Source organism: Pinus tabuliformis, chromosome 2_2, assembly GCF_031772625.1.
Source record: "Pinus tabuliformis cultivar Carrire ecotype Pingquan chromosome 2_2, CPIR1, whole genome shotgun sequence".
In the NCBI taxonomy this organism is placed as follows: Eukaryota; Viridiplantae; Streptophyta; class Pinopsida; order Pinales; family Pinaceae; genus Pinus; species Pinus tabuliformis.
This window is the reverse complement of record NC_142300.1, coordinates 398,340,172-398,412,260: the sequence shown is the minus strand read 5'-3', so window position 1 is coordinate 398,412,260 and position 72,089 is coordinate 398,340,172. Positions and strand designations below refer to the sequence as shown.

Genomic DNA, 72,089 nt, shown 5'->3' with positions numbered 1-72,089 from the left:
TCTCTCTCGAGTCCTCTCTCTCTTCCTTCTTCTGCCTCCCTTTCTCCCCCACCTCTCTCTATCTCCCACCTCCCCTCCTTCTCTCTAACTTCCAACTTTGTCACTATCTCCCTCCCTCTCTCCTCTCTCTCTCCCTCCATCTCTCTCTCTACCTCTATCTCTTTATGTCTTGATTCTTCTCTCTCTTTCTCTCCCCCTCCAACTCTATCTCTCTCCCCTCTTCCTCCCCTCCTCTCTCTCCCTCTCTCCCCTTTCCCATCACTCCATCTCTCTCTCCTCCCTCCCCTCCATTCCTCTCTCTTACACCTCTCTCTCCTCCCCATCTATCTCTCTCTCTCTCTCTCTCGCTTATTTTCCCTCTCTTTCCCCCTCCATCCATATCATGGAGAATGTTCACTCTATGTAATCAATGCTATATGTAATGTCTAAAATATTTTACAATTTTTTTTTTGATGCTTGGATTGATGTGTGCTAGTTATATAATAAATATTTGTTTTATAAGCTTGACATGACTACATCTTCATCATATCTAATATATCACCCACAAGAATTGAACCAGTGACTTCACATTAAGGAGCGTTGTTCTTAATTTTTTTTTCCCCTATTCTTAATTTATTTTTTATTGTGAAATGAGTTATGGTTTTTAGGCATGTGGTATTAATAAGCCATGGTATTGTAACAAAATCACTTTACAAGTTAATAATATCCATGGTAAAGTGGGGTGGTTACTAATTTTTTATGTGCTTATTAATTAAATTTAAATATGGTTATAGAATCATTATTAGTCCGTACCAATGAGGACTTTAACAATCTAGTTGTCTCTTGATCACGATTAGTTTAGCATTGACCAATGCAAATTATAAAGTTTAACTTTGAAAAATAAATATCTATTTTTCAATATTATTAAAAAAAATGTAAACATTTTATTGGACCAAGACACTAACAATATATTTGTGTGTTGATCATTATTACTTTGGCATTAACCAATGCAGATTTGTTCAACTTTGAAAAATAAATACCTATTTTTCAATATTATTAAGAAAAATCATTTTCAAACATTTTATTGGACCATAATTGAAAGTTTTATTGCATCCTTTGCACAATATAATGTCATGTGGATAACTACGTTACATATTTTATGCCATAATTTATTGATATGTTTACAATATTCATGCATGATTTTTAAATATTTGTGTAGTGATTTTTTATTCTTTAAGCCTTGTAGGAAACTCATTCAATAATAAAATACTTAAAATAACTTGAGTAAATAACATATCTACCATCAATTACTTCCCATCATAATTTAACCAAATCTTTGCATAAAAAATGGATAGGAATAAGATGTAAAAAAATATACTTACATGAGTCACATTCCACCTTTATGTATGTTTTCTTCAGCACTTATGTAGGAGTAAAATTGTAAACAATAGACTTAATAGTGGTTACTACCTACCACAGATTTATGCAAGTTCTTCTACTTTAGCCAATGATTTACTTCCACTTCACATTTCAATTTATTAGTCAGTGGCAAAGGGAGACTATATGATGATTTGTCTATCGACCATTATTAATTTAGCATTAACCTTTCTAACTTGAGTTGGAAGGGCTAAGTTGTACTGCAAAACAAAATTACAATATAATAAATTGAATTTTATTACTTTTAACTTTTTATTATTAATTGAGCCAAGATTTAAATATTTACACTACATCTCCACTTGGCTAAACCAATGTTGAATTTATATTGCGTTTATACATAATAATTGGATCGATTTCTAATTAGGGCAGAGATTAGGTTAAATTCGTTAAATGATAAATTTGTTAAATGTTAAACATTTACCTTTACATCCACCCCATACTGGATTGTAGAGAGAGGTTTACAACTTGATATATTTGATTCCCCTTGGAGCTTGGTAGTTGTGCAGTTAAGATAGATATAGGGTGGTTTAATTATTAATAATTAATAAAAACAAAATTTTAATTTAATTTCCATTTTTTTTGTAATTTGATAGTCAAAATCTTTTAATTAATATTTTTTTAATTTTGTTTTTAATGTAATTTTACCAACTCAAAATGTTTATATAACACAACATTACATTACAACATCTCTTCCATCTTGGCCTTGAGAGTGTTCAATGAAATTTATAAAATATTTTGAATATCAAATGAGAGATGATTTTTGGGCATCTGGTATTGATAAGTCATGGTATTGTAACAAAGCCCTTTCACATCTTAATAATATATATGGTAAAATGGCGATGAATATCCATAGTTAAAATCTAAATATGGTTATGGGGTAGATCTCAAGTGTAAAAAAATTTAACATTTTTAATCTAATTTTGACCTTATTTAAAAATCAATCTAATTATTATTATGCATAAACACAATATACATTTAAAATATAAAGAGGTTGACAAACACTCAAAAAAGAGGTATGGTAAATAAATATAAATATAAACAAACTAGAGATATCATATAAAATAAAACCTCTTTTTATATTTACTCCATAAACCTCTTTATGTTTACTAAAACTAAAAAAAATGTTTTATTTAAGTGAAGCTTATGGGCCAAATCATTATTAATACCATCTTTAACATATTTATAAAAGAGGCATGGTAAATAAATAAATATAAAAGAGGTATAAAGAGATATTTTAAGTAAATAAAAATATATCAAATATGATTAGAAATCAACATTTAATAAATAAAAGAAAAATCATTATTAATACCATCTTTAACATATTTATAAAAGAGGCATGGTAAATAAATAAATATAAAAGAGGTATAAAGAGATATTTTAAATAAATAAAAATATATCAAATATGATTAGAAATCAACATTTAATAAATAAAAGAAATGATGAATGAATAAAAATATAAATAAACTAGAGGTATGGTAAATAAATAAAATCTCTTTTTATATTTACTCCATAAGCCTTTTTATACTTACAAGCATTCAAAAAAGGGGTTTTATTTAGGTGAAGCCTATAAGCCAAATACCATGGCCCAAATTATTATTCATACCATGCAAAAAAAATATTATTAACCCTAATATTAATATTAAATCTAATATTCATATTAATATGCTATAATATTAATATTAATAAATTTAATAACTTTGGATTAATACAATATTAAATTTGTTATATTATAATATATATTAATATGATTATATACATTAACTCTAGATATATATAGGAGGGAAGAACAACGACATAAGAGTGATAAAGGTGGAGAGATATGGGGAGTGATAAGGGAGAGAAGGAGATAAACCGAAGGAGAGGGGAGAGGAATGAAAAGAGAGAGAGGAGAGGAGTGAGAGAGGCAGAGAAGGGTAAAATAGAGATGGGGAGACACATAATGGAGGGGGGAGGGAGAGAAGGAGAGAGGGAGGCAGATAGTGAGAGGATTGGCGAGCAGAGAGAGAGATGGGGGAAGAGAGAGGAAGGATGAGAGAGTGGAATTGAGAGAGGAGGAAAGAGGGAGGAAAGAACAAAGACATAGAGAATGAGAAGTGGAGAGAGAGAGAGGGAGTGGCAAGGGAGAGATGAAGAAAGAGAGTGTATGTTTAGGGGTGAGATAAAGAGACAAAAAAGGAGAGATCCAGAGAAGGGAGGAGAGAAGGAGAGAGGGAGGGATATAGTAACATGGAGAGAGAGAGAGGGGGTGATTGGGGAAGAGAGAGGGAGGTAGGAGAGAAAGGGAGAGAGCGGAAGGACGAGAGACATGACTTGAGAGAGAGGAGGAGAGAGGGAGCGATAGATAGATGGAGTTGGAGGGGGAGAGAGGCAGGGAAGAAGACAAACATAGAGAGTGAGAAGTGGAGAGGGAGAGAGAGAGAGAGAGGGAGTGACAAGGGAGAGATGGAGAGAGAGTGTGTATGTTTGGGGGTGAGGTAAAGTGACAAAGGGGGAGAGATAGAGAGAAGGAGAGAGAGAGAGAGAGATATAGAGAGGTGGGAGAGAAAGGGAGAGAGATGATGTGGGAGAGTGGAGAGAGGGAGGGAAAGAGAGATGGAGTTGGATGGGGAGAGAGAGGGAAGTAAGAAGAAAGAAATAGAGAGAGAAAAGTGGGGAGAGAGAGAGGGAGTGATAAGGAAAATGGAGAGAGAGGACAACAGAAGGGAAGAGAGATAGAAGGAGGGAGAGTGAGAGAAGGGGAAGAAAGAGAGAGAGAGGGATAGATAGATAGATTGGAGAAAGAGAGTGTATGTTTTGGGGGTGATATAGAGAGACAAATGGAGATATAGATATAGATGGAAGGTGAAGAGAGGGAAGACGAGAGAGATGGAGAGAGGGAGGGGGGACTGAGAGATTGATATATATGGAGTGAGAGTGTGTGTGTGTTTGGGTTGGTGGGGCGGGTGAAATAAAGAGTAAAAGAATGAGAGATGGAGGGAGATATACATATTGATGAAGGGGAGAGAGAGGGAAGAATATTTCTTGCACTAGATGCATTGATTTCAATGTAGATGGTGATTTCTAATCCTATTTGATTGCTTGAAATAGATGCATTGATTTAGTGTAGATATTTATTTTTAATGATATTTGATTTCTTGCACTAGATGCATTGATTTCAATGTAGATGATTTCTAATCTTATTTGATTGCTTGCACTAAATGCATTGATTTCAGTGTAGATGTTGATTTCTAATCCTATTTGATTGCTTGCACTAGATGCATTGATTTCAATGTAATTTTTGATTTCTAATAATATTTGATTGCTTGCACTATATGCATTGATTTCAATGCAGATGTTTTCTAATCCTATTTTATTGCTTGCACTAAATGTATTGCTTTCAGTGTAGATGGTGATTTCTAAACCTATTTGATTGCTTGCATTAGATGTATTGATTTCAATGTAAATGTCATTTTCTAATCTTCTTTGATTGCTTGCATTAGATGCATTGATTTCAGTGTAGATGTTGATTTTTGATTTGATATAATGTATGATGGTACATTAATTTTAAAGTGATTGGATTAACATTTTGCATTGATTTCATTGTAATGACAAAAACTATTGACAATGTACATTGATTTTTGTGTTAATTAAATCTATTAATATTGGAGAGAAATAGATACAAGACATGATGTTTACTACAACAAACCACATGATGTTTACTACAACAAACCAGCTAAATATTTAAATGGTTTACGATTTGATTGTCCTTTTCATATAATCGATATGAAAATGAAAAATGTAACAAGGGTGACAATAAGAATAGTAGACGAAAATAGTTTGAGATTAATCACAATGAAGACTATTTTTAATTGACTACATTATTATTATTCACATTTTCTATCATTAAACACTATTACATTGTCTCTTTGCATTCAAAATATTTAAATGGTTTACGATTTAATTGTCCTTTTCATATAATCGATATGAAAATATGGCAAACATAACAAAGATGACAATAAGAATAGTAGACGAAAATAGTTTGAGATTAATCACAGTGAAGACTATTTATAATTGACTACATTATTATTATTCACATTTTCAATCATTAAACACTATTATATTGTCTCTTTGCATTAAATTTTTTTATTTCATCATTAAAGTTATTAACAATATTTATCATCTCAACAAATTGAGGTAACTAACAAATTTAAAATCAAAATAACCAGATTCCATCTTAACTCTGGATCTATCAAGGGATCAAATATCTGGAGGTGCAAACCTTTCCTCATGTTTAACACTCAAAAAATATGTTTGCACCTGGAGAGATTTGATTTACACTGTATATTTATACTGTATATTTTAATTTGATAGAGGGTTTAGATTTAATTTTAAAAATGTTATAAAATTAAATTCAAATAAAATATTTTGTTTCTGAAATGAGAGATGGTTTTTGGGTATGTTGTATTGATGAACCATGGTATTAGCCCATGGTATTGTAATAAAACTTATCTACAAGTTAATAATTCTATGGTAAAGTGGACATAAATATCTATGGCTAAAAATATTGTTATATTGTTAATATTGTAATAAAACTTTTTATTTTAGAGATTCATTTTACAAATATTTAATTAAAAGAAATATTAAAAGATTTTGGAGTAGGATTGTCAATTTTTTGCATTGAATTGTATTGTAGTTTTTTTATTTATATGGTTATTTTCATTTTTATTTTGAGCTCACATTAATTTTTTTATTTTTATTATTATTTTACTAGAAACGTGACACACTTACACATCTGCTCATACTAAATTATAAAATGTCCCTCTTGGAGCAATAATTGACTCCTCATTGTTAAATGTAATCTTGATATTATGGTGTTGTAGTGATGATAAATTTTATAAACCTCATCAAAATTACTTCAACAAATTATGAATTCATTATAAAGATATTTTGCTTAGATATACTTTTGATTTTCAGGGCGTAAACTTTCACATTTAGTGTTCATTATCTTGTGATGGTTATTTATGGAGAAATTGTGTCAAGTGACAAGTATATGACTCATCCGACTTTTTGAGTAACCACTGCGTTTAGAGATAAATGAAGCTATAGCTATGTTTTTGATTAAATGTGTGAAATATTTAACAATTCCAGTGGATGTTCAACTGACGATTAAAAACAAATGAAGCTATATTTTTAATGTTTGATTAAATGTGTGAAATATTTAACAATTCCAGTGGATGGTTAATTGACAATTAAAAATAAATGAAGCTATGCTTTTAATGTTTGATTAAATGTGTGAAAATATTATACAATTGAGACTTTTGTGATCCATAATATGTTTGTGAGAATAATTTCGGCAAAATCACATAAAAAATCATTTGCCGACGCGTTTCGAACCAACCACTGTGGTTCATCGTCAGGACAAGTTGAAGATCCAATTTGAACGATAAGTTAAATAGGGACAGTATGCCATTCCAACAGCTATATTTTACCGAGTAATGGATAAACAAGACCTCTAACGTCTAGATTTGACCAAGGCCCAGGGAGAGGGATCAAGGTTGTTAAAATTTTTTTAATTAAATTATTTATATTGTTAATAATATTATTCATATGAATTAATAGAATAAATATTAGGGGATAATTCAATAATATATTAATATTAACGATCTTAATCTTATCCCAAATTTTAAGTAACCGTTGTCTAATATAGATATTAATAATATTATTATTAAATACACATTATTAAGATTTAAATTTAAAACAAAAAATATAATTGAAAATAAAGAATTTTTTTTAATAAAAATTATAATAGTAATATTATTATTACTAATATCATTCTTAGTGTTACAAATGATTTTTATGTGATTTTGCCAAAATTATTCTCACACATAAATGTATAAAATATTTAACAATTCTAGTTGAGGGTCAACTCACGATTAAAAACAAATGAAGCTATATTTTTAATGTTATAATATTGTAGTGACAGTCTTAATTTGCGACTCACCAAAATTATTTAACAAATTACCAATTCACCCATTGTCATTGTCATTGACCAAAATTACTCCAAACAATTACGACTTACCAATATATAGATGAATAATACCATCTCTTACCAATATATAGATGTCAAATACTAATCATATAAGAATGATGGTATGTCACTTGCTTATCGCGTGTGACACGAATACCATTATCAATGATGTCAAATACTAATCCTATAAGAATGATGTCAAATATTAATCATATAAGAATGATGGTATGTCACTTGCTTATTGCGTGTGCTACGAATACCATTATCAAGTTTTAGCCGCCTACTTTGAATGCGGAAGACAATCGAAAACGCAATCTGGCATTGCAGAGGAAGTGAGTCAGAATGTAACGAGTGTAAATTTTAATCGACAAGACCTGCATGCTGATCCTATAAAGAGCAGAGAATGATGGGGTTCTTCATTATCAAATTTGTCCAGAGCATCTACGATGGCGTTCTTTGGCTACTTGAAATGGCTTAGTATATCCTCTATTCTTTTCTGTCAGCTGGTATTGGCTGTTGCATCAATACAACATGGGCTGATATCATGCCTGACGGCAGCGCCTAACCAGCCATATATCGCGTATTCAATGCACCCGGAGATGCACGCGAGATAATCCGTTAACACACGAATTTGAAAACTAGTCACTAAATAAAAAAAGGCAATTTGCGTGTTAACGGGCTATGTCGCGTGCATCTCCGAGTGCATTGAATACACAATATATGGCTGGTTAGGCGCTGCCATGGCTGACGAGAAATGCTATTACGAGTCTGCCCGACTATGGGCACCGGCGGTCATTTCAGCGGAGGGGGATTGGGTTTGCTGTCGAGAAAGTATGGCATCGCGGCCGACAATATAATCGATGCCCTGTTCGTTGACGCCAGAGACAATCTTCTGAACAGACAGCAGATGGGAGAAGACGTGTTCTGGGCTCTGAGGGGTGGCGGCCAGGGATGGAATTTGACGGGGATTTTGCCCGTCATGAGGCATTTTGCCTGTATTTGACGCCTAAAATTTCTGGATGCACGTCTTTTCGAACGTGCTTGGAACTGTGGGAAACGTATTTTTGACGGGCAGTAATTTTCTCAAAACGTTATTAAATCCTATTTATTTTCGCTTTAAATTTTGTAATATTGTATGTTTGTTTGTATTAATAATACAGATTTTAGATGAGTTACAACTTGATTCGCTTTAAATTTTGTAATATTGTATGTTTATTTGTATTAATAATACAGATTTTAGATGAGTTACAACTTGATCTGAGATGAGTTGTAACTGGCAAACTTGCAACTTGCTGCGTAGAGGGTTCAAATCAATATAAATCGCATATGAACAATATCACTAGGGAAAATTGAAACTAAACGGAACATGAGTAATCGAGTTCATATGGAACGATGTTAAAATCACTGCACCAGTTCGCCTAGTATGTAAACTCTTTTTATTCTGCATAATAATATCTGGTCAGAGTATAGTTTCACTTTGTTTATTTCGGTGTACACTACAATCTATTATGGTGGATGTTTAAAGCATATGGTAGATGTTTAAAGCATGTCATCGAATTTTTTTCTTTGAGAAGAAAAAATGTGTCATATTAGGACGAATTTATCCATTTTAATGAACATAGCAGTTACCCTTAAGGGACAACATATTAGAGAGGTAAGTGAAAGCCTCTTAAAAAAAACTATTAACCTTTATAATCATCGAAATATGCATAGCATTACAAGTAGGACAACGATTCAACTCATAGAGTGAGACTTCGATCTCTATAATCATCGAAATCTGCATAGCATTACAAGTAGGACATCGATTCAACTCATAGAGTAAGACTTGCCATCTCATCCTTTTTTTTGTAGGGGCAATGGGTATTACAATGTTACATTATTTTTTAGAACACATTTTATTGATAGTTAGAAAACTAAAGTTGCACATTCCACATTTAGGCGAAGACTTAATATTTTCATAGATATACGAAAGATATACTTCAGTTGCATAGATCCAAAGAAACTAGCTCAAGCTACTCCATAGGATTATTCATATCATTTCTCAAAGACCTGTTCTACTGAATTCTTTTTCTATAAATTGTTCTATAATTGCATTAAAAATAGCTAAATCAAATAAATTTCTTAATGAACCTCGCCAAGGGCTTTAAGAGAGTAAAAATTGCCCAGGATTTAGTGAAAATGGGGTTGACCGTTGACTCACTAAGCACAATGCAAAACAACTAGACTTTAATACATAATTTAATCCGTCAAGAAGTGCAAAAAAGCCCTTAATTTGTGGCGGAAGAATACTTCAAAAGTATGATGTGTTTGTGTCTCACCAAGTAGTCAAATACTAAATCTGTGCAAGTTAAATCAACAAATATTTCATTATTTTGTGCAACCAAGACACAGGTTAACCTATTCTACATGAACTTGTTACTGCATTCATTTCACCCTTCGGCATCAAGGAGAAAAGATTCAATACATTCACATCTTACCCATCAACATCTAGGAGAAGAGATTTAAGTCATTCACATCTTCCATCCCTTAAAATGGTAAGACAAAGATACCTGCAACATGAATGAATGAATTTTTGACGAATTTTCATCAGGGAAAAACTCAGGAAAAAACTATATTTATGTATTCACTGCTTCCGGATACACTCACATGCTTAAGCTACAACTGATGTTCAATGAAGTAGATTTTCTGATGTCAAACATTTGACAGTCAAGGCTTAGGACTGATTCGCCTCCCTCTGGCCATCCATTTATAGCTAGCAAACTAGCAATATGTCAAACTCATTCAACCACATGGTCCCTCTCGTTGTTTCTGCCAAAGTAGATTTTCTGATGTCAAACGTTTGACAGTCAAGGCTTAGGACTGATTCGCCTCCCTCTAGCCATCCATTTATAGCTAGCAAACTAGCAATATGTCAAACTCATTCAACCACATGGTCCCTCTCGTTGTTTCTGCCATGGATCGAGCTACTCCCTTGTAACAAATGTGAAGGACGCTGGAGCTTTGGAGCTTTGAACCTAATAATTGGTGTCCACAACACCTCACAAATCTCACCCTCAAATACTAGTGGGCAACGGTTATCCCATGTTAGTGTTCCCTTCAACATCATTATTAAATTTGAACATGTGTTTCTCAAAATGAAATCCTGAAACCCATTAATAAAGCACAAATTTGCATGTTAAGAATTATTTTAACTTACTCTTTTAATTTTTTGGCATTATATAATTTTTTTTTCAGCTATAATGTCTCATATTGATTGATAACAACATTTTGTCAAACCCACATACCTAGCGTAATATGTTCTAAAATGAATAAGTGATTTATGTGTTATGATCATTTTGTAGTTAAGATAAATATGTGAAATTTTTTAAAATAGTTATGTTATTGAAGGGTATTTTTTTAATCAAGCTTTTATTTGTAAACAGGTTAATTTATTATGAGAATATTATTTTTGAAGGGAAAATTTTTAAAGATAACGTTTTTTGATGGGTAACATAAGAATGAAAACGTAAAAAAAAAATTGTATGACTGACAAAAAAAAATCCAAATTCCAACCCTGCATGCACTAGTCACATGATGCATCCGGTGTCGAATGAATCACCTTGAATTCTGGTCCCCTTTAATGCGTGATTGGATAGATGAATTAGCTTAAATGTGCTTACACATGGCAAAGACTTATATATATATATATATAAACAACCACACCTTTATATAAAGGAACATATCCGAACATATGGTATATGGTGATAAGTCATAATAATAATAATATATATATATATATATATATATATATATATATATAACACGGGATATTAATTTCCACAACATGTTTTATCATGTATATGAGTATGGTGTATAGGTTATCTATGTGCATTTTGATACGCACATCCTCGATGAGTCTTATGCAGTATGCACCTTGGTACATGATTTGGGTGGTTTACAATGGTTTTTGTTTTATCATGTATATGAGTATGGGGTATGGGTTATCTATGTGCATTTTGATACACACATCCTCGATAAGTTTTATGCAGTACGTACTTTGGTACAAATTTGGGTGGTTTACAATGGTTTTTGTGTATTTATATAGGTATATATACATATACATACCTTTTCGATGAGTCTAATATAGTTAGGAAAATCAAAAGTTAAAAAAAAGCAATTATTTAGGAACCATGTAGAATGCTAGCGTTACCACATTTATAAGGAAAATGTGTCCTTCAAGTGATATGTTAAATTTAAGATAGTGAAAAAATATTTTTACATTATTGGAAAATTTTCACTAAGTGGGTACAATGGTTATATTAATATTTATTTTCCATAAATATTTAGAAACCAACATTTTTATGGCTAGTACTTTGTTAAACATCGAAGATTTTGAGTTAGACATCTTATCAACTTTCGTGACCCATAATTATTCCAAGGGAGTGGTAGGTAGTGTTACAAGGGCCATGGTTGAAAAATGGTAGGCTTGGACAAGAGTGAGTCCCAAGATCTAGAGGAGTTGCTAGCTAGAAGATAACTCATTCAAAATAAATTACTATTTAAGAAGAAGTTGAATGCAGAAGGCATAATGGAGAAATACAAAGTTTAGTTAGTAGCAAACGGTTATTTCGAGGCAGAGGGAATTAAATTTGGTGATATTTTTTCTCTTGTTTCCAAGTTAAGTTCTATTATATTTATTTTATCTATTGCTACTGCTTTTTACCTTGAAGTAATAGATGCATGTGAAGACAACAATCCTACATTGGGTTCTGAAAGAAGAAATTTACACGGAACAACCTGAAGGCTCTATCGTGAAAGGAAAAAAGGAGCTAATATGCAGGATGAAAATGTCATTGTATGGGTTAAGGAAATCACCAAGTGTGTTATCAAAAATTTGTTACTTATATACTTAGAATTAACTTCACAAAGAGAAAAGCATATCATTGTGTATATTCAAATTAGTTGGTGACATGTTATTTATTTGTTCTTATATGTAGATGATATGTTGTTAATAGGAAATGATAGGAAAAGCATCCATGAAGTGAAAACTCAATGGGCCTCTAAATTTGACATGAAGGATATTGGTGCCACAAATTGTATCTTGGGAATGGAAATTGAAAGATGTCAGGAAAAAAAGAAACTCTAGTTAAGTCAAAGGAAATCTGTAGAGATGATATTGCATAGGTTTTATATGAAAGAATGTAAACTGGTAAAGGTTCATATTCGTGTAGGTGTAAATTTATTTGCATAGCAATGTACCAAGACTTAGGAAGAAGAAGAGGACATATCCCATGTTCCATATGCTAGTTTGGTTGGAAACTTGATATATGCAATGGTATATACTAGACTAGACATTGCACATGTAGTGGGAGAATTAATCAGGTATATGTCAAAACCATGGAAGAAACATTGGGAAACAGTAAAGAGGGTTTTTAGATAGTTGTGTGGTACTACTGGCTATGGATTGTGCTACCAAGAAAGTTTAGGATTGTATAAAGTGTTGGACATACATGGATTTGGTGATGTAGACTAGTGTTATAGACATTTTTGGGCACTGCAACCCCAATCATAAATGTCCATAAACCAAGGGCTCTTAAGTCCCTAAAAGTGTTGTTCCAACCTCTAAAAGAACAAGGTCAACTGATTACATCTTCTCCCATAACTTCTCCATGAAAAACTGCTCAGAACTGGTCAAAACTGGACCATCTCACCTGCTCCATGGTCAAAGTGCGCTGCATCCCACCTAAATACACATGGGAGGTGCGATGCATCTTGAAAAGCCCTTCTATGGGGTGCGATGGGCGAGAGTGGACAAATGGCAGGGTCAATCTGCAAGGTGGAGGATCATGGAATCTTCCAGAAACTTCTCCTGTGACACTTGCCTCTCTGCATTCGCCCAAGGATGAGTAAGAGATCATCAATCTCTAAGTGGAATCAAGAACTATCAGAGAGAGGACACTAATCAAATCTCAAAAGCTGACTCACCCCCCTTGCAAACATCTATATATGGATCCCTCATCCTAGAGATCCAGAGGCTAGAATTTTGTATCTTGTAAGGAAGCGCTGCTGGTTTCTTGGTGCAACATCATAGTGTTGGGTGATCTAAGCTTTTCATGAGGTGAAGAAGGGCTTTCTTGCTGAGAGGATGATGTTGGGTCAGAACAATTGGTTGTAATCCTCTTTGCTATTCTTGATTATTGATAAAGCTATTCAAGTTTTCCTCCACATTCTTGTATGATTGATGATATGTGCATTTCTGTGGTCAATATATATTTGGTCCTATATTGCTTATGATAATAGATCTATGTTCTTGGATAGTGTTATGTTGCTTTGATTCTACAGGTGTTCTTTGAAGCTGGGTAGACGAGGAAGCGAGTGGCAAAGATCTATCAGAAGGGAGAGGAATCAAGCAAGGAACCAAGCACAAGATAGAGGTTGGTCTCCTTTATTCCCCTCTTATCTATTTCTCATAAAGGAAAATGAAAGTAGTTTTAGTTTGTTTGTTTCTAAGGTAGCTACCAGCCTTAGCGGGACTAGCAGCTCTACGTAGACACTAGATTTCCCGATAAAAAAATGGCGACTCCGCTGGGGGTTGAATAGATTGTTTGTTTATCTACATTTGTTTACTTTATAAACTTACAGATGGAGCTTGAAGTCAAGCCAGCTAGCATTCGAACTGCATTTGCTATGCAAGTGCAAAGTAGATCAATGCTGCTTCAGTCTATCTCCGGGTTTTGTTTATGAACTGAACAATCGATTTACAAGCTCTCGAATTGCCCTTGTGGTGGCTCTAGTAACCTCCTTAGATCTACCCCTGTGATTGATTTACTGATTACAACTTGCTCGGCCTAAATCCCTGAACTGAGCTGCAAACTGTGACCCAGAACCCAGTTAAAGTCTCGTCCCTATTCCATCGCAGTTCCCAAGTGTAGTAGGTGTGCTGCATCTCTTTTTCCCTGTGTTACAAGTGCGCTGATCAGACAAGGCCTTTTCTGCTCTTAGATTTTGGTTTCTGTGTTCACTCTTTTCAGCTCTATTCAGGAGTTTTGCTACCTATAGTCAGTATATCTCTGTTGAAACCCCCTTCCTTGCCATTATTCTGCCTCCATTGTGCAAAGAACTGTAAATGTTTTTATGTATTTTGAGCCATTTTCAGTTCTCTTTACAAAGAAGAAGCATAATTGAACTGTCGTTTCTTGATTTAAAAGTGTCGCAAGTGTCGTTTTCAGTCATAAAAGAGAATCCGATTGTTCTTGATAGTCGATTACACTGTTACTCTTGTATTTGATTTGAATTAGTAGTTTTTCAAGTGTCGAAAGCAAGTTTTCAATTCCAAATCGCAAAGTGTCGTCATTGTCTTCATTTTTCCTTGAAAAGAAACTTGTTAGTAATGTCGTTTTGAAAAATAATTCAGATTTGCGCTTGGCTTTCTTTTTATCATTCACACATTAAGAAGGATGAAAACAAATACATGCATGTGCATTTGCATTTAGACTGTTTGTTGGTTTGATTTAGGACAGTGCATATAGTGTGTGCTCTCTGCTCTATGTTGAAAGAATATCATCTCTCTTTCCTTAGTAGCTAGGTTTTCCATTGCAAAAAGAAGATTAAACGATTGTTTATCATCTTAGATTGCATTTTACGAATTGTACATCTACATCACACGGTGAACCTGAAAGGCAAATTTCTTAAGCAAGATCAACTGTAAAATAAATTTAATGAATCTAAAAATGCTTTGGAACCTAACGCACAACATTTAGAAGTCTAGGCTAGAGACGTATTCTGGCGTCGTAAAGCCTGGTAACTGTTGTTTTCATTGATGGTTGGGTGATTCCTCCACTTTGAGATGATAAGTGCCAGTACGGACTTGTGCTCCCATGTACCGTTGAGTATATATTGGGAGACCACAATAGGCTTTATCCTTTATCCATAGGAAGCCGTGTCTGCCGCCCTATCGATCGCAATGCACTGAACACAACATTCGGGAAGATTGACTGCCGTACCGTAAAAAGTATTCTGCAGTTTTGCGATTGGTTTGGTAATCCCTCTGTCTAGATTTCCAGAGCAATCTCTTTTGTTCCTTTTCAGACTCCTTAAAGGAAAAGGTCCATCTGAGCACTTGTCACTTCAGGCTCATTAAAAATCTAAGGCGACTAGAGCCATCTTTTGTTTTTTCTCGACTCTTAAAAATTGAAAAAAAAGAGTTGTGTCAAAGCGTCTAAAATTCATTTAATCCGGAAACATATTTCCCCTTTATTTTTAGTTGATCGAGTAATCCACAATCGTGGAAGAAAGTCAATTGAAACCCCGTCGTTTGCGGAGGCTTATGAGTCAACCGTCTTTGTCTCCAGAATCGAAACCGTTACAGACAAAGCGAACTCGTTTAACCGGTTCCAAATCCCCTAGTAAAGTTAGAACAAGTGTTCCAACACCTTCAGAGACTCCGGTTACTCCAAACATTTCTGGTATCCCTACCTTTACAGAAGAAGTTCAACAACCACCAAAGGGCAGTAGAATTGATCCTAGTGTGAAGGTAATCTACAGCTGATTCGGAAGGTGTTATTCCCCAAACATCTATCGCTGCAGATTCTATACCTTCTTCGGCACCAGAAATATTTTATGAACCTGACGGTCTACCTCTTCCACCTGGTCTGATTGCTATAGAAGAGATTGTGGAGGATCCTCCATCTAGTACTCCATCGCGATTTGGAGTCGGGATCACTCTATATCCTTCCTCATCACATATTAGTCTATCGTCATCGGAAGCTCCTGTAGAATCGCTAGGCAATCTTTTGGATAGACTAGAAATGTCTGAACAACCGTCGACATCTAGGACTGTGTCATCCAACACAGCGACGGCAGAACTTCCTGCTGTCACTCCAACAATGTTCGTCGGCATACCATCTGTCCCAACTAGCTCTCAATCGCTAGAAGGGGCCCACTCAGGGGCTATTTCGACAGTATGGTCCGTTCCTATTTGTTCATCTGGAATAGTATCCGGGAACTCTTATGTTGAGTCTCAACAAATTGATCCTTCAAGGTGTCAATTTGGGCAGTCCGGTCCTCAAGGACAAACAATTCCTTTGAGTATCGGATTACCGCCGTATGGGGGGCAATATACCCTTTCATTGTCTCCTCCGGGAGGACAACCATACGAGAGTTCACAACAAAATTCAGGTTATGCTGGAATTACATCTAGCGGTTGGGTGCCAATACTGCCTCAACAACCAAGAGTTGTATATTCGATGCAACAATGTTTACCTATGTCAAATATACCAACTACGCCGGCTATTGTGACGGTGTCGCAAGTACAAGCGTTTCCTGTTGTATGCCAACCTCAGGTTTCTCAGGTTGTAATGCAACAACCTCTTGTCCCTGCGACTCAACCACAATTGCCAACTAGTGGAATGACACAGGCCCAAACGGGTACAATTACCCCTCATCTTGGTCAAACGGTCAGTATTGGACAACAACACATGGCTTCACAACCATGGCTGGTGCAATACCAACAACCGCAATTCCAACAAGTATACCAAGGATCTGAGCAACAAATCTTTGCAAATAATGGGCAGCCGTATATTAAAAACGGTCAAAATCAACCATTATACAATGGTTATGCCCATCAACCTTACCAAAGTTACCAGCATCAAATGCATTATGATGGTATGCAAAGACCAACTGCTCAGGCCATTCCATCCTATCCTGGGTATGCTTCACCAAACTTGAATCAACAGTTACCCTTCATGGCAACTTTAGAGTTACCAGATCTAAATCGGCTAACGAACGATCCAATTGCTTACGCCCCTTGGTGGCCAGCGATTCCGCATAAACTTCCGTCAGATATTCCTAAATTTAATGGAAATCCGGGTGAAGACCCGTCGAATCATGTGATGACATTTCATCTGTGGTGTTCATCAAACACCCTAAACGATGATTCGATTAGGCTTCGCCTTTTTCAAAGGACGTTAACTGGTCCGGTAGCAAAATGGTATATCGAATTACCTAGAGCTTCATTTGACAACTTCAGTGCCCTAGCCACAACCTTTTTAACCCATTTTCAGTTACCCATAAGGTACGAAACGGGAACAGAAATTCTTACCAATTTCAAGCAAACAACGGCCACTCACATATCCGATCATATTCATGAGTGGCGACGTCGTCGTAGAATGGTAAAAACGTATGTTCCTGATCAACTTTTAGCTGAATGGTTTATTAAGTCATTATTACCTTCCATTACAGAAGATGTGGAAAAGGGAGGAGTCGTCACTGAAGAGCAAGTTATTGCTCGTGTGCAATATTTGGACTTGATTTATACTCAGTCCGGCATGCTCTACGATAAAATCCCTGACGCTCCCAGACCGGAATTTTCCATCCCTACTCCTAAATCGAACAATGACTTTCATGCCGGCGATGGTGTGATTGGTACGATAGACACGAAATCGACAAAGGCTACATCTAAAAACGCGCGTAAGATTTCCAGTCAAAATGCAAAAGAAGAACTTCTCGCCTCGGAAGTAAATGTCGTCTCGACTGATAAAGGCAAAGAAACCAAGCAACCAGGAGGCAAGAAGAAAAACAAAGGGAAGAAGAAGAAATAGGAGGAATCATCACCTAAAAAATCTTCTGCAAACCCTTCTGGAGATAAGAAACTAAGTTGTCCATGTCTTATATGTGATGAGGATCATTGGACAAGAGATTGTCCATATAAAGCTGAGCTTAGAAAATTCTTCAAGAATTCAAAAACCTCAGTGGTATTGACTGATTTGTTTCCAAATCCAGGAACAAATCTGGTTGCTAGTGAAAATGCTTCCCTGTCCCAAGTGCTGATGTTGTCGGTTTCAAAACAACAAAATGATGCTTTGATATCGACAAGGAACAAAGATTACGAGAATCCACAGCTGTAGAACAACAAGGATAAGGATCAACCTAGTAGTTCGAAAACAACTTCGACAGAAGTTGCGCCACCCATCATTCCAAAGCTAACAATAAAACTGCCAAAGGGAGTAGTACACAAGTCGACATTTAATCCTCGTGCCAGAGTAGCACAACATTATAATATAGTGGAAGATCTGGCCCAATCGCCATCCGCCATGTCGACACTTGAAGTACTACAAAATTGCCCATCCCAAAAGCAGGATTTATTATCAGCTATAGGTGGGATAGACCCAAAGGATTCTAATCTTGTGTCCTTTAATCACAAAGGATATGATCCTCAGTTACCAGCTCAACTAGCTTTCCTCATTTAAGTGAAAGCCCTCAACAAAACTGTTCATAGAACAATTGTTGATGAGGGGGCATCTACATGTATTATGTCGATGAGTTGATGGAAAACTTTAGGATCTCCAACCTTGTCACGATCTTTGACGACATTAAAAGCATTTGATGGATGAACATATACCCCATATGGTATTCTAAGTAACTTGCAAGTTGAACTAGGAGGGAAAACAATAGAAATAGATGTTGAAGTAATCGACAAAACCCTCGATTACAACATCCTACTGGGAAGACCATGGATATATGCTATGGCTGCGGTTGTGTTGACCTACTTTAGGAAGATTGCATTTCCTTTTCAAGGAGGAATTACAATCGTCGACCAACAAACATTTCTCCCCAATAGTTCCCAAGTTACGGGAAGCATTCCGATGATCCATGGAAGCCCCCATTCGCTTCAAAATATCGGAGTAGGCCTACTAAAAGACCCTATATTAATGGGGACTTTTGCCCTACCACCTCCAATCAATCTAGCGGAAGTGGCAATGGTAGGAGCCTGCAATATGATATCTTCTATTCAAAAGATCTCAGAAAACGATATTAGCATGGATCATCTACAGGTATTGCCTCCAAGCCAAATTAAATATTGTAGCAATTAATGTTTTTGGCATGGGAGGCAAACGCAAATCAACGCTCATCAAGCATTTGGATAGATAGGTCTAAGGAATATGACACCCCTTTAGATCCTTGGTCGCAAGTGCATCACACCGACGAAGGAATTGTTCAATCAATGATAATTGAAGGGGCGCCATGGGAAGATTACCACCATCATTCCCATCTTCCGGATTGTCAAGAAGATACCCCTGATGACCTTCATCATCCTTCAGTTTTTGATTTCCTATAAAATATTGTAAACACGGTGGATTCCGAGTGAAACTTGTCCAATATTGAAGAGACTATTTCCATAAATATCTCGACCAAAACAGATGTTGTAGAGAATATTTATGTTGGCAAATGTTGTTCTCCTTCAGAATTGGAAATATGTAATGCTCTTTTTCGTGAATTCAGAGATGTCTTTGCTTGGTCATATGATGAAATGCCAGGCATTGACTCGAGTATAGTTGAACACGAAATAAATATGTATCCAGATGTCAAACCGGTACGACAACGGCTACGGTAGGTGCACCCCAAGAAAGCCGCTGCCATCAAGGCAGAAGTTGAGAAACTTCTCCATGCTGGTTTTATTTACCCGGTTCCTCTAACCGATTGGGTATCGAACATTGTTCCTATAATGTAAAAATAAGGAACAATTAGAGTGTGCGTCGATTATAGGGATGTAAATCAAGCTTGTCCGAAAGACAACTACCCTACACCCTTTATTGACCAGATAATTGATGAATGCGCCGGATGTGAAATATTTTCATTTATGGATGGATTCTCCAGGTATAATCAAATAAATATCCTTGCACAGGACCAGTCAAAGACTGCATTCATTTGTCCGTGGGGCACATTTGCATATCACAAATTACCCTTTGGTTTAAAGAACGCAGGGGCAACATTTCAGATGGCAATGAATTATGCCTTCCATGACATCAAAAACATTGTTAAACCATATATCGACGACCTTCTGGCTCATTCGCGAAAGCGGACCGATCATCCGCAGCATTTGAGAGCGATATTTCTACGTTGCCGACACTACAAGATACGACTCAATCCACACAAATGTGTGTTCTGTGTCAGTTCTGGTCGTTTGCTTGGCTTTGTAGTCTCTAAGGACGGGATTCGTCTCGACCCATGTAAGGTTCAGGCAATCATAAATTTTCCTCCACCTTCAAATTTGCTTCAGATTCAGAAACTCCAAGGGAAAGCAAACTTTCTGAGGAGGTTCATTCCAAATTACGCCGAACTTGCTAAAGGTTATACACGTCTATTGAAAAAAGAAGTACCCTTCGTCTGGGATCAGGTCGCGCAAGCTTCCTTTGATGCTTTAAAAGAATCCCTAATGAAAGCATCATTAATGTACACTCTTGATTATCAAAAAGACTTTAACCTGTATCTAGCTGCAGCGGATACAACCATCGCAATGGTTTTAGTTCAAGAAGACAACGGAATTGAACATCCTATATATTATTTGAGTAGAAACTTAAATGATACAAAAATCAGGTATTCCTATGTTGAAAAGTTGGCTCTCGCAGCTGTTCAAGCGATACAGCGGTTTCGACACTATGTCCTCTTTCAAAAAACTACCATTTTATCAGATTGCAACCCCATGACTTATATATTGTCGCGACAGTTGCTGGGGGGCAAATATTCAAAATGGATAGCAATTCTTCAAGAGTTTGATTTGGAATTTGTAAAATCCAAGTCAAAGAAATCCCTGCTTTTTGCGGAATTACTATGCGATCTCCCATCCTCGTCCAACGATGAAACATCCGAAGAAACCATCGTGGATGAATCCTTGTTTCTGATATCTTCAAGCAATCCATGGTATGGAGATATAATCATCTATCTCCAAACCCAAAAATATAGGTCTAATACCTCTCGCACGGAACAAAAACGTATTCGATACCAATCAAAAGACTACATGATCGTCGATGATACACTTTATTGTCGTGGTGTCGATACAGTTCTGAGGAGGTGCCTCACCCATGAGGAGGCCGAAAAAGCCCTGAATGATTGCCATTCAGGCATGTGTGTGGGGCATCAGTCTGTTTACGCTATGGCGCAAATTTTTTTACGAGCAGGATACTTCTGGCCAACAATGTTCAAAGATTGCATAACCGCAGTCAGAAGTTGCCATGCATGTCAAATTTTTGATAGCAAATCCAGAAAACCACCCGCACCTCTGCAACCGATAGTTGCTGTTGGGCCATTCGCCAAATCGGGCATTGAATTCATGACATGTAACCCCACCTCGACCGGGGGGCATGGGTATATCATAGTCACAGTAGACTATTTTACCAAATGGGCTGAGGCGATGCCTACATTAGATAAAACTGGTGAAACAACTGCCCTTTTCTTTTTCAATCATGTAGTCGCCAGATTCAGTGTTCCATAGGCTATAGTCACAGATCGTGGATCACATTTTCGCAATCACATGATGGTCGAATTAGCTGCCAAATTAGGGTTGTCCCACAATAGCTCTACTCCATATTACCCGCAGGCCAATGGACAAGTTGAAGCAATCAACAAAGTCCTGAAGCAGATGCTGCAAAGGATGATTGGAGTCCACAAAAGGAGTTGGCACCTGATCCTGTACTCAGCCTTGTGGGCATACCAAACATCGGTAAGAAGTGCAATCGGGTTTACACCTTTTCAACTGGTGTATGGCCTAGAAGCAATCTTACGAGTTCAGTGTGAAATCTCGTCCCTCAAACTCGCAGTCGACCTTCTCCCCGGAACTTCAGAAGAGGAGGCTCGTTTCCTGGAACTAATCCAATTGGATGAAACCCATCGTGATGCCGCTTTGGCTAATGAAGCCCATAAGAAACGAGTCAAGGCGCAGTTCGACAAAAATGTCAAACCCCATGTCTTCTCAGAAGGTGACTTGGTCTTACTTTACGACCAGGAATCCGATAAATTGGGAGCAAGTAAGTTCAAGTCTTTGTGGATGGTCCCCTATATTGTTAAGCATGTATTAGCGAAAGGAGCCTATGAGTTAATGGATTATGACGGGATTCCACTGGCACAACCCCGTAACGGGTTGTACCTTAAGCGTTACTACACATAATTGAGTGTGGTAACCCATATGCTTTTGTTACATTTTTGTTTTCGCTAAGAGTAATTTTTTTGGTCAAATAATCCACTTTTTACATTTGTCGCAGATGTCGAACCTATTGGAATCTTTTGTTGGATATGCCGACGGGGCGAGCCGTAGTTCGTGGAACCTATTTTCTGCGGCCTGGGCCATTTTTGATCCAAGCGGCGAGTTAGTAAGTTTCAGAGGGGTATGTATTGGTCGGTCAATAAATAACATCGCTGAATATAGCACGTTGATAGAACTTCTCTTTGATGCCATCACACATGGCATAAGCCGACTTGTCGTCAGGCTAGACTCACAGTTCGTCATACTAAAACTCATTGGTATCTACTCCGTCCGAAATCCAGCTATCTATCGCATGTTCCTAAGGGTCAAGATTTTGGAAAGACAATTTGATTTTATTCAATATCAGCATATTTCCAGAAACTAAACACATTAACACACTCATTGGCAAATTATGTGTTAGATAGACATTTGCAAAATTTTTGAAAAGGAGCATTTCATCAATATTTGCATCAGGATCATGTAACTTAACCAAAATAATCAATGACAATTATATCGAGCAGTTTTAACGCGGAATTCAAGCTCGTTAAAAAATAAACATAAGCAATGAGCAAATGTTCCCCCAGAGTTTAAGCTCATTAAAAAATGAACCAATTTCCGGTAAATAACCATCGTGAATGTATTATCATCAGCCTTTGAAGCCTTGGTCATGTTCTCATGATCACCTCCACTCTGTATTGGTCGATCATTCACCTCCATTTGATTATTTACCATTTTTGAGGAACAGCTGTGAAGAGTGATCCTGTTAGCCATCCTTGTGACACTGCCGTGATTGGAAAATTCCAAACCTTACCTAGAATCAGCTGCTACTCGAATTTATCACTCGTTCCTCAAAAAACGAGTCTCCTTTAAGCTCTTTTCAACTAACTCGTAAAATATTAAAAGATTGCCGAGCAATTGGCCTCTCCAGCTCGTTAAAGGGACCGAAAGTGCTATCCCTCCTTTAGATTTTAATCTTTTTGGACTTGAGGGATCATTACACAAAAAGATCGAGTGCTTGTTTTGTTTGGCTCGTTAAAAGTACCGAAAATTCAACCCTTTTGTATTGTTTTATACTTTTTCGGACTCAAGGGATTATATGACGAAAAAGGATTATTGAAGTATTCTTTACGTCCCTTTTTCAGAATCTCTAAAATTGAAAAGGACCGAGTTATCCTTGTCGTTAAACTTGTTAAAACCCAATAGCGACAAACTTGTCCATACAGACAAGAACGAGTTTCACTATCGCTAGGCTCGTTAAAACATATCAATGGGTTTGCCCGAAGGGCAAATTATAGAACGAGAATATGTTATCCTCCTCAAGCTTGACAAAAATAAAGAGGTACTGGTCAACAATGACTGGGGAAAAATTGGGAAGAAAACTTGAAGAAACTTTATTGGTAGCAAGTCGCTCTTGAACATGACACTTTCACTCCACATCCGAGTCGGGTTGGGTTGTTCCGTTCACTGGTCATATCACCATGGGTCCATCGCACCATCCGTATTTGGGGTTAATGCTACCAATCCATCATGTTAGTGTCACCGATATGTTCAAGAGAAGTTGCTCAGAGAATTCACCTGTGTCTCACCCACTGCAATACATTTACGCTCCATTCTTTCATGACTGCCACCCTGAACCTTATATCACCAGATCGTTTTCACCTCCATTAAAATCATTTTCTCCATTCCGTGTCATTGATGTGGGATTCACTAAGGCCCTCGTATGACAAATCGCTTCTTTTCGACATCAGCTCATTATCCAAGAAGTCGATCTAGGAACAACCCTTTCAGTACTTTGAAACTTGCATGCCTCAATGGCAAGTTTCTCACTTCCGGCGACAGGTTTACATCAATGGCCTTCGACCGAAAGATTTTGCGTGGTGTTTGACGCCAAGTCCCTTATTCACACCACGTGAATTGTACTGTAGTACCTTGAGGGTCATCATCATTATCGGTGATTCCTCTCGTGCCTGTTAACAGCTTACATCATTGGCTGGTAATCAGGCGATGTATTTCCATGTTCGACTCCAGAACATCTCTCACATGGATCGACTTGTACTTTGAGTGAAGATCGAACGAGATTGAAGACCCCGGATCTAGTTTCATCCATCCGGGCTGCGATATATATTCAGGAAAATAAAGACATCAAATGTACATCATTATTGCACAGATAATCATCCAACCTAAGGGATGATGGCTCTACCAGAATCATCAGTCTACACTCAGACGATTGTCTGTCTTATGTACATGAAAATGAATTTATAAAGCTGAGCATGGGAATGCCTGCCTCAGCTAGATCATGAAAATATTATGAAGATAATGTATTGCATTGTATCTTATTACAGGTAGCCTTCCAGCTTGGAAAAACTTCAGATCCTCATGATAAAGCATTTCACTCGACATCAACAAATTAACGACCTCATGCTTTAGGGGGCAACTGTTATAGACATTTTTGGGCACTGCAACGCCAATCATAAATGTCCATAAACCAAGGGCTCTTAAGTCCCTAAAAGTGTTGTTCCAACCTCTAAAAGAACAAGGTCAACTGATTACATCTTCTCCCAGAAGTTCTCCATGAAAAACTGCTCAGAACTGGTCAAAACTGGACCATCTCACCTGCTCCATCATCAAAGTGCGTTGCATCCCACCTAAATACACACGGGAGGTGCGATGCATCTTGAAAAGCCCTTCTATGGGGTGTGATGGGTGAGAGTGGACAAATGGCAGGGTCAATCTGCAAGGTGGAGGATCATGGAATCTTCCAAAAACTTCTCCTATGACACTTGCCTCTCTGCATTCGCCCAGGGATGAGTAAGAGATCATCAATCTCCAAGTGGAATCAAGAACTATTAGAGAGAGGACAATAATCAAATCTCAAAAGCTGACTCACCCCCCTTGCAAACATCTATATATGGATCCCTCATCCCAGAGATCCAGAGGCTGGAATTTTGTATCTTGTAAGGAAGTGCTACTGGTTTCTTGGTGCAACATCATAGTGTTGGGTGATCTAAGCTTTTCATGAGGTGAAGAAGGGATTTCTTGCTGAGAGGATGATGCTCGGTGAGAACAATTGGTTGTAATCCTCTTTGCTATTCTTGATTATTGATAAAGCTATTTAAGTTTTCCTCCACATTCTTGTATGATTGATGATATGTGCATTTGTGTGGTCAATATATATCTGGTCCTATATTGCTTATGATAATAGATCTATGTTCTTGGATAGTGTTACGCTGCTTTGATTCTACAGGTGTTCTTTGAAGTTGGGTAGACGAGGAAGCGAGTGGCAAAGATCTATCAGAAGGGAGAAGAATCAAGCAAGGAACCAAGTGCAAGACAGAGGTTGGTCTCCTTTTTTCCCCTCTTATCTATTTCTCATAAAGGAAAACGAAAGTAGTTTTAGTTTGTTTGTTTCTAAGGTAGCTACCAGCCTTAGTGGGACTAGCAGCTCTGCATAGACACTAGATTTCCTGATAACAACTAGGTTGGAGATCTAAATTGCAAAATATCTACAAGTGGGTATGTGTTTAACCTATTTGGAGGAGTAATCAATTATATGAGAAAAAGGAAATCTACAGTGGCACTCTCAACTAGAAAATTTGAATAAATGGCGACCACTCATGCAAGCAAGAAAAAAATATGTTTATAGATATTGTGTTCAGATATTGGGTTGGTACAATAAGTTATAAATTGTGATCGTCATGGTAAAATCTTCTTGGCAAAGAAACCAACTTATCATTCAAAGACAAAATATATTGATGTTCAATATCACTTTGTGAAAGATATTATTGAAGACAAGAAGATGTTACTAGGAAAAAAATGGCACTTTGAAGAATGTTGCAGATTCATTAACAAAATTTGTGTGCACTCAGAAATTCTCTTGGTGTAGAGAAACAATGGTCATTACTGCCATAGATTGCTAATCATGTACTCCTATGACCCCTTATGTGCAAGCAAAACAACAACTGGGAGAATGTTGGGTATATGTTATATGTTTTGCATAATTATCTAGATGCATTGTAAAAGCATGTGATACATAGTAGGGGGTGGAAGATCCCTTGCATAGGCCCTCGAAAAAAATTGGTAGTTTTTTGCATCTACCTTTGGCATTTTTGGACATATGTTTTTGCTAAAAGTTGTTTTATGGTGCATAATATTTTTGCTCATGGCTTTGTAATTTTGAATTAAGGAACAACAATTAAATTTTATTTTAGAGTAATGGATTGGTGGTTCATGGATGTTGCAAGATATATATTGTATTGTAATACTATGCAGAAAAATATATATTTAAAAATCTTGCTAATTTTCTCGGTTTTTATTTATCTCATTTTAGATTTCCAAGATAAATCTTTATTTTAATGTGTATGTGGATCCAACTATGATCTAAGTCATTTAGCATTGGTCATCTCTAACCACTCTGAGAGAGCTCTGTAGCTTTCTAGGTCTTGCCAACTTCAAAGTCCAGGCCGCCTCATCTTGGTTTAAAAAAGTGAAAATAGAACTTTTCCCTCTTTCAACTTGAAGTCAATCATGACATATAAAAAAACGTCATCCAGATCTGACCGTTGTTTCATTTGACCCGGACTCATGCTGGCAGGCATTTATCGCATGGTAATGGGTAGCATAGTTACCAAGTTCGAATTCGAATTCGGTACGATATGATAAAAATTCGAATTAAAAATATTCAATTTGGAAGAAATTCGATAATAGATATCTTAGAGAGTAGTATATTTGTTAATTTTGTTCTTTATTTATTTTAAATTTTAAATAACTTTTATTAACTAATATTTTTAATAATACAACAATCTTACAAGTAAAAGTCATCTTAAAAAAATTCCCTCCAAAACTTTTCTTTTTCAGATCTCAAATATAATATCTTTTTTAATTTAGAAATTTATTTATGTAATAGATGCACATTTATAAAACTAATTTATCAATAATTTCTCAATATAATATATAATCTTTCCATAAATAAAAAACTATCACCACTAAAAGAATCAAACACTTTGAGAGATTCTTTCCTTTCCTTGTAACTAAGTTGGAAAGACCGAAAAAGAATAACTTTTTTAATTTTATTTTTACTTTCTATATTTTTGGCATCTCGTTATCTTTCTTTTTATATATGTCATTCTTTCTTTTCCTAGTTGCTCAGTTCCCATGACTGAAAAACTATAATTTTTCTAATTTCATTTTTACTTTCTAGTTATCATTCTCTCTCTCTCTCTCTATATATACCCTCTTTTATATATTTCAGTTCATCAGGAACATTTCTTATATCTGTTTTTCAAGAACGTTCCTTATTGAGGGAAGGCTGAGAACTTAGATACAGGTCAGCACTAGTTTGGCTTATCTCCTGGCCAGAAGAAAGGAAGCAGAGGCGCTCCCATCTAGCTATTCCAGTAAATTAACCTGCTAAATTAACACGTACAAATCGGATCGAATTTAGGCGAATTGTTCGGCAATCGAACCGAATTAGCGAATTTCCATATCTTTTTTCCCGATACGGGCGAATTTGGTAACTATGATGGATAATATTTATTTATTCGTCATATTCCTCACTTTGTTGTCTCCATATAGGAAAGGGCAGCCCGGGGCGGTCCACCGTGACGATGGGTCACCCATTCAAAATGATGGATCTACGTTGGTTTTTATATACACATACCATATCTAGGATGGATCCATCTCTCTCTCTTCACATCTCCTCTCTCTCCCCACCTTTCTCTCTTTAGGTATTTCTTTTTCCCTCCCTCTCTCTCCCCCTCCAACTCTAACTCTCTCTCCCTCCATGGCCCCCCTCTCAATTCCTCTCCTTTTTCCTTCCTCTCTCTCCCTTTCTCTCCCACCTCCCCCTCTCTCTCTGCCCTCCCTCCCTATTTTCTTCTCTCTCCCCTTCTCTCCCCCCTCCATCTCCGTGTCTCCCTCTCTCTCTTTCTATTCTCTACCTCTCTCGCATTTCCTTCTCTCTCTCTTCCCTACTGTCCTCTCTCGCTCATTGTCTCTCCATCTCTCCCTCTCTCTCCACTTCTATCTCTTTATGTCTTTGTTCTTCCCTCTCTCCCCCCCTCCAACTCCATCTATCTTTCCTTCTCTCTCTCAAGTCCTCTCTCTCTTCCTTCTTCTGCCTCCCTTTCTCCCCCACCTCTCTCTATCTCCCGCCTCCCCTCTCTCTCTCTAACTTCCAACTTTGTCACTATCTCCCTCCCTCTCTCCTCTCTCCCTCCCTCCATCTCTCTCTCTACCTCTATCTCTTTATGTCTTTATTCTTCCCTCTCTTGCTCTCCCCCTCCAACTCTATCTCTCTCCCCTCTTCCTCCCCTCCTCTCTCTCCCTCTCTCCCCTTTCCCATCACTCCATCTCTCTCTCCTCCCTCCCCTCCATTCCTCTCTCTTACACCTCCCTCTCCTCCCCATCTATCTCTCTCTCTCACTTATTTTCCCTCTCTCTCCCCCTCCATCCATATCATGGAGAATGTTCACTCTATGTAATCAATGCTATATGTAATGTCTAAAATATTTTACAATTTATTTTCTTGATGCTTGGATTGATGTGTGCTAGTTATATAATAAATATTTGTTTTATAAGCTTGACATGACTACATCTTCATCATATCTAATATATCACCCACAAGAATTGAACCAGTGACTTCACATTAAGGAGTGTTTTAACAGAGCACCTGAGCATTGTTCTTAATTTTTTTTTCCCCTGTTCTTAATTTATTTTTTATTGTGAAATGAGTTATGGTTTTTAGGCATGTGGTATTAATAAGCCATGGTATTGTAACAAAAAAACTTTACAAGTTAATAATAACCATGGTAAAGTGGGGGTGGTTACTAATTTTTTATGTGCTTATTAATTAAATTTAAATATGGTTATAGAATCATTATTAGTCCGTACCAATGAGGACTTTAACAATCTAGTTGTCTCTTGATCACGATTAGTTTAGCATTGACCAATGCAAATTATAAGGTTTAAATTTGAAAAATAAATATCTATTTTTCAATATTATTAAAAAAAAAATGTAAACATTTTATTGAACCAAGACACTAACAATATATTTGTGTGTTGATCATTATTACTTTGGCATTAACCAATGCAGATTTGTTCAACTTTGAAAAATAAATACTTATTTTTCAATATTATTAAGAAAAATAATTTTCAAACATTTGATTGGACCATAATTGAAAGTTTTATTGCATCCTTTGCACAATATAATGTCATGTGGATAACTACGTTACATATTTTATGCCATAATTTATTGATATGTTTACAATATTCATGCATGATTTTTAAATATTTGTGTAGTGATTTTTTATTCCTTAAGCCTTGTAGGAAACTCATTCAATAATAAAATACTTAAAATAACTTGAGTAAATAACATATCTACCATCAATTACTTCCCATCATAATTTAAGCAAATCCTTGCATAAAAAATGGATAGGAATAAGATGTAAAAAAATATACTTACATGAGTCACATTCCACCTTTATGTATGTTTTCTTCAGCACTTATGTAGGAGTAAAATTGTAAATAATAGACTTACTAGTGGTTACTACCTACCACAGATTTATGCAAGTTCTTCTACTTTAGCCAACGATTTACTTCCACTTCACATTTCAATTTATTAGTCAGTGGCAAAGGGAGACTATATGATGATTTGTCTATCGACCATTATTAATTTAGCATTAACGAATGTATCTTATAATTATTAATGCAATTATTTCTATAACATAATTTCTAACTTGAGTTGGAAGGGCCAAGTTGTACTGTAAAACAAAATTGCAATATAATAAATTGAATTTTATTACTTTTAACTTTTTATTATTAATTGAGCCAAGATTTAAATATTTACACAACATCTCCACTTGGCTTTCGTAAAACCAATGTTGAATTTATATTGCGTTTATACATAATAATTGGATTGATTTCTAATTAGGGCAGACATTAGGTTAAATTCGTTAAATGATAAATTTGTTAAATGTTAAACATTTACTTTTACATCCACCCCATACTGGGTTGTAGAGAGAGGTTTACAAGATATATTTGATTCCTCTTAGAGCTTGGTAGTTGTGCAGTTAAGATAGATCTAGGGTGGTTTAGTTATTAATAATTAATAAAAACAAAAATTTAATTTAATTTCCATTTTTATGTAATTTGATAGTCAAAATCTTTTAATTAATATTTTTTAAATTTTGTTTTTGATGTAATTTGACCAACTCAAAATGTTTATATAACACAACATTACATTACAACATCTCTTCCATCTTGGCCTTGAGAGTTTTCAATGAAAATTTATAAAATATTTTGAATATCAAATGAGAGATGATTTTTGGGCATCTAGTATTGATAAGTCATGGTATTGTAACAAAGCCCATTCACATCTTAATAATATATATGGTAAAATGGGGATGAATATCCATAGTTAAAATTTAAATATGGTTATGGGGTAGATATCAAGTGTAAAAACATTTAACATTTTTAATATAATGTCGACCTTATTTAAAAATCAATCTAATTATTATTATGCATAAACACAATATACATTTAAAATATAAAGAGGTTGACGAACACTCAAAAAAGAGGTATGGTAAATAAATATAAATATAAACAATCTAGAGATATCATATAAAATAAAACCTCTTTTTATATTTACTCCATAAACCTCTTTATATTTACTAAAACTAAAAAAAATGTTTTATTTAGGTGAAGCTTATGGGCCAAATACCATGGGACAAATTATTATTAATACCATCGTTAACATATTTATAAAAGAGGCATGGTAAATAAATAAATATAAAAGAGGTATAAAGAGGTATTTTAAATAAATAAAAATATATCAAATATGATTAGAAATCAACATCTAATAAATAAAAGAAATGATGAATGAATAAAAATATAAATAAACTAGAGGTATGGTAAATAAATAAAACCTCTTTTTATATTTACTCCATAAGCCTCTTTATACTTACAAGCACTCAAAAAAGGGGTTTTATTTAGGTGAAGCCTATAAGCCAAATACCATGGGCCAAATTATTATTCATAACATGCAAAAAAATATATTATTAACCCTAATATTAATATTAAATCTAATATTCATATTAATATGTTATAATATTAATATTAATAAATTTAATAACTTTGGATTAATACAATATTAAATTTGTTATATTATAATATATTTTAATATGATGATATACATTCACTCTAGATATATATAGGAGGGAAGAACAATGACATAAGAGTGATAGAGGTGGAAAGATGTGGGGAGTGATAAGGGAGAGAAGGAGATAAAACGAAGGAGAGGGGAGAGGAATGAAAAGAGAGAGAGGGAGAGGAGTGAGAGAGGCAGAGAAGGGTAAAATAGAGAGAGGGAGACACATAATGGAGGGGGGAGGGAGAGAAGGAGAGAGGGAGGCAGATAGTGAGAGGATTGGAGAGCAGAGAGAGATGGGGGAAGATAGAGGAAGGATGAGAGAGTGGAATTGAGAGAGAGGAGGAAAGAGGGAGGAAAGAACAAATACATAGAGAATGAGAAGTGGAGAGAGAGAGAGGGAGTGGCAAGGGAGAGATGAAGAAAGAGAGTGTATGTTTAGGGGTGAGATAAAGAGACAAAAAAGAGAGATGGAGAGAAGGGAGGAGAGAAGGAGGGAGGGAGGGATATAGTGACATGGAGAGAGAGAGAGGGTGATTGGGGAAGAGAGAGGGAGGTAGGAGAGAAAGGGAGAGAGGGGAAGGACGAGAGACATGACTTGAGAGAGAGGAGTAGAGAGGGAGCGATAGATAGATGGAGTTGGAGGGGGAGAGAGGGAGGGAAGAAGACAAACATAGAGAGTGAGAAGTGGAGAGAGAGTGTGTATGTTTGGGGGTGAGGTAAAGTGACAAAGGAGGAGAGATAGAGAGAAGGAGAGAGAGGGAGAGAGAGAGAGAGAGGTGGGAGAGAAAGGGAGAGAGATGATGTGAGAGAGTGGAGAGAGGGAGGGAAAGAGAGATGGAGTTGGATGGGGAGAGAGAGGGAAGTAAGAAGAAAGAAATAGAGAGAGAAAAGTGGGGAGAGAGAGAGGGAGTGATAAGGAAAATGGAGAGAGAGGGAGAGAGGACAACAGAAGGGAAGAGAGATAGAAGGAGGGAGAGTGAGAGAAGGGGAAGAAAGAGAGAGTGAGGGATAGATAGATAGATTGGAGAAAGAGAGTGTATGTTTTGGGGGTGATATAGAGAGACAAATGGAGATATAGATATAGATGGAAGGTGAAGAGAGGGAAGATGAGAGAGATGGAGAGAGGGAGGGGGGCTGAGAGATTGATATATATGGAGTGAGTGTGTGTGTGTGTGTTTGGGTTGGTTGGGGGGGTGGGGGGGTGAAATAGAGAGTAAAAGAATGAGAGATGGAGGGAGATATACATATTGATGAAGGGGAGAGAGAGGGAAGAATATTTCTTGCACTAGATGCATTGATTTCAATGTAGATGGTGATTTCTAATCCTATTTGATTGCTTGAAATAGATGCATTGATTTAGTGTAGATATTTATTTTTAATGATATTTGATTTCTTGCACTAGATGCATTGATTTCAATGTAGATGATTTCTAATCTTATTTGATTGCTTGCACTAAATGCCTTGATTTCAGTGTAGATATTGATTTCTAATCCTATTTGATTGCTTGCACTAGATGCATTGATTTCAATGTAGATGTTGATTTCTAATAATTTTTGATTGCTTGCACTAGATGCATTGATTTCAATGTAGACGATTTCTAATCCTATTTTATTGCTTGCACTAAATGCATTGCTTTCAGTGTAGATGGTGATTTCTAAACCTATTTGATTGCTTGCATTAGATGTATTGATTTCAATGTAAATGTCATTTTCTAATCTTATTTGATTGCTTTCATTAGATGCATTGATTTCAGTGTAGATGTTGATTTTTGATTTGATGTAATGTATGATGGTATATTAATTTTAAAGTGATTGGATTAACATTTTGCATTGATTTCATTGTAATGACAAAAACTATTGACAATGTACATTGATTTTTGTGTTAATTAAATCTATTAATATTGGAGAGAAACAGATACAAGACATGATGTTTACTACAACAAACCACATGATGTTTACTACAACAAACCAGCTAAATATTTAAATGGTTTACGATTTGATTGTCCTAGTTTACGATTTGATTGTCCTTTTCATATAATCGATATGAAAATGAAAAATGTAACAAGGGTGACAATAAGAATAGTAGACGAAAATAGTTTGAGATTAATCACAATGAAGACTATTTATAATTCACTACATTATTATTATTCACATTTTCTATCATTAAACACTATTACATTGTCTCTTTGCATTCAAAATATTTAAATGATTTACGATTTAATTGTCCTTTTCATATAATCGATATGAAAAGATGACAAACGTAAGGATGACAATAAGAATAGTAGACGAAAATAGTTTGATATTAATCACAATGAAGACTATTTATAATTGACTACATTATTATTATTCACATTTTCAATCATTAAACACTATTATATTGTCTCTTTGCATTAAAATTTTTCATTTCATCATTAAAGTTATTAACAATATTTATCATCTCAACAAACTGAGGTAACTAACAAAATTTAAAATTAAAATAACCAGATTCCATCTTAACTCCGGATCTATCAAGGGATCAAATATCTGGAGGTGCAAACCTTTCCTCAAGTTTAACACTCAAAAAATATGTTTGCACCTGGAGAGATTTGATTTATACTGTATATTTTAATTTGATAGAGGGTTTAGATTTAATTTTAAAAATGTTATAAAATTAAATTCAAATAAAATATTTTGTTTCTGAAATGAGAGATGGTTTTTGGGTATATTGTATTGATGAACCATGGTATTAGCCCATGGTATTGTAATAAAATTTATTTACAAGTTAATAATATCTATGGTAAAGTGGACATAAATATCTATGGCTAAAAATATTGTTATATTGTTAATATTGTAATAAAACTTTTTATTTTAGAGATTCATTTTACAAATATTTAATTAAAAGAAATATTAAAAGATTTTGGAGTAGGATTGTTGATTTTTTGCATTGAATTGTATTGTAGTTTTTTTATTTATATGGTTATTTTCATTTTTATTTTGAGCTCACATTAATTTTTTTATTTTTATTATTATTTTACTAGAAACATGACACACTTACACATCCCTTCATACTAAATTGTAGAATGTCCCTTTTGGAACAATAATTGACTCCTCATTGTTAGATGTAATCTTGATATTATGATGTTGTAGTGATGATAAATTTTATAAACCTCATCAAAACTACTAGATATATTTTTTATTTTCAGAGCGTAAACTTTCACATTTAGTGTTCATTATCTTGTTATTGTTATTTATGGAGAAATTGTGTCAAGTGACAAGTATATGACTCATCCAACTTTTTGAGTAACCACTGCGTTTAGAGATAATGAAGCTATAGCTATGTTATTGATTAAATGTGTGAAATATTTAACAATTCCAGTGGATGCTCAACTGACGATTAAAAACAAATGAAGCTATATTTTTAATGTTTGATTAAATGTGTGAAATATTTAACAATTCTAGTGGATGCTCAACTCACGATTAAAAACAAATGAAGCTATATTTTTAATTAGATATCATTTTGGGATTCAACTGCGTTAAGTAAGATCATTCACGTATGACCATTTCCATGAGAGGTAGTCGTAACTGACTAATTTCTCATGATTTTTTGAATAGTTCATGATTTTTTAATGTTTGATTAAATGTGTCAAATTATTATACAATTGAGATTTTTGTGATCGATCCATAATATGTTTGTGAGAATAATTTCGGCAAAATCACATAAAATATCATTTGCCGACTCGTTTCCAACTAATCAATGTGGTTCATTGTCAAGACAAGTTGAAGATCCAATTTGAGCGATAAGTTAAATAGGGACAACAGGCCATTCCAAGAGCTATATTTTACCAAGTAATGGATAAACAAGACCTCTAACGTCTAGATTTGACCAAGGCCCAGGGGAGGGATCAAGGTTGTTAAAAAACTTTTAATTAAATTATTTATATTGTTAATAATATTATTCATATGAATTAATAGAATAAATATTAGGGGACAATTCAATAATATATTAACATTAATGATTTTAATCTTATCCCAAATTTTAGGTAACCGTTGTCTAATATAGATATTAATAATATTATTATTAAATACGCATTATTAAAATTTCAATTTAAAACAAAAAATATAATTGAAAATAAGGAATTTTTTTTTTAAATAAAAAATATAATAGTAATATTATTATTACTAATATTACTTTTATGATTTAGTAATAATAATATAAACTAATACCATATTACTAATATAATATAGTAACAATAATATTACTATTATTTTAAAAATAATCCTAATATTATTATTATTATTAACTTTCAATTAATAATACTTAGCTAATATTACTAACTTATAATATGAATAATTTTATTAAAATACTAATATTATTATTAGTGCTACATTTTTGTATTATTTGTAATTTTAGTACTACAAATGATTTTTATGTGATTTTGCCTTAAAATATTTAACAATTCCAGTGAAAGCTCAACTCACCATTAAAAACAAATGGAGCACCAAAATTATTTAACAAATTACCAATTCACCCATTGTCATTGACCAAAATTACTCCAAACAATTACGACTTACCAATATATAGATGAATAATACCATCTTTTACCAATATATAGATGTCAAATACTAATCATATAAGAATGATGGTATGTCACTTGCTTATCGCCTGTGACACGAATACCATTATCAATACCATCCTATAAGAATGTTGTCAAATACTACTCATATAAGAATGATGGTATGTCACTTGTTTATCGCCTGTGACACGAATACCATTATCAATACCATCCTATAAGAATGATGTCAAATACTAATCATATAAGAAGGATGGTATGTCACTTGTTTATTGCGTGTGACACGAATACCATTATCAAGTTTTAGCCGCCTACATTGAAGGCGGCAGACAATCGAAAACGCAATCTGGCATTGCAGAGGAAGTGAGTCAGAATGTAACAAGTGTAAATTTTAATCGACAAGACCTGCATGCTGATCTTATAAAGAGCAGAGGATGATGGGGTTCTTCATTATCAAATTTGTCCCGAGCATCTACGATGGCGTTCTTTGGCTACTTGAAATGGCTTAGTATATCCTCTATTCTTTTCTGTCAGCTGGTATTGGCTGCTGCATCAATACAAGATGGGCTGATATCATGCCTGACGAGAAATGCTATTACGAATTTCACAACCATGGCGTCTTCTCGTTCTGCAGAGTACTATTCTGTGTTGAATTTTTCTGTGCAGAACCTACGGTACACAGAATCCAGTGTGCGCAAGCCCAACGTTCTGATTGTCCCGCAAAGCAGGCAACAAGTGCAGAAATCGGTGGCCTGCTGCGTACAATATGGTTGGGAGATTCGGGTCCGTAGCGGAGGGCACAGCTACGAGGGCCTCTCCTCTACTTCAGATACTCCCTTCGTCATCATCGATCTCATGAATTTGGACGCCATTAACGTCGATATGCCTTCCAAAACGGTTTGGGTAGAAGGCGGTGCCACTGTGGGGCAATTATACGATGCCATCGCAGACAAGACTTCAATCTACGGTTTTACTGCTGGAGTCTGCCCGACTATGGGCACCGGCGGTCATTTCAGTGGAGGGGGATTGGGTTTGCTGTCGAGAAAGTATGGCATCGCGGCCGACAATATAATCGATGCCCTGTTCGTTGACGCCAGAGGCAATCTTCTGAACAGACAGCAGATGGGAGAAGACGTGTTCTGGGCTCTGAGGGGTGGCGGCGGTGGTAGCTGGGGCATTGTGGTTGCATGGAGGATACAGCTCGTCAGCGTCCCTCCTGTTGTGACGGTCTTCGACGTGTACAGGACGGGCAGAGAGGCAGTGACGAAGCTCGTGTACAAATGGCAGTCGATCGCGCCGACAGTGGAGGAGGATCTCTTTATCCGCGTGGTTATATCTGGTACCCAAGTAAACGGGGGCCAACGCGACGTTAAGCTGACTTTCAATGGAATGTATCTGGGGCCACTAGATCAACTCTTGGAAGCAGTGAATGAGAGTTTTCCGGAAATGGGCATGGTCGCCAGCGACTGTAAAGAGACGAGCTGGATAGACTCCATACCCTACACTGCACACACAAACAGGACCGAACTGCGCAGCAGATATAATTCCAACAAACATTACTTCAAAGCAAAGTCTGATGTTGTGAAAACCCCAATTCCACCATCGGCCTTGGAAGGGACATGGAAATTCCTTGAAGACGAGCTCAGCTCTTATGTTATTTTCCATCCTTTGGGTGGAATAATGGATCGAATACCGTCCTCTGCGATACCGTTCCCTCACCGAGCCGGGAATTTATACTTGATACAGTATCAAATCACATGGAATAATCCGAGCAACGGCACACAATATGTCGCTGCGATTCGAGGATTATACGAGTATTTGACTCCTTATGTTTCTAGCTCTCCCAGGGCATCTTATGTAAACTATCTGGATCTTGATTTGGGTGTAGCTCGAAATGGGACGGCCACGGTTAAAAAAGCGAGGTCATGGGGAAAGAAATATTTTGTGAATAACTATGATAGACTTGTCAAGGTAAAAAGCACAATCGATCCTTACAATGTTTTCCGGAACTCTCAGAGCATTCCTGTCAGCAGGTGAGCTCCGGACAGCACTAACAATAAAAGAGGATCGTTGATATTTTATGTGTAAGAGATTCCATATATACCGTAAATAAACGCAGATGAATACCTTTTTCTGCTGTTATATTTATATCTTTCCCGTTCTGGATTTGTATTGCGTATTTATATTTTTCGCGTTTTGGATTGTTTTGCTATATAAGTGTTTTCACGTCTGCCTCATGGTTCAATTGAACAACGCTTTTGTTGATTTTCTTTTACCCGTTTAAAGCAGAATTGAAAATCAAGTCAAAGTGTTTAGTACAATCCAATTTAACGATTTAAAAATCAGACAAGCTCCTTTACCCACAAACTCTCGGCTTTATAAATAATTTCATTGTGAACCCATTTTGATGAGTTAGTTTTGTTCCTCTCAGGATTAGTTTTTGTGAAGTTATTAGTTCAAATTTTATAGAAAAAGGTTAGGGATAGAATTGATTGTAAGATAAAATGGTCTTACAAACTCAATTAAATTTTATTAATATTTTTGTATTATTTTAATTTTAAATTTCTGAATACAAAAGCTAAAAGCAAATGAAAATTTAACTATCATATTATTACATTCATTGATATGAAAGTTTAATAATTACAATTTCAATTTTGATGACATCACAGACATGCTTTCAATTTTGATGACAGAAGGATGATATGCTTACACATCATACTAGGCTGTAGAATGAGCCTCTCGGTTCAATGAACAAAATTTCAACTTTGGTGACGGACGGATGGACTTACACATCATAGTGGGTTGTAGAATGAGCCTGTCCGCTCAATAAGAGTGAGCCTCTCCGCTCAATGAGCAAAATTTCAACTTTGATGACGGACGGATAGACTTACACATCATACTGGGTTGTAGAATGAGCCTGTCTGCTCAACAAGAGTTACTTAGTGGCAATGCCACTGCATTTTGCTCACATGGCTCTTTTTTTGTATTGAATAAAATTTGTGATTGATTTCCTGGGTCCAATGGCTTTTGCACCTGTTTTGTCATCAATTTTCGGCCTCTTAATTTCACAATAAACAATATGTACTAGATTTTGAAGATTCTGAAACTTGCCATCAACAACATATATAAAAAATAGGGGTGCAAATGGTGCAAAACCGAAACATGTTAGGTCATTAGCAAAATCCTATAACCTTAATTATCAATTGATGTGGAAATATTAACAATTCAAAGAGATTGTTCATTCTCACAAGAAGCAATATGTATTGGGTTTTGTAAACTATGAAACTTGGCATCATCAACATATGCAAAGACAAGGGTGCAAATAGCAGAAAACCGTAACATCATTAACAAAATCTTGCATAACCTTAATTATCAATTGAAGTGAAAATATTAACAACTGACACTGATTGCTCATTCTCACAATAGAGAATTTGCACTGCATTTTGTAGATTTTGTCCACTCTCAATCATTTTGTTTTGTAGATTGTAAAATTTGCCATCATCAACATGTGCAAAAACAACGCTGCAAATGGTGGAAAATGGTAACATCATTAAAAAAATATCTTGCAAGCACATTCTTATACCATTCTTGATTATTATTTTTTACCTATAATCTATAGATATTGAAGGAACCATAATACCATATGAGCCTCTAGCATAAACATACTGCTAAGTGACAAGAAGGTACCATACTACAAATTCTTCTAAAAGATGCCATGCATGTGAGAACTTAAAATCTGAAGCTAAGAGAGGGTTTCATATTTATTTCACACTCAAATATCCATCACTTCATTTGAATTTCTTTAACATCAGAGTAGCTCATGGTTGTAGCATTTTAATGCATTGATTTAAGCACTAAAATTCTTTATAGTGCAAATCCAGTTAAAATATGATTGCATGAAGTTACTATCTCTTTCAGTTCTAGGCATTAGTCTTCATGGCTAAATTCAATCTCATGATGGATTCTTTGTCTTCAACATTCTAGGAAGCCATGTTTGTCCTCACTAATGCATTGATCAAAAGAGGAGAGTAATTATTTTGGCAATTGAACTTCATTTGAAGCTGACATCTTTGATAATAAAAAGAAGCTTATTTAATGAGACTTATCATAAGTACAATTTGAAAATGACATTCCCCATTTGCTTTTTTGTTTAAAGAGACTAGCTCTAAAAACTAGTTGCAAATAGGCAACCTGAGAAATGGAACAAACTCCCTTGTTGGTTTAATGCACTCAGGGAATTTGATTGGGCTATGGAACAACATATAAGCATTGTCGAATCCCCACAAATCAAACCAACCATAAGCAAATAAACCCAGAGGATTTTCTAAACAAACCAACCCTATGCCCTTCTGTTCTGATCCAAAATTCCGCCTTTGGAGAATATCATCTTTATAGCACAAATTGAAACAAATAATATCAGCTAAGATGTCAAAATTTGCAAGTAAATGTACCCAAGATAGGAATCTGCTGAAAGAATTTGCATGTAAAGTGGAAACAAAGCACCACTTTTATAAGTGTAGGCTTATGAAAACATTAATTTTGGATTTGCAAGTAAAGTGGAAACAAAACACCACTATTATAAATGCATGGCTTATGACCACATTGATCTAAAATTGCAAGAACTACCACCTAAGGCTTCAGATTGTAAGAACAATCTTAGGCTAAAATAGAATTACTGGAAGATTTTTGTCATCGAGATGGTTTTTTAGAAAGGATTTTATTAGGATCAACCACAAGGTCAAAAAAAAGAGCTTCATACAAGAGGCCTACTATGTAGTGAAGCAAAAAATCCTGCGAACATGAGTAGCACTTTTAGTTTGAATTGGGTAATGTTAGTGACAAAGCATGTACCCATTATCTAACTATCAAGGTTAAGGTAGAGTTAGGTGCATGATATGATGTAAGTGGTACACGACTTTGGATATGGGAAGCCTATCTAGGCTCATCCCTGTTGTATATAACTTGGGGCATTAATATGATATGGTTCATATTCTCTCCACAATTTAGTGTTTATCATGAATGTGTGGTTATCTCTTACAAACCAAAATTTATTATAGGATTTGCCTTATAAACTGCTAAATCTCTATTTTTCAAGTTTATGTCGTAATTTTTCCATCTATTTCATTGTATTGATCTCATTGTATCAAAAAATTGTATAAACCCAGAGGATTTTCTAAACAAACCAACCCTATGCCCTTCTGTTCTGATCCAAAATTCTGCCTTTGCAGAATCTCATCTTTATAGCACAAATTGAAACAAATAATATCAGCTAAGATGTTAAAATTTGCAAGTAAATGTACCCAAGATAGGAATCTGCTGAAATAATTTGCATGTAAAGTGGAAACAAAGCACCACTTTTATAAGTGTAGGCTTATGAAAACATTAATTTTGGATTTGCAAGTAAAGTGGAAACAAAACAACACTATTATAAATGCATGGCTTATGACCACATTGATCTAAAATTGCAAGAACTACCACCTAAGGCTTCAGATTGTAAGAACAATCTTAGGCTAAAATAGAATCACTGGAAGATTTTTGTCGTCGAGATGGTTTTTCAGAAAGGATTTTATTAGGATCAACCACAAGGCCAAAAAAAAGAGCTTCATACAAGAGGCCTACTATGTAGTGAAGCAAAAAATCCTGTGAACATGAGTAGCATTTTTAGTTTGAATTGGGTAATATTAGTGACAAAGCATGTACCCATTATCTAACTATCAAGGTTAATGTAGAGTTAGGTGCATGATATGATGTAAGTGGTACATGACTTTGGATATGGGAAGCCTATCTAGGGTCATCCCTGTTGTATATAACTTGGGGCATTCATATGATATGGTTCATATTCTCTCCACAATTTAGTGTTTATCACGAATGTGTGGTTATCTCTTACAAACCAACATTTATTGTAGGATTTGCTTTATAAACTGCTCAATCTCTATTTTTCAAGTTTATGTCGTAATTTTTCCATCTATTTCATTGTATTGATCTCATTGTATCAAAAAATTGTATAAGAGAGGGTCTCCTCGAAGTACAAGGACTTCATTTATGTTCCTCTTTTGCCCATCTCTCATTTGTGAACTACATCGTGTTAGAAATTAATTAACGGAGAAATGAAATACATAAAATATTGGGGAAACACAAATATAGAAATGAATAAAACAAGAGAGACACAAATATACATGGTTCACCAAATTTGGGCTACGTCGACAAAGACACGGTCAGTCCTTCCTTTTATATTATCCAGCAAAATGAAGGGATACAATCGACAACATATATGCTGTAATTTCATCTTCATTCTCACACAACCTCCTCTCTCTCTCTCCTTTAGAATAATAATACAAATCCTCAATACAATTCCCTCATATAAACTGAGGGGTTTCCTTCTAGGGAAAAAACCCTAAATTAAACATAACTTCTAACATCAGATCATCCGCATAATGAATGACCTAGATTGACTATGAAATTATAATATTTTAACAAGGCATTTTTTCATATATTTTTAGCTTCGGGGGCATTTCCTCTGAACCCTTGCCAGGGGGGGATCCAAACATGCAACCCCCCCTAGAGCCCGCAGGCAGAAATAGTGGGGGGGAAGCCCCCCCACACCCCCCTGTCAGGGATTGGGATCTAAATGTAGCTTAAACAAGACCTTTGAATCAGGAAGATAATTAGGCTCCACATCCAACAATCTACCACTTGGAGACTGATTATATCAACTCCATCGCTGCTTCACTTAGTGGACAATTATTCCACTTTGGACCTCGTTGTTTCTCATATTCATCATCATTCTTGAATGCCAATTGAAACTAAGAAACAAACCAATTTCTCCCTGGTTACAACCTTTGTCAACATATTTGCAAGATTCTGCTTTGTGTGTATCATTTCCAACTTCAAATATCTATCATATAAAACTGTTCGTATGAAATGATACCTGAGTTGTATATGTTTAGTCTTAGAATGAAAGGTTAAATTCCTTGTGAGATGAATGACACTCTAGTTGTCATTATATAACCTGTTCATCTCCTGCTCCTTGCCCAAATCATCCTTAAACCTTTGTAACCAAATCATTTCTTTACTAGCCTTTGTAACAACAACATACTCTACTTCCATTGCTGAAAGTGCAACAATGTTTTGCAATTTTGAAACCCAAATGACAATTGTTCCACCTACAGTAAACACATACCTTGTGGTGCTTCTCTTGTTATCTCTGTCACTATCATATCTACATCAACATATCCTTGTAGAGCAATGTTTAAACCTCCAAAATGTAATGCTTGATTTGTGGCAACTCTCAAATACCTAGGAATCCATTTCACTACAATCCAATGCTCTTTTTCTGAATTGTTCATATACCTGCTTATAACTCCCACTGCATGTGCAATATCTGGTCTTGTGTAGACCATTGCATACATTAAGCTTCCAACAACTGATATGTATGGAACTTTACACATATAATCCATCTTTTATTGGTTCTTAAGACACATATCCTTACTTAGTGTGAAATGGCTAGCCAAAGGTGTACTGACTGGTTTTGCATTCTACATATTAAATATTTCCAACACATTTTCTATGTACTCACTTTGAGACAATGTTAATTTGTGATTTTTCCTGTCTCTAGTTATTCTCATACCAATATAAATAAATTTATTAATTAAATTAAAAAAATAAAAAATAAACGTTTTAATATATAGTATACCTAGGGGGGATAATATGGGGTACAAATGGAGGTACCCATGGGAATAATGTAATAATGTGATGTAATAATGAGCCATTTTTAATAAATAAAGTGGTTAACACACATTATGTAAGGGACCACAAGTAGTTAGGGAATAATGTGATAAACTCATTGTAATGGATGTATGGTATTGAAAGACCCATGGTATTGTATGTATGAAGCCTATATAGGGGCTAGAGACTCCCCATTGAGATGCCAAGTATTGTTGTATTGACAAGCATATGGTTTGTGGAGTATTCTCCTTCTGTAAGGAGTAATTGTATGGTGTTGCCCTACTTCAAGGGTTTTATTAATTAAGATATGAAGTTCTATCATCTCTTGTTTTATTTATTGATAATATTTTGCAAATTTATATATTTTTCAGGACAAATCTACTACAAGTGGTATTAGAGCACTTTCTTGGGCAAAGAGGGGGAGAATTTTTTTCATTTTTTGTAGGATTTTTTGGGCGGCGAGTTTGCAGATCATATCTGAAACTTTGGGTGAAAAATTTGCAAACAAAAAATTATATCTAGATTCTTTGTGGAAAAATACCCAAATTAAAAAAAAAATCAGTTGAATCAGAGTCCAGATGAGGGAGATATCGTAGATTTAAAATTAGTTATGTTGCAGAACTTTTTCTCACGACAATTTGTTGATGACGAATCTCCAGTCATTTTTTGCTATTTTGTGCAGAATTTCAGAAAATTGATTTGATATCTGAGATCCTATTGAAAAATTATCCAATTAAAAAAAAATCAGTTGAATTGGATTCCATATGAGGGAGATATCGTTGATTTAAAATCAACTATTTTATTTATTTATTTTTCAGAATTTTTTTGTGACAGTGGGACCATTGGAGCACAAATTTGAGTTTCCAGAGTGCCCATATTGGGATTTTAATCACATAAAAAGATACATAATGGTTGTTCCATTTCTGAAAACAAACTATAATAAGGATTATGAGTTATATTGACCGAGTTGTGGCCATTTTAATTTTGCCGCATAAAGTAGGTAATTTTTTTGAAAACCCTCATTCTATTTCAGGGCTTCTACTGAGACTATTTTTACAAAAAACTAATCGTCCTACTATTGAACAATTCCTAAAAAATCATAAGTCAACATAGACAACACTTTGGAAAAATCTAACATGCGTTTATTTTAAAGATGAGGCAGCCATATGGTGGGACTCACTTGACATAAAAAAGTTGGTAAGCCTTCCTGATGATGAATTTGAAAAAGTCTTTTAGGACAAATGGTCTCATGCTACAAAACTTGGTAATGAGAAACATAAGGGGTTACTTTCTGATGGTATCTCCTTATTTCAGGTTCATGGATGTATTCAGAAGGAGAAGATCAATGTATCTATCAATCCTAGTTGCAAGCATAACATTATCAATGTTAATTTGGCAAAAAAATTGCAAGTTCCAACAAAACACATTGAAAACACACAGGTTGATAATGATGATGATCAAATTTATAAAGATTTGAAGATTTTTATGGATAAGTATGTTTTGCATTCAGATTTTATACTTCAAATATGGATAATATGGATTTTGTTTTTTGGATACTCTTGGATGGAATCTATGGGTATTGTAAATATTAATGTGCAAAAGAAATTCATGAAGCTCTGGTATAGAAAGAAAAAAATACATTGCAAGATATTTCCATTAATACCCAAGCAGACACTGTGGATGCAGAAACACAAAGCTCTAACGACACTGACACATCAGATGATGAGCCTTTGATGGTTGACAAACAAACACAAACGTCAAACTCGGTACCAGAAAAAGCATCAAACAACACTTAGGCACCAATAGTGGAGGTACCAAAAAAGTAAACAGACACCACTCAAGCACCAATAGTATAGGAATTAATGAAAGATATTCCATTAGTTAAAGTTTCAACATATCACCACCCACATCACCGAGCAAGACAACAACTAGTAAGGTGGAAACGAATTAGCAATAAGGACAACAACCCCAGGATGAAAGAGAGAGAGGTGCAACTATCCAACCACAATGCATCAACGAAGAGGAACTGCCAAGATCAACTTCCATCTCAAGCGAGCAAGGAACCAGCTAGATCGAGTGTTCACCTTTCTCTGGGATGGCTAGATGCAAGTGCATGGTACTAATGGACTACTCTTTTGAGTAGATCTTATTATTTGTGTTCTTCTCATGTTTCGATGACGAACCATGTTTAAGGGGGGTGGAATGTAGTATACCCAGGGGGAATCATGTGGGGTACAGAGAGAGGTACCCAAGGGAATAATGCGATGTAATAATATAATGGGCCATAGTTTTCACTTGACAGTGAGGTACCTATGAGAATAATGTAATAATGTGATGTAATAATGGGTCATATATAATAAATAAAGTGATTAACCCACATTATGTCAGGGACCACAAATAGCTAGGGAATAATGTGATAAGCCCATTGTAATGGATGTATGGTATTGAAAGACCCATGGTAATTACTCATGGTATTGCATGTATGAAGCCTATATAGAGGCTAGAGACTCCCCATTGAGACATGTCAAGGATTGTTTTGTACTGAAAAATGATGGCTTGTGGAGTGATCTCCTTCCTTAAAGAGTAATTGTATGGTGTTACCCTACCTCAATATTTTTTATTTTAATAAATATTTGAAGTTATATCATCTCTTGTTTTATGTCTTGGGCATATTTTGAAAGTTTATATATTTTTCAGGTCAGATCTACTACATGTGGTATCAGAGCATTTTCTTGGGCAAAGCGGGGATATTTTTTTTTCATTTTTTGCTGATTTTTTTTGGCCAGTCTGTTTTCAGATTAAATCTGAAAATTTTGGTACAAATTTTTCTATAATAAATAGAAACTATGAATTCCTTGCAAAAAAATACCCCATTTAAAAAAAACAATCAGTCAAATTGGAGTCCGGATGAGGGAGATATCACTGATTTAAAATCAGTTGTTTTGCATAAATGTTTATGACGACAATTTGTGGACAATGACTCTCCAGTAAATTTTTGCAGTTTTTTTGAGGAATTTTGGAAAAATAATCACATATATGAGATTCTACTGAAAATCACCCAAATTAAAAAAAAAATTGGTTGAAACTGAGTCCGGTCAAGGGAGATATCGTTGATTTAAAATCAGCTCTTTTTTCATAATTTTTTTGTGACGACAAGACAATTGTAGCACGAATCTGAGTTTCTAAAGTGCTCAGATAGAGATTTCAATTACACGCGAAGATGTAGAATGGTCGTTCCATTTCCGAAGACATGCTATAAAAAGGATTCTGAGCCATATTGACCGAGTTGTGGCCATTTTAAATTTGCCACATAAAGTAGGTAATTTTTTTCAAAACCCTCATTCTACTTCATGGCTTCTACTGAGATGATTTTTATAGGATGTGATGATGGTCCCACTATTGAAGAATTTATACAAACTCGCAAGTCTCAATGCCCACTACTTTGGAGCATTTACATAGGGTATTATTTGGAAGATGAGGCTGCTATATGGTGGAAGTCACTTGATAGTGAGTTTCTGAAGTTGTGTCCTCCTAAAGAAATTGAAAAACTATTTTTGGACAAATGGTCTCATACTAGAAAGAAGGAAAATAAGAAACATAAAGGGTTATTTTCTGCTGGTATCTTCTTATTACAGGGTCATAGATGTATTCAAAAGGAGAAGATCATTGTGTTTATCAATCTTAGTTGCAAGCATAATTTTATCAATGTTAATGTGGCAAAAAAATTACACATTTTGACAAAACAAATTGCAAAAACACAGGTTGATAATGAGGATGTTCAAATTTATAAAGATTTGAAGATTTCTATGGATATGTGTTGCATTCTGATTTTTATACTTCAGATATGGATAATGTGGATGTTGTTTTGGGATACCCTTGGATGGAATCTGCGGGTACCATCAATATTAATGTGCAGAAGAAATCCATGAAGCTCTGGTATAAAAAGAAGAAAATTACATTACAGGATATTTACATTAAGAATAAGGCAGATAATGTGGAGGTAGAAGAACAAAGCTCTAACAACACTAACACATCAGATGATGAACCATTGATGGTCAACAAACAAACATAGACATCAAACTAGGTACTAGAAAAAGCACTAGATACTACTTAGACACCAATAGTGGAGGTACTAGAAAAAGCACCAGACACCACTCAGGAACCAATAGTAGAGGAATTAACAAAAGATATTCCATCAGTTAAAGCTTCAGCATATCACCACCCACATCACCCAACAAGAAAACAACCAACAAGATGGCAACAAATTAGCAACAAGGACACCAACCCCTGGACGACAAATAGATGGTTGCGACGATCCACCCACATCACATCAACACAGAGGAAATGCCAGAACCAACTTCCATCTCAAGTGAGTGAGGCACTGGCTAGATCAAGTGTTCACCTTTCTCTGCGATGGCTAGATGCACGTGCATGGTACCAGTGGGCTACCCTTTTGAGTAGATCTTATTATTTGTGTTCTTTTCATGTTTCAGGGACAAAACATGTTAAAGGGGGGTGGAATGTAGTATACATAGGGGGGATAATATGGGGTACAGAGGGAGGTAATCATGGGAATAATGTAATAATGTGATGTAATAATTGACAATATTTAATAAATAAAGTGGGTAACCCACATTATGTAAGGGACCACAATTAGTTGGGGAATAATGTGATAAACCCATTGTAATGGATGTATGGTATTGAAAGACCCATGGTAATTTCCCATGATATTGTATGTATGAAGCCTATATAGAGGGTAAAGACTCCCCATTGAGACATGTCAAGTATTGTTGTATTGACAAACATATGGCTTCTCGAGTGTTCTCCTTCCGTAAGGAGAAATTGTATGGATTTTTCTCTACCTCAAGGGTTTTATTAATAAAGATATGAAGATTTTGTACTTTGTTCTTATATTTCTCATGGGATTATTTGCAGTTATTGGGTATATTTTGCATTGTTATATATTTTCAAGTCAAATCTACTACAAAATATGAATCCAATAGTCATATCAATGTATTATAAAAGTACATAAATGTGAATACTAAAGGTAATTCATGTTTATCATTCATATTATGTTTGCATTCCATGTGTATTTAGCATGGTATCAGAGTATAGGACAAGCCTGGGCATTTTCATATTTTTTCAGCTCTACATCCTTTCCAGAACTTGTTTGAAATTTCTTTGCTCGATCTGTCAGCTATAGAAATGTTCTATAACGTTACTCTGCTCCACTTCAGTGTTGGTATAGTAAACCATTTATTTTATCTGCATTTACATCGTATTGAGTGCTTTGGTTTCTGGAACTGTAACACTCATTCTCTATATATGATTTACTATTCTTACCTGAGCCTTTCATCTCTTAGTTGTTCACAATCCACACCAGAAATGGTTTTTTAGCTATTCACTACCACTTCGGTTGGCTTGAGCCCCTTTGTCATACCTGCGCTCCATGTATTCTCCCTCATACCTAGGTCTACAGGTCCTCAATTTTAGCTGGTCCTTCTCTCTGCTCAGAAACACCATTGTTTTCTCCTAGCGCTGACATACATTTTATGTTGCTATGAGCACTTATCAGTCTTGCACTTTGTTTTGCTCTTGTTGTGTCAGAACTCTGCTATTTTAAGCCTGTCATTATGGTATCATCCCTATTCCTGTCTATCAATTTTCCCATAATTCTATTGCAACTATTCAAAAAAAAACGATGCATGTCTAACGTTCCCTATTCCTGTAGAAAGTCATTCTGCATGGAATACAATAACAATCACCTCCTGTAGCCCTGAGAGTGAAGTGGCTTTGCTAAATTCACATGATTCTCTTTCTCTAGAACATCAATTCTTTTAATACTATTTTGGTGGTTTAGAATTGTTGATTTAAAGATGATCTGAGTTTGTCATTGATGTCAACCCAAGTAGCACCAAGGGATACCCTGATCTTACAAGGGAATTTTGACTTGAAAAATTACTCTATTTTGAGTCAAAGATCTTCTATATAGATTCTACTCGTCGAGATGTTTCCGTTGATATATGGCACGCCAAGTAATTATTCACGGTTTGAGAGATATTCATGTTTGAAGTTAGTAACCCCAGTTAGTGGGCTAAAACCCTATGGGGTTGTGGCATGGCACTCATAATTGGTTTTGGTCATTGAATAGTCATTAATTAATAATTTTTTAAGCTCCTAAAATCCCTCCAACATTCTCTATAGAAGCCCCTCTCAACTCTATAAAAAGAAATCTCATATATCCTCCAAATGTAGTGATCGTGGCATTTTCGCTATAACTTCATTTCTGTGAAGTCTTAGATTCTGAAATTAAAACCCATTTGATTCACAATCCTGATGAACGTTGTGACCAAATTTCAGATCTTGGTTCACTATATTTTCGGATATATGATCTGTGGAAGTTAGGGTTTTTGCAGGCTGTCGAATTTCATCTCAAAGAAGTGACATTGGGAAAATCACCATAACTCTCTCTTTGGGAAGAGGATTGGAATTTTGTAAAAAGTGGAGGATATTGCATGGACTGTAGTTTTCTGTGTATTAATTTTAGAGCCGAAGGAGGAAATAGTGACACATGGCACATCGTACAAGTTTTCTCTACCGAACTAGTCCATAATTAGGTCATTGTGAGTGATTGGAAATAACTTTGCCTTGAAGAGTCCAAATCGGGTCAGACCTGTGGCATTAGAAAGGAGACTCAAAGGAATTCTACAGGACAAAAAATCACATGTTGGGGGATCTGAAATCATAAATATACATCAAATTAAATATCATCCTCCTAGAAGGCAATAAAAACTAGATCAAGTGTTGTCAAGGGGTGCAAAGGACCAGACTTTCTAGGGTAGCAAAGAGCAAGGTGCAGCAAAATGATGCAGCAGAGGTAAGCTACAAGTAAGTATCTTCTATATATGAATGTTCATCTCTTAGTTGCATTAGTTTCTTTGTATTCTAATTTGTTGTTTTTGTTTAGCACTGACATATGTTTTGCAGGATGAGGTAAGTTTTGCTATTATCATGTCATGGGTATTTCCTTGAAGACTTTTTGCAGGTATTATATATTCATCAAGAGAAGACTCAATGCATAATCTAATGTTCTAAAGAATGAGAAAGGGTAGCATGACAAGAGCAACAATCAAGGTGCAGAACAACAACAAGAATTTCACCACATGAAGTCTTCAAGTGGGCAACATTGCATACAGACATTGTAAAAGTATCATTGTACAGAGTCATTGTAAAAGCATCTTTGTAAAAGTTGTACAAGTGTCTATCTTCCAAGAGTTGAAGAGGAAGTGTCAAGAGGTATAGGATCATCATTAGGTGGTTGTGTCATAGTTGGGGTTATGGTCTAGTGTGTCTTCTTCTTCTACATCATTCTATATCATTGTAAAGTGGACAATTTTCCCTGGTACGGGAGTCCATTCTTCTTTTATTCTTCTATAGGGTGGTAGGGTGTTGCTAGGCTGGTGCATGAATTCACCAATAGGTTCAATCCTATGAAAAATTCAGGGTGGTAGGGTGGTGCTAGGGTGAGTTGTAGCTCATTGGGTGTTGGGGAATTCGTTCAATTGACTACTGAAGAATCTTGGGCATTGGAGCGTCCATCCAGTGGAGCTGGCGAAGAATGCTTTTCTAGATTCTAGGATGTTGGAGCTTTCTTTTCAATTGGAGTTGAATATTAAAGAATTATTAGAAATGTGTTCGGTGGTTTTTGACCCGGAGGGGGTTTCTCACCTAAAACGTTTGTGCTTTTGGTGTTCTTTTATTCAGTGTTGTTACTGCATAAACATTAATGATAATTGAAGATTAACTAATGCTCTGAAAAGATTTAAAAGTGATAATTGCTAAGGAATACTAATTCACCCCCCCTCTCAGTATTTTCCATTAATTGGTATCAGAGATTGGTTCCTTCAATAGCATTTTGATAACTGGAAGGAGATCATGGAGCATACCAAGAATGGTGTACCTCTATTCAATAAAAATAATTATACACTCTGGAAAAGAAGAATGGAGGTCTATCTCTTAGCACAAGGTTATGAAGTATGGAACAATGTTCAAAATGGCTTTACACCAACCGCAGATGAACAAGGTAAGAAGAATTTGGTAAATGATGCAAAAGCAAAGAATATTATTATCAGTGGACTTATTGAATCTGCTTATCATAAGGTGTTGGGTTGTAAAACCACCAAAAATGTATGGGACAAGCTTGAGAATATATATGCAGGTGACTCAAATGTCAAAGAAGCAAAGCTTCAAATCTACAGAGCAAAATTTGAGCAACTCAGAATGAAAGAAGATGACAACATTGCTGCATACTTCCAACACGTTGATGAAATAACCAACACTCTGGAAGGATTGGGAGAGCCTGTTGATGAGAAGACTATTATACGAAAGATTCTTAGAACGTTACCAGGAAGATTCAACCCAAAGGTATCAGTCTTAGAATACAGTGCAAATCTGGACAAACTCAGCAAAGAGGAATTACATGGAGTTCTCATAGCATATGAAATGAGACTTGATGAAGAAGAGGGTACTTCGCATCTAGAAATTGTGTTTGCTGCATCTAAGAAAACCAATAAGGACAAACAACCTTCAAAGGAAAAGACCTGCACCTGCACCTGCAAGTGTGAAGAAAAGGAAGATGATGAAGAAGGTTTTTCAGATGGAGAATATGCTTACTTTACGAGAAAACTAAAAATTGGTAAGGGAAAATTTAAAGGTAAACTTCCATTGATATGTTTCAGTTATGGTGAGGTTGGGCATTTCGCAGCAAAATGTCCGAACAGAAATGATGGAAACTTAAAAGGAAAGAAAGGATTTAAGAAATTCAACAAGCAAGGAAAGAAGAAAGGATTCAAAAGGAACTTTCTTTCTAAAGAAGATAGCTCGTCATCCAACGAAGACAACGATAGTGAAGAAGAAGCCAATGAGAGAGTATTGTTTATGGCCAAGCACAATAAACAAGAGGTATCAAACAATGAAGAAGAAGGGTTGACCATAGAAGAATTTTCTAAGGAGGCAATCAAGCTTATAAAAGAGCTCAAGGTTGAGAAGATCTGTTTCAATACTCTTGAAGAAAAAGTTCAAGGTCTTAAAATTGAAGTTGAAGAACACAAATGTATTGAAGAGTCACTTCAAAAGAAGTTGGAAGAAAGCAACCAAGAAAGGGAAGCATTAGAAGCCGAAGTAGTCTCGCTGTGTAAGGAAGTGAAGAAGGGAAAAATTGTCCAAAACTATGCCAATAGCTCAAGGGTGTTGGAAGAACTCATAAAAAATCAACGATCTTACAACGACAGAACTGGCCTCGGTTACAAAGAAGAAGAAGTAGGACCTTCTACAACAAAATACAATGAACCTATGAGATATGACAGGCATGTAGACTTCATTGAACAAGATTCGCAAGAACAGCCTTGGAAGACAATTCCTCGACGAAGATTTCCATCCAGGTACCAACATATTTTCCATGGTACACGTACCCTAGGAACCAATACAATTCCAGGAGATCTATCAAATATGAACCTCCCAGGGCTCAACGAAACATCAATAGATTTGAACATTTAAGAAGTAATATTGAATGTTACAAATGTCGAAACTTTGGACACATAGCCAGAGACTGCAGACTTGAAAATCCTCCAGAAGAATCTTCGAAGCCACAGAACGAACAAACATGGAAGAAGAAGAACACTGATAATTGTGCTCTTGCTCTAAAGTCTCAAAAAAAAGAAGATGTGTGGTATGTTGATAGCGGTTTCTCAACGCATATGACTGGAGATAGAAAGAAATTTGTATCTCTGAAAGAGAAGAAGGATGGAACCGTGTCCTTTGGAAATGATGGATCTTCAAATGTTATAGGATTAGGTACCGTCAATCTCAGAAGCAAAGATGCTCTAGCCAAGAATGTTCTATTGGTTGAAAACATGAATCACAATCTTCTCAGTGTTGGACAAATGTGTGATCAAGGACACACAATTCTATTCAACTCCACAAAATGTGAAATCGGGAAAGGCAAGTATGGTAAAATTGTGGCTACAACAATTCGAGCTTCAAACGGCATATATGTTCTGGATGAAGCAACTAAAGCATGTCTACTAGCTAAAGAAGATGAAAGTTGGTTATGGCACAAACGAATGGGTCACATAAACTTTGACAATCTTGTCAGGATAAGAAAAAAGGAAGCAATACGAGAAATGCCGAAAATATCAAAACCTTCCAACACAATATGTGAGGCCTGTCAGCACGACAAGTAGACAAAATGAGGATTTAAAACAAAAGAACACTTTGCATCACATCCATTGGAACTGATACATATTGATCTATGTGGTCCTATGGGAACAAAAGGCTTAGATGGAGAATTATATTTCATGTTAATGATAGATGACTCTACCAGGATGATAGGCATCAGTTTCCTAAAGAAAAAATATGAAGCATTTGGGTGCTTTAAGATCTACAAGGAGTTGGTCGAAAATGAAACTGATTTAAAAATAAAGTGTTTAAGAGCAGATAATGGCGGAGAATTCACTTCCAAATTATTTCAGCAATACTGTGATGAAAATGGAATAAAAAGATGATTTTCAACAACACGAACACCTCAAAAAAATGGAGTTGCTGAAAGAAAGAACATAACCATACAAGAAATGGGTAGAAAAATGTTGAAGGACTCAAAATTGGATGAAAAATTCTGGGTTCAAGCAATTGATACGACAGTCTTCATTATCAACATAAGTATTCTCAGAAATAATGCAATAAGACCCCATATGAATTATGGAAAGGAAAACCAGCTAATGTAAAATATTTCAGAATCTTCGGAAGCAAATGTTATATCAAAAGAGAAGATCAAAAGTTGGGTAAGTTTGAATCGCGTGTTGATGAAGGTATCTTTGTTGGTTACTCACGCAAAAGAAAGGCCTATAAATGCTATAATCTAAGACGAAAAAAGATAGTGGAGAGCATAAATGTTACGTTTCATGAAGATAGTGTTATAACAAATAATAATGAGGATCTAGAATCTTTGAAACTTGAGACAGAGGCTGAAAAAGGTACAAAGAAAATTCTAGAGCAAGAAGCAACTGTCAAACATGAAGAAGTAAATAATGATCAACAATATATATAGGAACAACAGCAAGAAGCTCCTCCAAGGAGAACAAAATAATGGATTCAAAAGAACCATCCATCAAATCAAATCATTGGTGACATAAATGAAGGAATTGGAACAAGGAAAGGTTGACAGCTTTGTTCATCACAACAAGCTCACATTGCTTTCTAGCAACCTTTGAGCCTAGTAGTTTTGAGGAAGCCAACCAGAATGAACATTGGGTAGCAGCTATGAATGAAGAATTGGATCAAATCGAGAAGAATAACACCTGGGAATTAGTTCCATGACCAAAAGATAAAAATGTCATTGGGACTAAATGGGTGTTTAGGAACAAATTGAATGAAGATGGACAGGTTACTAGAAACAAAGAAAGATTGGTTTGCAAAGGCTATGCACAAGTGGAAGGAATTGATTTTGACGAAACATTTGCACCAGTTGCCAAAATGGAATCCATCCGGATGTTTCTCGCCTATGCATGTTCAAGAAAAATAAAAGTCTACCAAATGGATGTTAAGTCAGCATTTCTGAATGGAGAATTAGAATAAGAAGTTTACATCGAACAACCTGAAGGTTTTCTACTATCAGAAAAAAGAAGAATATGTTTGCAGGTTAAAGAAGGTTCTGTATGGTATCAAGCAAGCTCCTAGAGCATGGTATGCTCGTCTTGACGGATATCTACGTCAACAAGGGTTCAAGAAAGGTATTTCTGATAGCAATCTTTATGTACAAATAGATAAGGATAATTTAACAATCATTGAGGTATATGTGGATGATATAATCTTTGGTAGCAATGATGATCGACTAAGTAATAACTTTGCTACAAAGATGCAAAGTGAGTTCGAGATGTCTTTACTTGGTGAGTTGACATACTTCTTAGGGCTTCAAATATCTCAGCAAGAGAAAGGAATATTTATATGTCAAGCCAAGTACATCAAGGAAATGATCAAGAAATTCAAAATGGAATATTGTGAACCCGTCCTTACTCCGATGGTAACAGGTTGCAAATTGAGCATAGACGACTCATTTAAGGATGTGGATCAGAGGTTGTATAGATCTATGATTGGTAATCTTCTATATGTAACAGCCTCTCGACCAGATGTTATGCAAGTAGTTGGACAAGTAGCAAGATGATCTGAAAATGGGGCACGAAAGGCTTCCTATCAAGCTTACAAGAACCTCTCCCACTTCCAAAGCTTAAATATTCCCAAGATCTAGTGATTAACCAATTGCAGAATTAATAATGCTTGAAAATAGGTGTATGCTGGTGTTTGTTTTTAGCCATTCAAATGCCTTAAGTTCTATTGTTTATGCTGATATGTAAATACATGTAACAGTAAAATAGTGCAGCAAATAACAAACACATAAGACAACAATTTAATTAGGAGTTCACCCAAAACTCTTGGGCTACGTCTCTGTGAGATCTAGTCAACTCAACTAGGCTCTCTAGGATTATGGCATAAGTTCTTTTACAAGCTCCACGCTCAACTCCACTGGTTTACACAAAACACAATGGGCTTAGAACACCATCTTATCCTCGGCTTTGAAGCTCTTAGGCTTTCTGGCTCTGGCTCTGGCTCTGGCTCTGGCTCTAGCTTTGGCTCTTCGGCTTTGGCTTCTCTGAGCTCTCTCTCGGCCTCTACGTGCCTCTGTAGTTCGCTTGACCTCCAAGCGACTCTCAGCAACCTTCCAGTGACCTTCAGTCAAATGCGCTCTCTGCTTTTTCGCTCCCTCAGCTCTCTGCGCTCCAGCTACCTCGTCAATTGAGCTCTCTGGCTTCTTTGAGGCATTCTTCCGGCTTTGCAGCTTCCTATCCGTTTCTCTGCACGTAATCATTCCTCTATGGCTCTACGGCTTCTTCTGCTCCTTGTCTCTTCGACTGGCCATCTGGCTCTGTGGCTCTCTCTACGTTACAAACGTATCATTGTCTATAAAATGCCCGCTTGCAGTGTGGCACAATGATCAGGGGTAGTTACAAAGGAATTGGGGCCTTCCTTCAAGCAAAACCCGAAAATGGAACAAAATTCCAATACACAGAGTTTTACTGGAAATACACTATCGGGCGCGAAATCCGGACTTCAAATTCTATGAAATCGCCCCTATAAACCCTATCGGGTCTGCCTTTCATCGGCATATCGCAATCGCATAGGCGGGAGGTCTAAAAACCTCAATACATGGGAATACACAGAAATCCTAAATTCCTGGATTTCAAAATTTATGAAATCGGGTCTATAAACCCATCGGGTCCCACCCTTATCAGCATATCGCTATCGCAATCACATTGGCCCTGGCATCAGGGATCACCGATTAAATCTAGACCGTTGATCTGCTCCTTGATCGAATGGTCGATATCGCATATCGCTATCGGCATATCACTGTCGCAATGACCCTTTGTATCGGGGATCACCGATCTCCTAACCACTGATTAAATCCTGACCGTTGATCCCTTTTCCCGATTTGATGGCTGAGATTGCACGTTGCTATTGGCATATCGCATTCGATACAGCTAGGGGTTCTTCCCTTATACCATGGCATACGCTGACGCCGATCCGCCGATCCGATAATCGGCAATCGCATAATCGCATGTCGCGCTGCCTAGGGTTCCGATATCGCATATAGCCTATCTCTGATTGCAATATGTCAGAGATCGCTGATCGGGGGTCCCTTTCGCCTGGCCTTAAGTCCGCCCTTTAAACCTTTTGCAATGTGATTTCTTTAAGGAGCCTTTTAGGCCATTTTTAGAAGAAATGCCTCCTTTTTCAAAGGACAAAGGCAATCTTCTTTCTGCGATAACTTCTTCATCCGAAGTCCATTTTAGTCCATTCAAAATGCATCAGATTCAGAATGAAAAGATCTATGCAATGAGACTATTTCCAGGAGCAGCCCTTCACTTTCATTTTTCTTTGTGAGGAACACTTTAGACTTAGAAGTCTATCATAGATCCATTTTGGATCACAAGATTCCAAGCAACAACAAAAGGATCACATATTATTGCCGTCAAAAGAATTCTTCGATATCTAAAGGGAACAATAGAATATGGCTTGTGGTATCCCAAGGGAAATAATCTCATTATTCAAGCCTTTACAGATGCAGATTGGGCAGGAAGAATTGTTGATCATAAGAGTACTAGTGGAGCAACATTCTATCTAGGTGGTTGTCTCGTATCACGATTGAGCAAAAAGCAAACCTCAATCTTGTTATCTATAATGGAAGTAGAATACATTGTAGTAGCAGCTTGTTGTACTCAAGTCCTTTGGATGAAACAAACTTTGCAAGATCTTCAAGTAAAATTCAGTGAGCCTATTCCCATATTCTGTGATAACACCAGTGCCAATAGCATCTCCAAGAATCCTATCATGCATTCAAAAACAAAACACATTCCGATAAAATATCATTTTGTTAGAGAACAAGTCACTGAAAAGAATATCAAACTTGAATATGTTGGTACAAAGGAATAAATTGCTGATATCTTCACTAAACCTTTACCTTGTGAAGCATTTGAATATCTTCGCCAGAAGCTTGGGATTCTCCCAAGTTCTCATTAGATTTTCCTTATTTAGAAAACAAATTGGGAGTGGAAGTGTGTGCAGGTCCGTAGGATGGTTGTGTGTCAGGGGGAGTTTCCCTTTTCCATTGATGTCAAAGGGGGAGAGAAGGAAGTATGAAGAGGTGCCCTGATCACAAGGGGAGTACATGTGTTGCCATCAATGTCAAAGGGGGAGATTATTGATCTAAATATGATCTGAGGTTGTCATTGATGTCAACCCAAGCAACACCATGGGATACCCTGATCTTGAAAGGGAATTTTGAATTGAAAAATTACTCTATTTTGAGTCAAGGATCTTCTAGATAGATTCTACTCGTCGAGATGTTTCCGTTGATATATGGCACGCCAAGTAATTCTTCACGGTTTGAGAGATATTCATGTTTGAAGTTAGTAACCCCAGTTAGTGGGCTAAAACCCTATGGGGTTGTGGCATGGCACTCATAATTGGTTTTGGTCATTGAATAGTCATTAATTAATAATTTTTTAAGCTCCTAAAATCCCTCCAACATTCTCTATAGAAGCCCCTCTCAACTCTATAAAAATAAATCTCATATATCCTCCAAATGTAGTGATCGTGGCATTTTCGCTATAACTTCATTTCTGTGAAGTCTTAGATTTTGAAATTAAAACCCATTTGATTCGCAATCCTGATGAACGTCGTGACTGAATTTTAGATCTTGGTTCGCTATATTTTTGGAGATATGATCTGTGGAAGTTAGGGTTTTTGCAGGCTGCCGAATTTCATCTCAAAGAAGTGACCTTGGGAAAATTGTCATAACTCTCTCTCTGAGAAGAGGATTGGAATTATGTAAAAAGTGGCAGATAGTGCACAGACTGTAGTTTTCTGTATATCAATTTCAGAGCTGAAGGAGGAAATAGGGACACTTGGAACGTCGTACAAGTTCTCTCTACTGAACTAATCCATAATTAGGTCATTGTGAGAGATTGGGCATAACTTTGCCTTGAAGAGTCCAAATCGGGTCAAACCTATGGCATTGGAAAGGAGACTCAAGAGGGATTCTACAGGACCAAAGATCAAATGTTGGGGATCTGAAATTGCAGAGATACATCAGATTAAATATCGTGCTCATAGAAGGCAAGAAAAACTAGATCAAGTGTTGTCAAGGGGTGCAAAGGACCAGACTTTCTAGGGCAGCAAAGAGCAAGGTGTAGCAAAATGATGCAGCAGAGGTAAGATACAAGTAAGTATCTTCTATATATGCATGTTCATCTCTTAATTTCATTAGTTTCTTTGTATTCTAATTTGTTGTTTTCGTTTAGCACTGACATATGTTCTGCAGGTTGAGCTATGTTTTGCTATTATCATGTCATGGGTATTTCCTTGAAGACTTTTTGCAGGTATTATATATTCATCAAGAGAAGACTCAACGCATAATCTAATGTTCTGAAGATTAAGAAAGGGTAGCATGATAAGAGCATCAATCAAGGTGCAGAACAACAACAAGAATTTCACCACATGAAGTCTTCAAGTGGGCAGCACTGCATACAAACATTGTAAAAGTATCATTGTACAGAGTCATTGTAAAAGCATCTTTGTAAAAGTTGTACAAGTGTCTATCTTCCAAGAGTTGAAGAGGTAGTGTCGGGAGGTCTAGGATCATCATTAGGTGGTTGTGTCATAGTTGGGGTTATGGTCTAGTGTGTCTTATTCTTCTACATCATTCTATATCATTGTAAAGTGGACCATTTTCCATGGTACGAGAGTCCATTCTTCTTTTATTCTTCTATAGGGTGGTAGGGTGGTGCTAGGCTGGTGCATGAAGTCACCAACAGGTTCAAGCCTGTGAAAACTTCAGGGTGGTAGGGTGGTGCTAGGGTGAGTTGTAGCTCATTGGGTGTTGGGGCATCCGTTCAGTTGATTACTGAAGAATCTCGGGCATTGGAGCATCCATCCAGTGGGAGCTGGAGAAGAATGCTTTTCTAGATTCTAGGAAGTTGGAGCTTTCTTTTCAATTGGAGTTGAATATTAAAGAATTATTAGAAAAGCGTTCGGTGGTTTTTGACCCAGAGGGGGTTTTCCACCTAAAATTTTTGAGCCTCCCGTGTTCTTTTATTCAATGTTGTTACTGCATAAACATTAATGATAATTGAAAAAATACTAATGCTCTGAAAAGATTTAAAAGTGCTTATTGCTTCGAAATACTGATTCAACCACCCCCCCCTCAGTATTTTCCAACAAGAACCATAAAGTTTCTAGGTTGTATCACTTGTTGCAGAGAATGTTTGGGCCAAAGGTGATAATTGTGTGACCAAGCAAATTGAGGGGCGCATCCTTGGAAGCCTGGTGTTGGTGGAGAGATTATATGTGGGATCTTATCGCCCATTTGTTGGGTGTAGATAAATACTATTATTTTTTGGCACATTCCCTAATTTGTATCTTCTGGAGAGTGTCCACCATTCCCATTCGAGTGGATGTAGATGGGTTGTGGGTGACATAAAATAGAAGAGGAGAGCGAGGAATATTAAAAATCTTCCAAAATAGGTTTTGGATAAAGCATGAGTATGTGTTGAACTATATTAAATAATGACTATAAGTTTGGAGTGTTTTCTTCCCAATTTAAGTTGTGTTGACCACTATCTGAAGTTCGAAAAGCAGTGCATGTTCAACACTATTTTAATTCCTTTGTCTGTGACCCATCTGTAAGTGTAATTGCGTGGGGAAGGAATGCAACCCTGTTTGCATGCCTAGTTGTGTGAGAGAGGAGAGTTGCGATGGAAATGAAGAATAATAGCACTAGTTATATTATTTGCTTGGACGGAAATCTCAAGTGCTGTGACACGCTGGAGAACTGTCACGATGCTAATAGAGGGCCGAGTTGCGTTGTACAACATTCAATACCTACTTGTGACTAGTATAAAGCCTACTTGTTCAACCTTGTTGTATCTTTGTTCAACAATTTATTTCTAAAGGTTTAGCACTTGCATAAAGGAAATTGGTGGTTGTGTTGAGGAGATTGAACTCAGTTTTGTCTGATGTTTTTTCACGTACCCAGAGGGCTATGAAGAGAGAATTGTGACCATGGTTTGGATTTCTACATGAACGACGTTGCACTTGGTGTGCATCTGGTGGATGGGAGGATTGAAAAACCAGTTGTAGTGGGTTGATTCATTGAAACAATATTAATTTTTGCGAAAGAACAAAAAGAATCGCTCAAGCATTTGTTTTACAGGTTCTTCCACCTATCTTGTGCCAGGTGGCTACACCCATAAGAGTACGTTGATACAAAACCGAGTCTTCAGTAATACATGTAACATGAATACTATATTGTTGTTGATCGATATTAAGAAAAAGGGGAGATCAATCAGTGTTTGTTATCATTATTAAGAAGCCCAAGAATTGTTTCAAGAGTTTAAATTTTTTATTATTATAGAGTTTGATTCATCTTGGGTTGCGGAAAATGAGTAAGACTAAGTCAAATCTATTTTTAGCCGAACATTAAACTTTGTGGCATAGAAGCTGGTGGGAAAAGGTTAGTTGGCCTTCTTTGATTGTAAACAATGCTTTTAAGTTTTGTGGTGTAATCAAAGTATCAATGACATAAAGTATAATGACAGTTTATAAATAGTGTTGAAGGGTGAATTTTTGGTGAAAATTGACACCTTTATTTGTTGAGATTGATTTGTTGATTAAATGGTTCAAATAAATAATGCATTAGAGTTACTAAATAATCTAATACAATCAACTATTTATGACATAGTAAAAATCAACAAAACCACTCTTTTCAACATTCAAACATGTCTACAAAATACACAGGAAAAGATCAAGTTTCTACAACTCGAATCTCAATTCCTGCAAGATGAGTTACAATAGAAAAGACATAATTTTGAACTTGTTTTTGTTCAGAATAATTCCCTTTTTTAGTCTGAAATTGGTTCCCATCAACAATTAGATATTGACAAAATCAATGATATTGAGATTCATTCCCATCATGTGTTCAGTACGAGAGCAGTTTCGCATAAAGATGTAGAAGTTCAAGTTCCACTTCCCAAGCCCATCATCATTAGGGAAATTTTGAGGTCTAAAATGGGCCTCCTAAGGAAATTATAAAATAATAGTGGAAATAATAAAATAATATTAGATTACATCATCAAATTTTAAAGGGAAAAAAGAAAAAACTATATTTTCAACTTATCTCCCTATGGGTTTACTAAAGTTTCGAGCGGAAAAACTTGTTGGATGAAAAATTTGATTCCTCATCAAAGGAGTACCCATGTTGCATACTTTCTAAGGACCCTACTACACGAAAAATGAGAAATACATGAAAAATGTGTTTGTAATAACATTTTTAATGTATTTCTCATTTTTCGTGTAGTAGGGTTCTTTGAAAGTATACAACATGGGTACTCCTTGGATGAATAATTAAATTTTTCATCCAACGAGTACTCCTGCTTGAAACTTGAGTAAAACCTTAAGGAGATAAGTTGAAAATACAAGTTGAAAAAATAGTTTTGTTATTTTATTATTTTTTAATCTTTTTACTTTTTTACTCCAAAAACGGTGAATCATCCCCCATGGTTGACATCATCATCTTGAATCCTACTGGTTCTTATAAAGTTTATTTTGGTTGTAGATTATTCTTAGTAGGCCCATTTTAGACCTCAAAATTCCCCTAATGCAGACCTTGGGAAGATATTATCAACAACTGAAACCGAATTTGTCTTGGATATGATAAGGAGGTTTATCTTCACACTCCATACTACTCCAAGCCCATTCAGTTTCCTAGTGTTGTGTATTTTCATGATAGAGTCATATTCAGTTGTCCCTACTTCTCCTCCTTAACAACATATTGTGAAATGCCAACATTGTGATCGAGTTGGCCATGTGAAAGATCATTGTTTTGATCTTCATCCATGTAAAAATTGTGGTTAGCACACTCATTCTTCAAATAGATTCTTCAAAAACAAGCCTCCCGCAAGAACAAAGATTCATCTTGGATGGATCGCTTCTTGGTAATGGGCTTCAACAGTCAAGAAGATATTTCAATCATATGTCATAATTTCTTCTAGAGTATTAAAATTCTTGTAGTTGATTTTTCTTCATCTTCTAACATTGCATCTGACAAGGGGGGAATTGATGGTCAAATAAGAGCTTCAAATCCACATCAAGCAAGCTTGAGCCATAACCTGAACCTGCTTCTTGAGCTTATAGCCAGAAACAACCATACCCAGATTTAGAGTTGTAGCTAAAGACATAAAAGACCCTAAATATGCCTTTGGTTGGTGGCCTTGCTTCAACTACTGCAGGTTGTAGACCTACCTTTTTAGAGGTCTCCCTCTTCAAAGCATTAGAATCACTTCCTCTAGCAGAAGACTTCGACTTCTTGCCAGAATTGGAAGAGTTCCAGGAATAGAACTAAGCGTACCTTTAGTTGGTGGCCTTCCTTAAACCACCATAGGTTGTAGACATCCCTTTTTTATAGGTTGAAGGTCTCCCTCTTTGAAGAATTAGGGAAACTTCCTATATCAAAATATTTTAGCTTCTTATCAGATTTGGAAGAGTTCAGGGAACTGCACTAAGTGTTCTAGTGTTGGTGGTCATCCTTAAACCACCACGGGTTGAGACCTCAAGTTCTCCCACCTTATGTCATCATCTCATGGAGCACATTTAGCTTGTTGTTGTCGTACATTGTTGTATTTTTGTATTAGAGCTCTCTTCTTGGACTTGTATATACCCCTTCGGATTAAGGGGGGGGATTTTGGACACCCAATCCGCTATTGGTTATGGTGTGGAAGCTGAAAAATCAAAGGGAGTCAAGAGACGTTGGAATATGAATCCAACATTCATATCAATGTATTATAAATGTACATCAATGTGAATAATAAATTTAATTCATGTTTATCATTCATATTCTGTCCACATTCCATGTGTGTTTAGCATTTATAAATAAATGCCAAATAATGCATTTTTTCCTTTTCAAAGCCATTGTCAATGCCTTTGCCAATTTATTTAGCCATAATAAACAACAAGTGATGCCCACTAGCATTCTTTTTCCAACATTTAGCTTAGAATATGTGTCCCATTACCTTGGTCTTATTTTTCCTTTATTAACTTGATTACATGAACTTGTAACCCGAGGTTGTTACAAGCAATTTGTGGCTTCATGTTCGACTACAGTGCTTCATCTATGTAACATTGTACTTAGGGCCTTTCATTCATAATCAGAAGCTCTATGAGTCGACATTTCTTCATACATGGATCGTAGATATAGTAGGACTATTCTTGTTATGTTTGTGGTATATGTTGCTTTAATTATACACTAAGTTTAACGAACTAATTCATTGCTTAGCTATGGTTATTGTTGAATAAGTGTTTTTATGCTTTCATGATTGTTGTTTATTGCGTTGACTAATCTGCAAGTAAGCAACAAGAATTTCTCTTCTTTTCCGGGTTTCCCTTTAGGATAGTACTATTAATTTTCTAACTGGAGGCTCGTTTTCCTTTACTAGTCATGGAAGTTCCCCCATACACCTTACATTAGGTGTCTCAAAAATATTACATACTTTCTTCCCAAAGAGGGGTTGCGATCTCTTGTGTGTAATCGTAACCAAGACATATATTTGAACCTTTCCAATGGTGTCCAGATCGTATAGCTGGATGGGACTCCTATACCAAACTGTGTGAGGTCTAATTCGGACTTCACATCAGGGTCATCCCCTTACATGTTAACGACATCCATCACTGTCAACGCTGTCCTTGGACTTTTTAGGCATTGGGCTATAAAATGACCTCTATCAAAGCATGATGTGCATCAAAAATAAATATTTTCATAGTCCAATTTTTGTGTCCATGAGTAATCTTTCTTAATCAAATTTATTTTTGTGAAAAGCCCTTTGCTGAAACCCATTTCAACATAAATTCATGCATAAGTAAAAATATCACCATCTTTTATTTCAAGACTTCTATAATAATTTTTTCCTAGAAAAATCCCCAATGGCACAAAGAGAGGGTAAACCCCAAAATTGCAAAGGTAGATTTGGAAGCCTTAACCAATAGGTGCCAAAAAAAAGTGAATTAACAGAGGGATCAAATGGAAAAGTCAAAGGCAGTCATACAGAAATGGAAACTTCCCCAAAACTAAGTACTAGAACCAAATATCTTTATCCCTATCTTCAAAGAGATAAAACTTAGCAATAAAAAACCCTTTGCACAAGGATGAATAAATACCTCTGACTTCATATCTAGCATCTACAATCCAGAGATCAATCCATGAAAATGATAAGAGAATACCAAAAAGAAAATTACATGATTCGATAAATATTAGAAATGACATCTTTATCAATGAGAATAGATGGACATGACTTGAATCGATGTGAGAATAAGCATCCCTCATCACAATATTGTGTAAAAAACTACCCTAAATATCAACAAGAAAAAAAAAATCTTGGATAGAATGTATAGACAATCCAATAGAAGACCAAAAATGAGATTCAAAAATAAAACCCCCTATGAAGAAGATCCCACCATTGTTATCTGAGAATCAAGTTCACGAGGAAGCATTGATATAATCCTGAAAGGATCATTGTAAGCGCCCAAGGCAAAACCCTATCCTCCTCTAGCAAAAGAAGCGACATTCTTTTAAACCTCATCTTCCACATGTGACTTTACAAAATTATGTAATCTGTTATACAAGGTCATTGCAAAGATTTTATCCATTTGGCTAAGAGAAAATATTGCAAAGAGGATATCTTTGGAACAATTTGGTTTCCTTCCAAACAAACAAATCCACAATGTTATTGGAGTTGCTCAGGAAACCCTTCATTCAATTAAACAAAAAGAGCTAGATGCTCTAATTTTGAAAATGGTTCTAGTCAAAGTGTATGATAAGTCCATTGAACCTTTGTTAAGACTGATTCTACTCTAGATCGACCTTAACTTGGAAGTGACTAATTGGGTCATGGGGTGTCTCACCTCAACAAATTTCATAGTATTGGTTAATGGTTCCCATTCCAATTCTTTTCGTAGAACTAGGGGGCTAAGACAAGGATGTACCCTTTCTCCTTTGCTATTTTTGATAATTGTTGTAGGGTTGAGTAGGATGATCAATAAAGCAAAATGTGTCCAAATTTTAAAAGGGGTCAAAATCTTTATTGATGATATCTTAATTTTTTGTAATGGTACTTGTTGAATGGGAATGTTATGCCAAAATTATCTCTCTTTTTTCAAGCATCATGTATAGAGGTTAACCTACAAAAATCCATTTTTTTCTAGAATAGAGTCCACGATGACATTCTTGATTACGTTTAGTCCATTTTCCTTTTAAAGTGGAATTTATTTCAAAGGGCTTAAGGTATTTGGGTTTTTTCTTGAAACCGAGCCACTATTAAAGGAGGATTGGACTTTGCTCTTGAAAAAATGTTCATTATAGGATTTCTAAATGGTGCTTTAGGTGGCTTTCCCTGGGGTGTAGGATGATCATATTCAAGTCTATCCCAAAAAGTATTCCATTCTACTAGATGTCGCTTTAAAAAATTCCTAAATATATCATTAATAAATTAAGACATAAAATGTTTACTTTTCTATGGACTCGAGAAAAGGAAAAAGAAGGAATCCATCTAGTTAGGTGACAGTCTCTATCTCTACCAAAATCCTTATGGGGTTGGGGATTTAAAATTTGTCTCTATTTAGAACTACCCTCTCAATAAAGAATCTGTGGAGAGCTATTACGAGTTCCAACCTATGGAAACAAATTATAAAGGAAAAAGTATTTAAAGAATAGATTTGTCACATCCTGGCTTAGACAATCCTATTCTAAATCCTCCAAGAATGGCTTAATCATTTAGAATGCCCTCATGAATTCCTTCTCAGGCATATCCTCTTGGATTTCCTAGAAGACGAGAAATGGGTATCTGAATTTAATTGGTGAAGATCCATTTGTTTGTGGTGTAGATTATCATCTCCTATCCAATGGGCTAATCAATTTACTTAATCATAAACGAATATATAGGTTGATTGACATCAAAAACCATGAACATAATGATCATTCAAAATGGTATTGGTTCAATGTTGACAACCTTGGACTCACTAGAAATCTAGCATTGGAATGGAAAAATTATATTGAGATGTCGTTATCTAAATGTTATTTTCCTGCTAGGTTGCATGGAGAGTGACGAAGATGCAACCAATGAAGTTGTGCTTAGGAAACTACGCCATGATGGAACGTACCCCACAGCCTAGTAGGAAAATGACCTTTGGAATTACTGTTCATGACTTGACGGCGAGAAAACAGTTAAGAGGAGTGGGGTGGCAGCCATTAAGGCAAAAATATTTGAAGATTTGTCGCCAAAATAACATTTATTATCAGAATTTGGGGGGAACGGTCAAATTTGAATTCAAAAGCACCTATAAATATGGCATGTTGGCCTGCAAGAAAACACTTTGCTGTCTAAGAATTACAGTTGAGCACTATTGCCTTCACTGGATGAAGCATCAAGATTGGGAAGATTTAGTTGCGAGCCAAGTGTTTGCCGAATTGCTTGAGATAAACCGTAAGCTTATTCTTGAGCAAATGTCTGCAACAAACCCTACTGAAATTATTAGTGGTGACGATGTTGTCTCTGACACAGAAAACCCAGAAGTTGTAAGTATGGAAGCTCTAGCTGCTATGCCTACGACACTGAGGTCGCCTAGGCTGAAGCACACCCCTACTAGAAAAAAACAACCAGCTAAGCCAAACAAATCCACGAAGGAGAAGGAGAAGGTGTCGATGAGGATGTCACTGAGGAAGAACCCGGAGAAAAAGGATAAGTGGCCTGGACAAGTGGTTGACCTTTAGGAAGAAAAATTCCAAGGCATGGAGGATGTGGACGCCAAGGGGATCGAAACCATGACGAGGCTGCCAAAGTATATCCCTCAGTGAAAGGGAAAAGAAAATACAACGAAGGACCCTAATACCGGGCATTTTATAGTATCCACGCCCCTACTATCTGAGCAGGTCCCCTCTGAAGGCCCTCAGTTCGCATGGATCCCATTGTTAAAGATGGAGGATTGGCATCTTGCGGAGCACACTAAGTTTCCACATTTGGAGACGGATAAATATATGTGAAAGATATATTATGAAGAAACGAGTGTTACAACATTGGAGTAGAGGGAATGGGTTTGTGGAGTTGAGCAGTCGGGATTGTTGAACATGCTGCTAGTGCCGCATTATCACCGCTCTAACATCAATACCATGTGTGTGCGCCAGCTCCTCATGTTGGTGCATGATGGGTGCTTATGGCTAGGAGAGCATATCCCCATCATGGACATGTTGATTCACAGAATCACACGGCTGCCTTACAAAGGCGCGAACCCTGCCAAGGAGTTTCGAGGGAAGGCTAGGGAGAAAGAGCTTGCAGATAATATGAAGAAGGAATATGACCTCCTCAAGAAGTCACGAGGGTATTCCATTGTCTCTATTTCAGACTAGGCAGTTCAATTTGTTGCTTAGATTTTAGCAGGAAAGGTTATGAGAAAATGCCACGCGGACGAAGTTCCAGCTCCAGTAGTTCACTTGTTGGGTAGTGCGCGAAAGGCATACACTTTAATTGGGTTAGGTACCTTTGTCAGGAGTTCCTAGCGAATTGCCGAGAATCCCAGGACGAAACCAAGTCATTCCACTATGCTTGGTTGCTGCTATCAATTGTGCTCGTTGCATGCGGATTGCCGGAGGATAGAAAATTTCCTCCTCTCAAGGAAATTTTTGGACTACATGTTTTTTCTCAATTCATTTCCTTCGAAAATTATCTACATTACTGGGTTTCTTGTATGGGGAGTCATAAGACCTACCCATCTTCATAGGTTGGGATTATGGAAAATGATGAACAAATGTATTTTCAAAAATCTTAATACAAACTTGGAGGTACTGGTAGTGCCCATAATTATAAGTTTCTTCAAGGAGTTTTTTAGATTGAGGTTTCCTTCTCATTCCTGTCAGTTTAGTTTTACTTTAATCGAGCTAAACTATCCGGTAGGATTTTTGATGTTGCATCTCAAGGAGGTGTGTGTTGTGGAGGTGTCCACATCAGGCTTCCAAGTATTAACCTTGAACAGGGCACAAATACCAATTGCTGAGCTAATTGCATGTTGGACCCTACTTGCTTTTGCTATTAATAAAAAGATATTCCATTTACAAGTATATGGGGACTCAGTATGTATTGTACAATGGATAACTAGGAGGTGTTCTCTACAGGTACTCAATTTATGTTATTGACAGAACAAGATATTGGTCATAAAGGAAAGTTTCCACTCACTTTCCTTCTAGCATGTCTACGGGAACTCGAATACAAGGGCGAAACCTTTATCCGAAAGAGTCCTCAGTTCGACTTATGGTATTATCTTCTTTGAAGAATGGAAATCCTCAAATTTGATCGAAAGATGCAATTTTCCTCTTCACTAGCTATCATAATCTAGGATAACTCTTTTGCAAAAATTCTTTATCACTTTTTGGTTATCTTGATCATTGTTTTGACTGGTTTTTGTTTTCTCTCTCTTAAATATTAGTTATTATCATATCAGAAAACATTTTTTTTCAAGTCACAACAATTTATTAGATATTCCATGTTATTCCTAATATTGCTATAATGTTATTTAGGTTGTACAAGTCTATTTTATTATTGTTTTTGCCACTATATAATTAAAAGGTATTAGATTGTATTTTCTAATTGTTTACAAAGCCATGAGTGATGCTCTTGACTATTGTTTATGATATAACTGTTATGTACCATTTAGTTTCATTTTAGAATAGTAAATACAACTTTTCTTATTGAAAAAAAAAACTTATTAACTATAATTTAATGTTAAGTAGAGGTCTTAAAAATTTTCAATATTGAGACTTTAATGAATATTAATGTGGAGTTTATTTTTAAAAATTTAAGTTTTATCTTCATATTTGTTAATACAATTTTTACGAAGGTTAAAAAAATGACATTCAATAAATCTATAAATTATTATAACATAAAATAAGCAAACCACTTATCAGTAATCAAAATTTTATTTGACGGAAATCTTCATATCGAAGTCGGGACGGAACTTTACCTTATTTTCCGGTTAACGTTAATCATGATATATACGAAAAACGTCATCTTTCTTACTTATTTAACTTTATTGGCAGAAGTAGTGTTTCAATTATGTTTTTAAAGGTCACAATGGATTCAGTAACATCAAAATCTTTGGGGACACTTAAAATTTTGAAATTTAGCAACTTTAATTTAAATTTACAAAATTTCAACTTTGATCACTGACGAACAAACTTACCCATCATACTGAGCTGTAGAATAAGCTTTTCTGCTCAACAAGAGTTACTCACATGGCTCTTGTTTTGTATTGAATAAAAATTTGTGATTGATTACTTGGGTCTAATGGTTTTTGTAAATGTTTTGTGATCATTTTTCGACTTCTCAATTTCACAATAAACAACAACATATATAAAAAACAGGTGTGCAAATGGTGCAAAACGGTAACATGTTACGTCATTAGAAAAATCCTGCATAACCTTAATTATCAATTGACGTGGAAATATTAACAATTGAGAGGGATTGTTCACTCTCACAAGAAGCAATCTATGTTGGGTTTTGTAAACTATGAAACTTGGCATCATCAACATATGCTAAAAGAGGGGTGCAAATAGAGGAAAACAATAACATCATAAAAAAAATCTTGCATGACCTTAATTATCAATTTAAGTGCAAATATTAACAACTGGGATTGCTCATTCTCACAATGGAGAATGTGCACCACATTTAGTAGATTTTTTGCACTCTCATAATAAATGTTCTTTTGTAAATTGTGAAATTTGGCATCAAACATGTGCAAAATTGGTGGAAAACGGTAACATCATTAAAAACTTCTCTTGCAAGAACAGTCTTATACCATTCTTGATTATTATTTTTTGTATAGATATTGAAGGAACCGTACTAACCATAATACCATATGAGCCTCTAGAATAAGCATATTGCCAAGTGATAAGAAGGTACCATAATACGAATTCATCTAAAAGATGTCATGCATGTGAGAGGGTTTCATATTTATTTCATGCTCAAATATCCATTGCTTCATTTGAATTTCTTTAACATCAGAGTAGGTCATGGATGTAGCAATTTAATGCATTGATTTAAGCACTAAAATTCTTTATGGTGCAAATCCACTTAAGATATGATCTATCTCTTTCAGTTCTAGGCACTAGTATTCATGGCTAAATTGAATCTCGTGATGGATTCTTTGTCTTCAGCATTCTAGGAAGCCATGTTTGTCCTCACTAATGCATTGATCAAAAGGCTGGAGTAATTATTTGGCAATTGAACTTCATTTGAAGCTAACATCTTTGATAATAACAAGAAGCTAATTTAATAAGCCTTATTATAAGTACAATTTGAAAATGGCATTCCCCATTTGCTTTTTTTGTGTAAATAGACTAGCTCTAAAAACTAGCAACAAATAGGCAACCTGAGAAATGAAAGAAACTCTCTTGTTGGTTTAATGCACTCAAGGAATTTGATTGGGCTATGGATAAACAAATAAGAGTTGTTGAATCCCCACAAACGAATAACCATAAAACCTAGAGGGTTTTCTAAATAGACCAACTCTATGCCCTTTTGTCCCGATCCAAAATTCCACCTTTGGAGAA

General features: G+C 35.8%; 1 pseudogene; it reads left to right on the top strand.

The window, feature by feature from the left end:
• Positions 1-36,583: 36,583 nt before the first annotated feature.
• Positions 36,584-38,188, top strand: LOC149192957 (berberine bridge enzyme-like D-2 pseudogene; annotated as a pseudogene).
• Positions 38,189-72,089: the final 33,901 nt, after the last annotated feature.